At 39.2% G+C, this 72,089-nt stretch overlaps 1 protein-coding gene across 1 annotated transcript; it reads left to right on the top strand.

Moving 5' to 3' along the window:
• Positions 1–46,325: 46,325 nt before the first annotated feature.
• Positions 46,326–63,591, top strand: LOC308331789 (NACHT, LRR and PYD domains-containing protein 3-like). Its single transcript, XM_080787282.1, has 14 exons — positions 46,326–46,428; positions 47,591–47,701; positions 47,797–47,907; positions 48,001–48,111; positions 48,205–48,315; positions 49,905–50,015; positions 50,107–50,217; positions 50,556–50,683; positions 51,668–53,495; positions 55,420–55,596; positions 57,035–57,211; positions 58,222–58,350; positions 60,034–60,095; positions 61,693–63,591. Exons 2-14 carry the CDS (start codon positions 47,637–47,639, stop codon positions 62,247–62,249), a joined length of 3,678 nt encoding a protein of 1,225 aa, XP_080643408.1. The 5' UTR covers positions 46,326–46,428; positions 47,591–47,636; the 3' UTR covers positions 62,250–63,591.
• The last annotated feature ends 8,498 nt before the right edge of the window (positions 63,592–72,089 follow it).

Genomic DNA, 72,089 nt, shown 5'->3' with positions numbered 1-72,089 from the left:
ACGGCATACTATAGCGCGCCGTTTTTCATCATTTTTGAGGATTTGAAAAAAATGACGAAATGACAAAAACGATGGGTTATAGCCCATGTTTTTTGAAATTTTGAAAAAAAAAGTTAGCCTCGTTTCTCATCATTTTGGACCATGGGCTATAGCCCATATCGTACGGCATACTATAGCGCGCCGTTTTTCATCATTTTTGAGGATTTGAAAAAAATTACGAAATGACAAAAACGATGGGTTATAGCCCATGTTTTTTGAAATTTTGAAAAAAAAAGTTAGCCTCGTTTCTCATCATTTTGGACCATGGGCTATAGCCCATATCGTACGGCATACTATAGCGTGCCGTTTTTCATCATTTTTGAGGATTTGAAAAAAATGACGAAATGACAAAAACGATGGGTTATAGCCCATGTTTTTTGAAATTTTGGAAAAAAAAGTTAGCCTCGTTTCTCATCATTTTGGACCATGGGCTATAGCCCATATCGTACGGCATACTATAGCGCGCCGTTTTTCATCATTTTTGAGGATTTGAAAAAAATGACGAAATGACAAAAACGATGGGTTATAGCCCATGTTTTTTGAAATTTTGAAAAAAAAAGTTAGCCTCGTTTCTCATCATTTTAGACCATGGGCTATAGCCCATATCGTACGGCATACTATAGCGCGCTGTTTTTCATCATTTTTGAGGATTTGAAAAAAATGACGAAATGACAAAAACGATGGGTTATAGCCCATGTTTTTTGAAATTTTGAAAAAAAAAGTTAGCCTCGTTTCTCATCATTTTGGACCATGGGCTATAGCCCATATCGTACGGCATACTATAGCGCGCCGTTTTTCATCATTTTTGAGGATTTTAAAAAAATGACGAAATGACAAAAACGATGGGTTATAGCCCATGTTTTTTGAAATTTTGAAAAAAAAAGTTAACCTCGTTTCTCATCATTTTGGACCATGGGCTATAGCCCATATCGTACGGCATACTATAGCGCGCCGTTTTTCATCATTTTTGAGGATTTGAAAAAAATGACGAAATGACAAAAACGATGGGTTATAGCCCATGTTTTTTGAAATTTTGAAAAAAAAGGTTAGCCTCGTTTCTCATCATTTTGGACCATGGGCTATAGCCCATATCGTACGGCATACTATAGCGCGCCGTTTTTCATCATTTTTGAGGATTTGAAAAAAATGACGAAATGACAAAAACGATGGGTTATAGCCCATGTTTTTTGAAATTTTGAAAAAAAAAGTTAGCCTCGTTTCTCATCATTTTGGACCATGGGCTATAGCCCATATCGTACGGCATACTATAGCGTGCCGTTTTTCATCATTTTTGAGGATTTGAAAAAAATGACGAAATGACAAAAACGATGGGTTATAGCCCATGTTTTTTGAAAATTTGAAAAAAAAGGTTAGCCTCATTTCTCATCATTTTGGACCATGGGCTATAGCCCATATCGTACGGCATACTATAGCGCGCCGTTTTTCATCATTTTTGAGGATTTGAAAAAAAATGACGAAATGACAAAAACGATGGGTTATAGCCCATGTTTTTTTTAATTTTGAAAAAAAAAGTTAGCCTCGTTTCTCATCATTTTGGACCATGGGCTATAGCCCATATCGTACGGCATACTATAGCGTGCCGTTTTTCATCATTTTTGAGGATTTGAAAAAAATGACGAAATGACAAAAACGATGGGTTATAGCCCATCTTTTTTGAAATTTTGAAAAAAAAAGTTAGCCTCGTTTCTCATTATTTTGGACCATGGGCTATAGCCCATATCGTACGGCATACTATAGCGCGCCGTTTTTCATCATTTTTGAGGATTTGAAAAAAATGACGAAATGACAAAAACGATGGGTTATAGCCCATGTTTTTTGAAATTTTGAAAAAAAAAGTTAGCCTCGTTTCTCATCATTTTGGACCATGGGCTATAGCCCATATCGTACGGCATACTATAGCGCGCCGTTTTTCATCATTTTTGAGGATTTGAAAAAAATGACGAAATGACAAAAACGATGGGTTATAGCCCATGTTTTTTGAAATTTTGAAAAAAAAAGTTAGCCTCGTTTCTCATCATTTTGGACCATGGGCTATAGCCCATATCGTACGGCATACTATAGCGCGCCGTTTTTCATCATTTTTGAGGATTTGAAAAAAATGACGAAATGACAAAAACGATGGGTTATAGCCCATGTTTTTTGAAATTTTGAAAAAAAAGTTAGCCTCGTTTCTCATCATTTTAGACCATGGGCTATAGCCCATATCGTACGGCATACTATAGCGCGCTGTTTTTCATCATTTTTGAGGATTTGAAAAAAATGACGAAATGACAAAAACGATGGGTTATAGCCCATGTTTTTTGAAATTTTGAAAAAAAAAGTTAGCCTCGTTTCTCATCATTTTGGACCATGGGCTATAGCCCATATCGTACGGCATACTATAGCGCGCCGTTTTTCATCATTTTTGAGGATTTGAAAAAAATGACGAAATGACAAAAACGATGGGTTATAGCCCATGTTTTTTGAAATTTTGAAAAAAAAAGTTAACCTCGTTTCTCATCATTTTGGACCATGGGCTATAGCCCATATCGTACGGCATACTATAGCGCGCCGTTTTTCATCATTTTTGAGGATTTGAAAAAAATGACGAAATGACAAAAACGATGGGTTATAGCCCATGTTTTTTGAAATTTTGAAAAAGAAAGTTAGCCTCGTTTCTCATCATTTTGGACCATGGGCTATAGCCCATATCGTACGGCATACTATAGCGCGCCGTTTTTCATCATTTTTGAGGATTTGAAAAAAATGACGAAATGACAAAAACGATGGGTTATAGCCCATGTTTTTTGAAATTTTGAAAAAAAAAGTTAGCCTCGTTTCTCATCATTTTGGACCATGGGCTATAGCCCATATCGTACGGCATACTATAGCGCGCCGTTTTTCATCATTTTTGAGGATTTGAAAAAAATGACGAAATGACAAAAACGATGGGTTATAGCCCATGTTTTTTGAAATTTTGAAAAAAAAAGTTAGCCTCGTTTCTCATCATTTTGGACCATGGGCTATAGCCCATATCGTACGGCATACTATAGCGCGCCGTTTTTCATCATTTTTGAGGATTTGAAAAAAATGACGAAATGACAAAAACGATGGGTTATAGCCCATGTTTTTTGAAATTTTGAAAAAAAAAGTTAGCCTCGTTTCTCATCATTTTGGACCATGGGCTATAGCCCATATCGTACGGCATACTATTGCGCGCCGTTTTTCATCATTTTTGAGGATTTGAAAAAAATGACGAAATGACAAAAACGATGGGTTATAGCCCATGTTTTTTGAAATTTTGAAAAAAAAGTTAGCCTCGTTTCTCATCATTTTAGACCATGGGCTATAGCCCATATCGTACGGCATACTATAGCGCGCTGTTTTTCATCATTTTTGAGGATTTGAAAAAAATGACGAAATGACAAAAACGATGGGTTATAGCCCATGTTTTTTGAAATTTTGAAAAAAAAAGTTAGCCTCGTTTCTCATCATTTTGGACCATGGGCTATAGCCCATATCGTACGGCATACTATAGCGCGCCGTTTTTCATCATTTTTGAGGATTTGAAAAAAATGACGAAATGACAAAAACGATGGGTTATAGCCCATGTTTTTTTAAATTTTGAAAAAAAAAGTTAACCTCGTTTCTCATCATTTTGGACCATGGGCTATAGCCCATATCGTACGGCATACTATAGCGCGCCGTTTTTCATCATTTTTGAGGATTTGAAAAAAATGACGAAATGACAAAAACGATGGGTTATAGCCCATGTTTTTTGAAATTTTGAAAAAGAAAGTTAGCCTCGTTTCTCATCATTTTGGACCATGGGCTATAGCCCATATCGTACGGCATACTATAGCGCGCCGTTTTTCATCATTTTTGAGGATTTGAAAAAAATGACAAAAACGATGGGTTATAGCCCATGTTTTTTGAAATTTTGAAAAAAAAGTTAGCCTCGTTTCTCATCATTTTGGACCATGGGCTATAGCCCATATCGTACGGCATACTATAGCGCGCCGTTTTTCATCATTTTTGAGGATTTGAAAAAAATGACAAAATGACAAAAACGATGGGTTATAGCCCATGTTTTTTGAAATTTTGAAAAAGAAAGTTAGCCTCGTTTCTCATCATTTTGGACCATGGGCTATAGCCCATATCGTACGGCATACTATAGCGCGCCGTTTTTCATCATTTTTGAGGATTTGAAAAAAATGACGAAATGACAAAAACGATGGGTTATAGCCCATGTTTTTTGAAAATTTGAAAAAAAAAGTTAGCCTCGTTTCTCATCATTTTGGACCATGGGCTATAGCCCATATCGTACGGCATACTATAGCGCGCCGTTTTTCATCATTTTTGAGGATTTGAAAAAAATGACGAAATGACAAAAACGATGGGTTATAGCCCATGTTTTTTGAAATTTTGAAAAAAAAAGTTAGCCTCGTTTCTCATCATTTTGGACCATGGGCTATAGCCCATATCGTACGGCATACTATAGCGCGCCGTTTTTCATCATTTTTGAGGATTTGAAAAAAATGACGAAATGACAAAAACGATGGGTTATAGCCCATGTTTTTTGAAATTTTGAAAAAAAAAGTTAGCCTCGTTTCTCATCATTTTGGACCATGGGCTATAGCCCATATCGTACGGCATACTATTGCGCGCCGTTTTTCATCATTTTTGAGGATTTGAAAAAAATGACGAAATGACAAAAACGATGGGTTATAGCCCATGTTTTTTGAAATTTTGAAAAAAAAAGTTAGCCTCGTTTCTCATCATTTTAGACCATGGGCTATAGCCCATATCGTACGGCATACTATAGCGCGCTGTTTTTCATCATTTTTGAGGATTTGAAAAAAATGACGAAATGACAAAAACGATGGGTTATAGCCCATGTTTTTTGAAATTTTGAAAAAAAAAGTTAGCCTCGTTTCTCATCATTTTGGACCATGGGCTATAGCCCATATCGTACGGCATACTATAGCGCGCCGTTTTTCATCATTTTTGAGGATTTGAAAAAAATGACGAAATGACAAAAACGATGGGTTATAGCCCATGTTTTTTGAAATTTTGAAAAAAAAAGTTAACCTCGTTTCTCATCATTTTGGACCATGGGCTATAGCCCATATCGTACGGCATACTATAGCGCGCCGTTTTTCATCATTTTTGAGGATTTGAAAAAAATGACGAAATGACAAAAACGATGGGTTATAGCCCATGTTTTTTGAAATTTTGAAAAAAAAGTTAGCCTCGTTTCTCATCATTTTGGACCATGGGCTATAGCCCATATCGTACGGCATACTATTGCGCGCCGTTTTTCATCATTTTTGAGGATTTGAAAAAAATGACGAAATGACAAAAACGATGGGTTATAGCCCATGTTTTTTTAAATTTTGAAAAAAAAGTTAGCCTCGTTTCTCATCATTTTAGACCATGGGCTATAGCCCATATCGTACGGCATACTATAGCGCGCTGTTTTTTCATCATTTTTGAGGATTTGAAAAAAATGACGAAATGACAAAAACGATGGGTTATAGCCCATGTTTTTTGAAATTTTGAAAAAAAAAGTTAGCCTCGTTTCTCATCATTTTGGACCATGGGCTATAGCCCATATCGTACGGCATACTATAGCGCGCCGTTTTTCATCATTTTTGAGGATTTGAAAAAAATGACGAAATGACAAAAACGATGGGTTATAGCCCATGTTTTTTGAAATTTTGAAAAAAAAAGTTAACCTCGTTTCTCATCATTTTGGACCATGGGCTATAGCCCATATCGTACGGCATACTATAGCGCGCCGTTTTTCATCATTTTTGAGGATTTGAAAAAAATGACGAAATGACAAAAACGATGGGTTATAGCCCATGTTTTTTGAAATTTTGAAAAAGAAAGTTAGCCTCGTTTCTCATCATTTTGGACCATGGGCTATAGCCCATATCGTACGGCATACTATAGCGCGCCGTTTTTCATCATTTTTGAGGATTTGAAAAAAATGACGAAATGACAAAAACGATGGGTTATAGCCCATGTTTTTTGAAATTTTGAAAAAAAAAGTTAGCCTCGTTTCTCATCATTTTGGACCATGGGCTATAGCCCATATCGTACGGCATACTATAGCGCGCCGTTTTTCATCATTTTTGAGGATTTGAAAAAAATGACGAAATGACAAAAACGATGGGTTATAGCCCATGTTTTTTGAAATTTTGAAAAAAAAAGTTAGCCTCGTTTCTCATCATTTTGGACCATGGGCTATAGCCCATATCGTACGGCATACTATAGCGCGCCGTTTTTCATCATTTTTGAGGATTTGAAAAAAATGACGAAATGACAAAAACGATGGGTTATAGCCCATGTTTTTTGAAATTTTGAAAAAAAAAGTTAGCCTCGTTTCTCATCATTTTGGACCATGGGCTATAGCCCATATCGTACGGCATACTATTGCGCGCCGTTTTTCATCATTTTTGAGGATTTGAAAAAAATGACGAAATGACAAAAACGATGGGTTATAGCCCATGTTTTTTGAAATTTTGAAAAAAAAGTTAGCCTCGTTTCTCATCATTTTAGACCATGGGCTATAGCCCATATCGTACGGCATACTATAGCGCGCTGTTTTTCATCATTTTTGAGGATTTGAAAAAAATGACGAAATGACAAAAACGATGGGTTATAGCCCATGTTTTTTGAAATTTTGAAAAAAAAAGTTAGCCTCGTTTCTCATCATTTTGGACCATGGGCTATAGCCCATATCGTACGGCATACTATAGCGCGCCGTTTTTCATCATTTTTGAGGATTTGAAAAAAATGACGAAATGACAAAAACGATGGGTTATAGCCCATGTTTTTTTAAATTTTGAAAAAAAAAGTTAACCTCGTTTCTCATCATTTTGGACCATGGGCTATAGCCCATATCGTACGGCATACTATAGCGCGCCGTTTTTCATCATTTTTGAGGATTTGAAAAAAATGACGAAATGACAAAAACGATGGGTTATAGCCCATGTTTTTTGAAATTTTGAAAAAGAAAGTTAGCCTCGTTTCTCATCATTTTGGACCATGGGCTATAGCCCATATCGTACGGCATACTATAGCGCGCCGTTTTTCATCATTTTTGAGGATTTGAAAAAAATGACAAAAACGATGGGTTATAGCCCATGTTTTTTGAAATTTTGAAAAAAAAAGTTAGCCTCGTTTCTCATCATTTTGGACCATGGGCTATAGCCCATATCGTACGGCATACTATAGCGCGCCGTTTTTCATCATTTTTGAGGATTTGAAAAAAATGACAAAATGACAAAAACGATGGGTTATAGCCCATGTTTTTTGAAATTTTGAAAAAAAAGTTAGCCTCGTTTCTCATCATTTTGGACCATGGGCTATAGCCCATATCGTACGGCATACTATAGCGCGCCGTTTTTCATCATTTTTGAGGATTTGAAAAAAATGACGAAATGACAAAAACGATGGGTTATAGCCCATGTTTTTTGAAATTTTGAAAAAAAAAGTTAGCCTCGTTTCTCATCATTTTGGACCATGGGCTATAGCCCATATCGTACGGCATACTATAGCGCGCCGTTTTTCATCATTTTTGAGGATTTGAAAAAAATGACGAAATGACAAAAACGATGGGTTATAGCCCATGTTTTTTGAAATTTTGAAAAAAAAAGTTAGCCTCGTTTCTCATCATTTTGGACCATGGGCTATAGCCCATATCGTACGGCATACTATTGCGCGCCGTTTTTCATCATTTTTGAGGATTTGAAAAAAATGACGAAATGACAAAAACGATGGGTTATAGCCCATGTTTTTTGAAATTTTGAAAAAAAAAGTTAGCCTCGTTTCTCATCATTTTAGACCATGGGCTATAGCCCATATCGTACGGCATACTATAGCGCGCTGTTTTTCATCATTTTTGAGGATTTGAAAAAAATGACGAAATGACAAAAACGATGGGTTATAGCCCATGTTTTTTGAAATTTTGAAAAAAAAAGTTAGCCTCGTTTCTCATCATTTTGGACCATGGGCTATAGCCCATATCGTACGGCATACTATAGCGCGCCGTTTTTCATCATTTTTGAGGATTTGAAAAAAATGACGAAATGACAAAAACGATGGGTTATAGCCCATGTTTTTTGAAATTTTGAAAAAAAAAGTTAACCTCGTTTCTCATCATTTTGGACCATGGGCTATAGCCCATATCGTACGGCATACTATAGCGCGCCGTTTTTCATCATTTTTGAGGATTTGAAAAAAATGACGAAATGACAAAAACGATGGGTTATAGCCCATGTTTTTTGAAATTTTGAAAAAAAAAGTTAGCCTCGTTTCTCATCATTTTGGACCATGGGCTATAGCCCATATCGTACGGCATACTATAGCGCGCCGTTTTTCATCATTTTTGAGGATTTGAAAAAAATGACGAAATGACAAAAACGATGGGTTATAGCCCATGTTTTTTGAAATTTTGAAAAAAAAAGTTAGCCTCGTTTCTCATCATTTTGGACCATGGGCTATAGCCCATATCGTACGGCATACTATTGCGCGCCGTTTTTCATCATTTTTGAGGATTTGAAAAAAATGACGAAATGACAAAAACGATGGGTTATAGCCCATGTTTTTTGAAATTTTGAAAAAAAAGTTAGCCTCGTTTCTCATCATTTTAGACCATGGGCTATAGCCCATATCGTACGGCATACTATAGCGCGCTGTTTTTCATCATTTTTGAGGATTTGAAAAAAATGACGAAATGACAAAAACGATGGGTTATAGCCCATGTTTTTTGAAATTTTGAAAAAAAAAGTTAGCCTCGTTTCTCATCATTTTGGACCATGGGCTATAGCCCATATCGTACGGCATACTATAGCGCGCCGTTTTTCATCATTTTTGAGGATTTGAAAAAAATGACGAAATGACAAAAACGATGGGTTATAGCCCATGTTTTTTGAAATTTTGAAAAAAAAGTTAACCTCGTTTCTCATCATTTTGGACCATGGGCTATAGCCCATATCGTACGGCATACTATAGCGCGCCGTTTTTCATCATTTTTGAGGATTTGAAAAAAATGACAAAATGACAAAAACGATGGGTTATAGCCCATGTTTTTTTTAATTTTGAAAAAGAAAGTTAGCCTCGTTTCTCATCATTTTGGACCATGGGCTATAGCCCATATCGTACGGCATACTATAGCGCGCCGTTTTTCATCATTTTTGAGGATTTGAAAAAAATGACAAAAACGATGGGTTATAGCCCATGTTTTTTGAAATTTTGAAAAAAAAAGTTAGCCTCGTTTCTCATCATTTTGGACCATGGGCTATAGCCCATATCGTACGGCATACTATAGCGCGCCGTTTTTCATCATTTTTGAGGATTTGAAAAAAATGACAAAATGACAAAAACGATGGGTTATAGCCCATGTTTTTTGAAATTTTGAAAAAAAAAGTTAGCCTCGTTTCTCATCATTTTGGACCATGGGCTATAGCCCATATCGTACGGCATACTATAGCGCGCCGTTTTTCATCATTTTTGAGGATTTGAAAAAAATGACGAAATGACAAAAACGATGGGTTATAGCCCATGTTTTTTGAAATTTTGAAAAAAAAAGTTAGCCTCGTTTCTCATCATTTTGGACCATGGGCTATAGCCCATATCGTACGGCATACTATAGCGCGCCGTTTTTCATCATTTTTGAGGATTTGAAAAAAATGACGAAATGACAAAAACGATGGGTTATAGCCCATGTTTTTTGAAATTTTGAAAAAAAAAGTTAGCCTCGTTTCTCATCATTTTGGACCATGGGCTATAGCCCATATCGTACGGCATACTATAGCGCGCCGTTTTTCATCATTTTTGAGGATTTGAAAAAAATGACGAAATGACAAAAACGATGGGTTATAGCCCATGTTTTTTGAAATTTTGAAAAAAAAAGTTAGCCTCGTTTCTCATCATTTTGGACCATGGGCTATAGCCCATATCGTACGGCATACTATTGCGCGCCGTTTTTCATCATTTTTGAGGATTTGAAAAAAATGACGAAATGAAAAAAACGATGGGTTATAGCCCATGTTTTTTGAAATTTTGAAAAAAAAAGTTAGCCTCGTTTCTCATCATTTTACACCATGGGCTATAGCCCATATCGTACGGCATACTATAGCGCGCTGTTTTTCATCATTTTTGAGGATTTGAAAAAAATGACGAAATGACAAAAACGATGGGTTATAGCCCATGTTTTTTGAAATTTTGAAAAAAAAAGTTAGCCTCGTTTCTCATCATTTTGGACCATGGGCTATAGCCCATATCGTACGGCATACTATAGCGCGCCGTTTTTCATCATTTTTGAGGATTTGAAAAAAATGACGAAATGACAAAAACGATGGGTTATAGCCCATGTTTTTTGAAATTTTGAAAAAAAAAGTTAACCTCGTTTCTCATCATTTTGGACCATGGGCTATAGCCCTTATCGTACGGCATACTATAGCGCGCCGTTTTTCATCATTTTTGAGGATTTGAAAAAAATGACGAAATGACAAAAACGATGGGTTATAGCCCATGTTTTTTGAAATTTTGAAAAAAAAAGTTAGCCTCGTTTCTCATCATTTTGGACCATGGGCTATAGCCCATATCGTACGGCATACTATAGCGCGCCGTTTTTCATCATTTTTGAGGATTTGAAAAAAATTACGAAATGACAAAAACGATGGGTTATAGCCCATGTTTTTTGAAATTTTGAAAAAAAAAGTTAGCCTCGTTTCTCATCATTTTGGACCATGGGCTATAGCCCATATCGTACGGCATACTATAGCGTGCCGTTTTTCATCATTTTTGAGGATTTGAAAAAAATGACGAAATGACAAAAACGATGGGTTATAGCCCATGTTTTTTGAAAATTTGAAAAAAAAGGTTAGCCTCATTTCTCATCATTTTGGACCATGGGCTATAGCCCATATCGTACGGCATACTATAGCGCGCCGTTTTTCATCATTTTTGAGGATTTGAAAAAAATGACGAAATGACAAAAACGATGGGTTATAGCCCATGTTTTTTTTAATTTTGAAAAAAAAAGTTAGCCTCGTTTCTCATCATTTTGGACCATGGGCTATAGCCCATATCGTACGGCATACTATAGCGTGCCGTTTTTCATCATTTTTGAGGATTTGAAAAAAATGACGAAATGACAAAAACGATGGGTTATAGCCCATGTTTTTTGAAATTTTGAAAAAAAAAGTTAGCCTCGTTTCTCATCATTTTGGACCATGGGCTATAGCCCATATCGTACGGCATACTATAGCGCGCCGTTTTTCATCATTTTTGAGGATTTGAAAAAAATGACGAAATGACAAAAACGATGGGTTATAGCCCATGTTTTTTGAAATTTTGAAAAAAAAAGTTAGCCTCGTTTCTCATCATTTTGGACCATGGGCTATAGCCCATATCATACGGCATACTATAGCGCGCCGTTTTTCATCATTTTTGAGGATTTGAAAAAATGACGAAATGACAAAAACGATGGGTTATAGCCCATGTTTTTTGAAATTTTGAAAAAAAAAGTTAGCCTCGTTTCTCATCATTTTGGACCATGGGCTATAGCCCATATCGTACGGCATACTATAGCGCGCCGTTTTTCATCATTTTTGAGGATTTGAAAAAAATGACGAAATGACAAAAACGATGGGTTATAGCCCATGTTTTTTGAAATTTTGAAAAAAAAAGTTAGCCTCGTTTCTCATCATTTTGGACCATGGGCTATAGCCCATATCGTACGGCATACTATTGCGCGCCGTTTTTCATCATTTTTGAGGATTTGAAAAAAATGACGAAATGACAAAAACGATGGGTTATAGCCCATGTTTTTTGAAATTTTGAAAAAAAAAGTTAGCCTCGTTTCTCATCATTTTAGACCATGGGCTATAGCCCATATCGTACGGCATACTATAGCGCGCTGTTTTTCATCATTTTTGAGGATTTGAAAAAAATGACGAAATGACAAAAACGATGGGTTATAGCCCATGTTTTTTGAAATTTTGAAAAAAAAAGTTAGCCTCGTTTCTCATCATTTTGGACCATGGGCTATAGCCCATATCGTACGGCATACTATAGCGCGCCGTTTTTCATCATTTTTGAGGATTTGAAAAAAATTACGAAATGACAAAAACGATGGGTTATAGCCCATGTTTTTTGAAATTTTGAAAAAAAAAGTTAACCTCGTTTCTCATCATTTTGGACCATGGGCTATAGCCCATATCGTACGGCATACTATAGCGCGCCGTTTTTCATCATTTTTGAGGATTTGAAAAAAATGACGAAATGACAAAAACGATGGGTTATAGCCCATGTTTTTTGAAATTTTGAAAAAAAAAGTTAGCCTCGTTTCTCATCATTTTGGACCATGGGCTATAGCCCATATCGTACGGCATACTATAGCGCGCCGTTTTTCATCATTTTTTAGGATTTGAAAAAAATTACGAAATGACAAAAACGATGGGTTATAGCCCATGTTTTTTGAAATTTTGAAAAAAAAAGTTAGCCTCGTTTCTCATCATTTTGGACCATGGGCTATAGCCCATATCGTACGGCATACTATAGCGTGCCGTTTTTCATCATTTTTGAGGATTTGAAAAAAATGACGAAATGACAAAAACGATGGGTTATAGCCCATGTTTTTTGAAAATTTAAAAAAAAAGGTTAGCCTCATTTCTCATCATTTTGGACCATGGGCTATAGCCCATATCGTACGGCATACTATAGCGCGCCGTTTTTCATCATTTTTGAGGATTTGAAAAAAATTACGAAATGACAAAAACGATGGGTTATAGCCCATGTTTTTTTTAATTTTGAAAAAAAAAGTTAGCCTCGTTTCTCATCATTTTGGACCATGGGCTATAGCCCATATCGTACGGCATACTATAGCGTGCCGTTTTTCATCATTTTTGAGGATTTGAAAAAAATGACGAAATGACAAAAACGATGGGTTATAGCCCATGTTTTTTGAAATTTTGAAAAAAAAAGTTAGCCTCGTTTCTCATCATTTTGGACCATGGGCTATAGCCCATATCGTACGGCATACTATAGCGCGCCGTTTTTCATCATTTTTGAGGATTTGAAAAAAATGACGAAATGACAAAAACGATGGGTTATAGCCCATGTTTTTTGAAATTTTGAAAAAAAAATTAGCCTCGTTTCTCATCATTTTGGACCATGGGCTATAGCCCATATCGTACGGCATACTATAGCGCGCCGTTTTTCATAATTTTTGAGGATTTGAAAAAAATGACGAAATGACAAAAACGATGGGTTATAGCCCATGTTTTTTGAAATTTTGAAAAAAAAAGTTAGCCTCGTTTCTCATCATTTTGGACCATGGGCTATAGCCCATATCGTACGGCATACTATAGCGTGCCGTTTTTCATCATTTTTGAGGATTTGAAAAAAATGACGAAATGACAAAAACGATGGGTTATAGCCCATGTTTTTTGAAAATTTGAAAAAAGAAGTTAGCCTCGTTTCTCATCATTTTGGACCATGGGCTATAGCCCATATCGTACGGCATACTATAGCGCGCCGTTTTTCATAATTTTTGAGGATTTGAAAAAAATGACGAAATGACAAAAACGATGGGTTATAGCCCATGTTTTTTGAAATTTTGAAAAAAAAAGTTAGCCTCGTTTCTCATCATTTTGGACCATGGGCTATAGCCCATATCGTACGGCATACTATAGCGCGCCATTTTTCATCATTTTTGAGGATTTGAAAAAAATGACGAAATGACAAAAACGATGGGTTATAGCCCATGTTTTTTGAAAATTTGAAAAAAAAAGTTAGCCTCGTTTCTCATCATTTTGGACCATGGGCTATAGCCCATATCGTACGGCATACTATAGCGCGCCGTTTTTCATAATTTTTGAGGATTTGAAAAAAATTACGAAATGACAAAAACGATGGGTTATAGCCCATGTTTTTTGAAATTTTGAAAAAAAAAGTTAGCCTCGTTTCTCATCATTTTGGACCATGGGCTATAGCCCATATCGTACGGCATACTATAGCGCGCCGTTTTTCATCATTTTTGAGGATTTGAAAAAAATGACGAAATGACAAAAACGATGGGTTATAGCCCATGTTTTTTGAAATTTTGAAAAAAAAAGTTAGCCTCGTTTCTCATCATTTTGGACCATGGGCTATAGCCCATATCGTACGGCATACTATAGCGTGCCGTTTTTCATCATTTTTGAGGATTTGAAAAAAATGACGAAATGACAAAAACGATGGGTTATAGCCCATGTTTTTTTTAAATTTGAAAAAAAAGGTTAGCCTCATTTCTCATCATTTTGGACCATGGGCTATAGCCCATATCGTACGGCATACTATAGCGCGCCGTTTTTCATCATTTTTGAGGATTTGAAAAAAATGACGAAATGACAAAAACGATGGGTTATAGCCCATGTTTTTTGAAATTTTGAAAAAAAAAGTTAGCCTCGTTTCTCATCATTTTGGACCATGGGCTATAGCCCATTAACCTGACGCTGCCAGATCCAAAAAGCTTGCTACACAAATTTGTTTCACAGCTTATTTGGATCTGGGATCGCGGAAGCAAATTCGTTGACGGGGCTGTTCCTTTTTTTCAAGATACATGGTAGATGATTGGATGGGAGCGTCTGTCTATCACCGTGTGGGCGTGCAAACACAACCAATCATATCGACGTGTCTATATACCGTCACATCCGCATCCCGCCTTTAGCTCACGCTGATTGGTTCGTTACGAAGCAGATCTGACTCAGGGCTCAACTCCGTCAGAGATCCCAGATGAGTGTTGTGTTGGGGAATATGTTTCCGCAATACCGCCCTCATCTGGCAGCGTCAGGTTAATAGCCCATATCGTACGGCATACTATAGCGTGCCGTTTTTCATCATTTTTGAGGATTTGAAAAAAATGACGAAATGACAAAAACGATGGGTTATAGCCCATGTTTTTTGAAAATTTGAAAAAAAAGGTTAGCCTCATTTCTCATCATTTTGGACCATGGGCTATAGCCCATATCGTACGGCATACCATAGCGCGCCGTTTTTCATCATTTTTGAGGATTTGAAAAAAATGACGAAATGACAAAAACGATGGGTTATAGCCCATGTTTTTTGAAATTTTGAAAAAAAAAGTTAGCCTCGTTTCTCATCATTTTGGACCATGGGCTATAGCCCATATCGTACGGCATACTATAGCGCGCCGTTTTTCATCATTTTTGAGGATTTGAAAAAAATGACGAAATGACAAAAACGATGGGTTATAGCCCATGTTTTTTGAAAAATTGAAAAAAAAAGTTAGCCTCGTTTCTCATCATTTTGGACCATGGGCTAAAGCCCATATCGTACAGCATACTATAGCGCGCCGTTTTTCATAATCTTTGAGGATTTGAAAAAAATTACGAAATGACAAAAACGATGGGTTATAGCCCATGTTTTTTTTAATTTTGAAAAAAAAAGTTAGCCTCGTTTCTCACCATTTTGGACCATGGGCTATAGCCCATATCGTACGGCATACTATAGCGTGCCGTTTTTCATCATTTTTGAGGATTTGAAAAAAATGACGAAATGACAAAAACGATGGGTTATAGCCCATGTTTTTTGAAATTTTGAAAAAAAAAGTTAGCCTTGTTTCTCATCATTTTGGACCATGGGCTATAGCCCATATCGTACGGCATACTATAGCGCGCCATTTTTCATCATTTTTGAGGATTTGAAAAAAATGACGAAATGACAAAAACGATGGGTTATAGCCCATGTTTTTTGAAATTTTGAAAAAAAAAGTTAGCCTCGTTTCTCATCATTTTGGACCATGGGCTATAGCCCATATCGTACGGCATACTATAGCGCGCCGTTTTTCATCATTTTTGAGGATTTGAAAAAAATGACGAAATGACAAAAACGATGGGTTATAGCCCATGTTTTTTGAAAATTTGAAAAAAAAAGTTAGCCTCTTTTCTCATCATTTTGGACCATGGGCTATAGCCCATATCGTACGGCATACTATAGCGCGCCGTTTTTCATAATTTTTGAGGATTTGAAAAAAATGACGAAATGACAAAAACGATGGGTTATAGCCCATGTTTTTTGAAATTTTGAAAAAAAAAGTTAGCCTCTTTTCTCATCATTTTGGACCATGGGCTATAGCCCATATCGTACGGCATACTATAGCGCGCCGTTTTTCATCATTTTTGAGGATTTGAAAAAAATGACGAAATGACAAAAACGATGGGTTATAGCCCATGTTTTTTGAAATTTTGAAAAAAAAAGTTAGCCTCGTTTCTCATCATTTTGGACCATGGGCTATAGCCCATATCGTACGGCATACTATAGCGCGCCGTTTTTCATCATTTTTGAGGATTTGAAAAAAATGACGAAATGACAAAAACGATGGGTTATAGCCCATGTTTTTTGAAAATTTGAAAAAAAAAGTTAGCCTCGTTTCTCATCATTTTGGACCATGGGCTATAGCCCATATCGTACGGCATACTATAGCGCGCCGTTTTTCATCATTTTTGAGGATTTGAAAAAAATGACGAAATGACAAAAACGATGGGTTATAGCCCATGTTTTTTGAAATTTTGAAAAAAAAAGTTAGCCTCGTTTCTCATCATTTTGGACCATGGGCTATAGCCCATATCGTACGGCATACTATAGCTCGCCGTTTTTCATCATTTTGGAGGATTTGAAAAAAAAATTAAAATTAAAAAACGATGGGTTATAGCCCATGTTTTTTGAAATTTTGAAAAAAAAAGTTAGCCTCGTTTCTCATCATTTTGGACCATGGGCTATAGCCCATATCGTACGGCATACTATAGCGCGCCGTTTTTCATCATTTTTGAGGATTTGAAAAAAATGACGAAATGACAAAAACGATGGGTTATAGCCCATGTTTTTTGAAAATTTGAAAAAAAAAGTTAGCCTCGTTTCTCATCATTTTGGACCATGGGCTATAGCCCATATCGTACGGCATACTATAGCGCGCCGTTTTTCATAATTTTTGAGGATTTGAAAAAAATGACGAAATGACAAAAACGATGGGTTATAGCCCATGTTTTTTGAAATTTTGAAAAAAAAAGTTAGCCTCGTTTCTCATCATTTTGGACCATGGGCTATAGCCCATATCGTACGGCATACTATAGCTCGCCGTTTTTCATCATTTTGGAGGATTTGAAAAAAAAATTAAAATTAAAAAACGATGGGTTATAGCCCATGTTTTTTGAAATTTTGAAAAAAAAAGTTAGCCTCGTTTCTCATCATTTTGGACCATGGGCTATAGCCCATATCGTACGGCATACTATAGCGCGCCGTTTTTCATAATTTTTGAGGATTTGAAAAAAATGACGAAATGACAAAAACGATGGGTTATAGCCCATGTTTTTTGAAATTTTGAAAAAAAAAGTTAGCCTCGTTTCTCATCATTTTGGACCATGGGCTATAGCCCATATCGTACGGCATACTATAGCTCGCCGTTTTTCATCATTTTGGAGGATTTGAAAAAAAAAAAAAAATTAAAAAACGATGGGTTATAGCCCATGTTTTTTGAAATTTTGAAAAAAAAAGTTAGCCTCGTTTCTCATCATTTTGGACCATGGGCTATAGCCCATATCGTACGGCATACTATAGCGCGCCGTTTTTCATCATTTTTGAGGATTTGAAAAAAATGACGAAATGACAAAAACGATGGGTTATAGCCCATGTTTTTTGAAAATTTGAAAAAAAAAGTTAGCCTCGTTTCTCATCATTTTGGACCATGGGCTATAGCCCATATCGTACGGCATACTATAGCGCGCCGTTTTTCATAATTTTTGAGGATTTGAAAAAAAATACGAAATGACAAAAACGATGGGTTATAGCCCATGTTTTTTGAAATTTTGAAAAAAAAAGTTAGCCTCGTTTCTCATCATTTTGGACCATGGGCTATAGCCCATATCGTACGGCATACTATAGCGCGCCGTTTTTCATCATTTTTGAGGATTTGAAAAAAATGACGAAATGACAAAAACGATGGGTTATAGCCCATGTTTTTTGAAATTTTGAAAAAAAAAGTCAGCCTCGTTTCTCATCATTTTGGACCATGGGCTATAGCCCATATCGTACGGCATACTATAGCGTGCCGTTTTTCATAATTTTTGAGGATTTGAAAAAAATGACGAAATGACAAAAACGATGGGTTATAGCCCATGTTTTTTTTAAATTTGAAAAAAAAGGTTAGCCTCATTTCTCATCATTTTGGACCATGGGCTATAGCCCATATCGTACGGCATACTATAGCGTGCCGTTTTTCATCATTTTTGAGGATTTGAAAAAAATGACGAAATGACAAAAACGATGGGTTATAGCCCATGTTTTTTGAAAATTTGAAAAAAAAGGTTAGCCTCATTTCTCATCATTTTGGACCATGGGCTATAGCCCATATCGTACGGCATACTATAGCGCACCGTTTTTCATCATTTTTGAGGATTTGAAAAAAATGACGAAATGACAAAAACGATGGGTTATAGCCCATGTTTTTTGAAAATTTGAAAAAAAAGGTTAGCCTCATTTCTCATCATTTTGGACCATGGGCTATAGCCCATATCGTACGGCATACTATAGCGCGCCGTTTTTCATCATTTTTGAGGATTTGAAAAAAATGACGAAATGACAAAAACGATGGGTTATAGCCCATGTTTTTTGAAATTTTGAAAAAAAAAGTTAGCCTCGTTTCTCATCATTTTGGACCATGGGCTATAGCCCATATCGTACGGCATACCATAGCGCGCCGTTTTTCATCATTTTTGAGGATTTGAAAAAAATGACGAAATGACAAAAACGATGGGTTATAGCCCATGTTTTTTGAAATTTTGAAAAAAAAAGTTAACCTCGTTTCTCATCATTTTGGACCATGGGCTATAGCCCATATCGTACGGCATACTATAGCGCGCCGTTTTTTATCATTTTTGAGGATTTGAAAAAAAAATTAAAATTAAAAAACGATGGGTTATAGCCCATGTTTTTTGAAATTTTGAAAAAAAAAGTTAGCCTCGTTTCTCATCATTTTGGACCATGGGCTATAGCCCATATCGTACGGCATACTATAGCGCGCCGTTTTTCATCATTTTTGAGGATTTGAAAAAAATGACGAAATGACAAAAACGATGGGTTATAGCCCATGTTTTTTGAAAATTTGAAAAAAAAAGTTAGCCTCGTTTCGCATCATTTTGGACCATGGGCTATAGCCCATATCGTACGGCATACTATAGCGCGCCGTTTTTCATAATTTTTGAGGATTTGAAAAAAATGACGAAATGACAAAAACGATGGGTTATAGCCCATGTTTTTTGAAATTTTGAAAAAAAAAGTTAGCCTCGTTTCTCATCATTTTGGACCATGGGCTATAGCCCATATCGTACGGCATACTATAGCTCGCCGTTTTTCATCATTTTGGAGGATTTGAAAAAAAAATTAAAATTAAAAAACGATGGGTTATAGCCCATGTTTTTTGAAATTTTGAAAAAAAAAGTTAGCCTCGTTTCTCATCATTTTGGACCATGGGCTATAGCCCATATCGTACGGCATACTATAGCGCGCCGTTTTTCATCATTTTTGAGGATTTGAAAAAAATGACGAAATGACAAAAACGATGGGTTATAGCCCATGTTTTTTGAAAATTTGAAAAAAAAAGTTAGCCTCGTTTCTCATCATTTTGGACCATGGGCTATAGCCCATATCGTACGGCATACTATAGCGCGCCGTTTTTCATAATTTTTGAGGATTTGAAAAAAATTACGAAATGACAAAAACGATGGGTTATAGCCCATGTTTTTTGAAATTTTGAAAAAAAAAGTTAGCCTCGTTTCTCATCATTTTGGACCATGGGCTATAGCCCATATCGTACGGCATACTATAGCGCGCCGTTTTTCATCATTTTTGAGGATTTGAAAAAAATGACGAAATGACAAAAACGATGGGTTATAGCCCATGTTTTTTGAAATTTTGAAAAAAAAAGTCAGCCTCGTTTCTCATCATTTTGGACCATGGGCTATAGCCCATATCGTACGGCATACTATAGCGTGCCGTTTTTCATAATTTTTGAGGATTTGAAAAAAATGACGAAATGACAAAAACGATGGGTTATAGCCCATGTTTTTTTTAAATTTGAAAAAAAAGGTTAGCCTCATTTCTCATCATTTTGGACCATGGGCTATAGCCCATATCGTACGGCATACTATAGCGTGCCGTTTTTCATCATTTTTGAGGATTTGAAAAAAATGACGAAATGACAAAAACGATGGGTTATAGCCCATGTTTTTTGAAAATTTGAAAAAAAAGGTTAGCCTCATTTCTCATCATTTTGGACCATGGGCTATAGCCCATATCGTACGGCATACTATAGCGCACCGTTTTTCATCATTTTTGAGGATTTGAAAAAAATGACGAAATGACAAAAACGATGGGTTATAGCCCATGTTTTTTGAAAATTTGAAAAAAAAAGTTAGCCTCGTTTCTCATCATTTTGGACCATGGGCTATAGCCCATATCGTACGGCATACTATAGCGCGCCGTTTTTCATAATTTTTGAGGATTTGAAAAAAATTACGAAATGACAAAAACGATGGGTTATAGCCCATGTTTTTTGAAATTTTGAAAAAAAAAGTTAGCCTCGTTTCTCATCATTTTGGACCATGGGCTATAGCCCATATCGTACGGCATACTATAGCGCGCCGTTTTTCATCATTTTTGAGGATTTGAAAAAAATGACGAAATGACAAAAACGATGGGTTATAGCCCATGTTTTTTGAAATTTTGAAAAAAAAAGTCAGCCTCGTTTCTCATCATTTTGGACCATGGGCTATAGCCCATATCGTACGGCATACTATAGCGTGCCGTTTTTCATAATTTTTGAGGATTTGAAAAAAATGACGAAATGACAAAAACGATGGGTTATAGCCCATGTTTTTTTTAAATTTGAAAAAAAAGGTTAGCCTCATTTCTCATCATTTTGGACCATGGGCTATAGCCCATATCGTACGGCATACTATAGCGTGCCGTTTTTCATCATTTTTGAGGATTTGAAAAAAATGACGAAATGACAAAAACGATGGGTTATAGCCCATGTTTTTTGAAAATTTGAAAAAAAAGGTTAGCCTCATTTCTCATCATTTTGGACCATGGGCTATAGCCCATATCGTACGGCATACTATAGCGCACCGTTTTTCATCATTTTTGAGGATTTGAAAAAAATGACGAAATGACAAAAACGATGGGTTATAGCCCATGTTTTTTGAAAATTTGAAAAAAAAGGTTAGCCTCATTTCTCATCATTTTGGACCATGGGCTATAGCCCATATCGTACGGCATACTATAGCGCGCCGTTTTTCATCATTTTTGAGGATTTGAAAAAAATGACGAAATGACAAAAACGATGGGTTATAGCCCATGTTTTTTGAAATTTTGAAAAAAAAAAGTTAGCCTCGTTTCTCATCATTTTGGACCATGGGCTATAGCCCATATCGTACGGCATACCATAGCGCGCCGTTTTTCATCATTTTTGAGGATTTGAAAAAAATGACGAAATGACAAAAACGATGGGTTATAGCCCATGTTTTTTGAAATTTTGAAAAAAAAAGTTAACCTCGTTTCTCATCATTTTGGACCATGGGCTATAGCCCATATCGTACGGCATACTATAGCGCGCCGTTTTTCATCATTTTTGAGGATTTGAAAAAAATGACGAAATGACAAAAACGATGGGTTATAGCCCATGTTTTTTGAAATTTTGAAAAAAAAAGTTAGCCTCGTTTCTCATCATTTTGGACCATGGGCTATAGCCCATATCGTACGGCATACTATAGCGTGCCGTTTTTCATCATTTTTGAGGATTTGAAAAAAATGACGAAATGACAAAAACGATGGGTTATAGCCCATGTTTTTTGAAAATTTGAAAAAAAAGGTTAGCCTCATTTCTCATCATTTTGGACCATGGGCTATAGCCCATATCGTACGGCATACTATAGCGCGCCGTTTTTCATCATTTTTGAGGATTTGAAAAAAATGACGAAATGACAAAAACGATGGGTTATAGCCCATGTTTTTTGAAATTTTGAAAAAAAAAGTTAGCCTCGTTTCTCATCATTTTGGACCATGGGCTATAGCCCATATCGTACGGCATACTATAGCGCGCCGTTTTTCATAATTTTTGAGGATTTGAAAAAAATTACGAAATGACAAAAACGATGGGTTATAGCCCATGTTTTTTGAAATTTTGAAAAAAAAAGTTAGCCTCGTTTCTCATCATTTTGGACCATGGGCTATAGCCCATATCGTACGGCATACTATAGCGCGCCGTTTTTCATCATTTTTGAGGATTTGAAAAAAATGACGAAATGACAAAAACGATGGGTTATAGCCCATGTTTTTTGAAATTTTGAAAAAAAAAGTCAGCCTCGTTTCTCATCATTTTGGACCATGGGCTATAGCCCATATCGTACGGCATACTATAGCGTGCCGTTTTTCATAATTTTTGAGGATTTGAAAAAAATGACGAAATGACAAAAACGATGGGTTATAGCCCATGTTTTTTTTAAATTTGAAAAAAAAGGTTAGCCTCATTTCTCATCATTTTGGACCATGGGCTATAGCCCATATCGTACGGCATACTATAGCGTGCCGTTTTTCATCATTTTTGAGGATTTGAAAAAAATGACGAAATGACAAAAACGATGGGTTATAGCCCATGTTTTTTGAAAATTTGAAAAAAAAGGTTAGCCTCATTTCTCATCATTTTGGACCATGGGCTATAGCCCATATCGTACGGCATACTAGAGCGCACCGTTTTTCATCATTTTTGAGGATTTGAAAAAAATGACGAAATGACAAAAACGATGGGTTATATCCCATGTTTTTTGAAAATTTGAAAAAAAAGGTTAGCCTCATTTCTCATCATTTTGGACCATGGGCTATAGCCCATATCGTACGGCATACTATAGCGCGCCGTTTTTCATCATTTTTGAGGATTTGAAAAAAATGACGAAATGACAAAAACGATGGGTTATAGCCCATGTTTTTTGAAATTTTGAAAAAAAAAGTTAGCCTCGTTTCTCATCATTTTGGACCATGGGCTATAGCCCATATCGTACGGCATACCATAGCGCGCCGTTTTTCATCATTTTTGAGGATTTGAAAAAAATGACGAAATGACAAAAACGATGGGTTATAGCCCATGTTTTTTGAAATTTTGAAAAAAAAAGTTAACCTCGTTTCTCATCATTTTGGACCATGGGCTATAGCCCATATCGTACGGCATACTATAGCGCGCCGTTTTTCATCATTTTTGAGGATTTGAAAAAAATGACGAAATGACAAAAACGATGGGTTATAGCCCATGTTTTTTGAAATTTTGAAAAAAAAAGTTAGCCTCGTTTCTCATCATTTTGGACCATGGGCTATAGCCCATATCGTACGGCATACTATAGCGCGCCGTTTTTCATCATTTTTGAGGATTTGAAAAAAATGACGAAATGACAAAAACGATGGGTTATAGCCCATGTTTTTTGAAAATTTGAAAAAAAAAGTTAGCCTCGTTTCTCATCATTTTGGACCATGGGCTATAGCCCATATCGTACAGCATACTATAGCGCGCCGTTTTTCATAATCTTTGAGGATTTGAAAAAAATTACGAAATGACAAAAACGATGGGTTATAGCCCATGTTTTTTGAAATTTTGAAAAAAAAGGTTAGCCTCGTTTCTCATCATTTTGGACCATGGGCTATAGCCCATATCGTACGGCATACTATAGCGCGCCGTTTTTCATCATTTTTGAGGATTTGAAAAAAATGACGAAATGACAAAAACGATGGGTTATAGCCCATGTTTTTTTAAATTTTGAAAAAAAAAGTTAACCTCGTTTCTCATCATTTTGGACCATGGGCTATAGCCCATATCGTACGGCATACTATAGCGCGCCGTTTTTCATCATTTTTGAGGATTTGAAAAAAATGACGAAATGACAAAAACGATGGGTTATAGCCCATGTTTTTTGAAATTTTGAAAAAAAAAGTTAGCCTCGTTTCTCATCATTTTGGACCATGGGCTATAGCCCATATCGTACGGCATACTATAGCGCGCCGTTTTTCATCATTTTTGAGGATTTGAAAAAAATGACGAAATGACAAAAACGATGGGTTATAGCCCATATTTTTTGAAATTTTGAAAAAAAAAGTCAGCCTCGTTTCTCATCATTTTGGACCATGGGCTATAGCCCATATCGTACGGCATACTATAGCGTGCCGTTTTTCATAATTTTTGAGGATTTGAAAAAAATGACGAAATGACAAAAACGATGGGTTATAGCCCATGTTTTTTTTAAATTTGAAAAAAAAGGTTAGCCTCATTTCTCATCATTTTGGACCATGGGCTATAGCCCATATCGTACGGCATACTATAGCGTGCCGTTTTTCATCATTTTTGAGGATTTGAAAAAAATGACGAAATGACAAAAACGATGGGTTATAGCCCATGTTTTTTGAAAATTTGAAAAAAAAGGTTAGCCTCATTTCTCATCATTTTGGACCATGGGCTATAGCCCATATCGTACGGCATACTAGAGCGCACCGTTTTTCATCATTTTTGAGGATTTGAAAAAAATGACGAAATGACAAAAACGATGGGTTATATCCCATGTTTTTTGAAAATTTGAAAAAAAAAGTTAGCCTCGTTTCTCATCATTTTGGACCATGGGCTATAGCCCATATCGTACGGCATACCATAGCGCGCCGTTTTTCATCATTTTTGAGGATTTGAAAAAAATGACGAAATGACAAAAACGATGGGTTATAGCCCATGTTTTTTGAAATTTTGAAAAAAAAAGTTAGCCTCGTTTCTCATCATTTTGGACCATGGGCTATAGCCCATATCGTACGGCATACTATAGCGCGCCGTTTTTCATCATTTTTGAGGATTTGAAAAAAATGACGAAATGACAAAAACGATGGGTTATAGCCCATGTTTTTTTAAATTTTGAAAAAAAAAGTTAACCTCGTTTCTCATCATTTTGGACCATGGGCTATAGCCCATATCGTACGGCATACTATAGCGCGCCGTTTTTCATCATTTTTGAGGATTTGAAAAAAATGACGAAATGACAAAAACGATGGGTTATAGCCCATGTTTTTTGAAATTTTGAAAAAAAAAGTTAGCCTCGTTTCTCATCATTTTGGACCATGGGCTATAGCCCATATCGTACGGCATACTATAGCGCGCCGTTTTTCATCATTTTTGAGGATTTGAAAAAAATGACGAAATGACAAAAACGATGGGTTATAGCCCATGTTTTTTGAAATTTTGAAAAAAAAAAGTCAGCCTCGTTTCTCATCATTTTGGACCATGGGCTATAGCCCATATCGTACGGCATACTATAGCGTGCCGTTTTTCATAATTTTTGAGGATTTGAAAAAAATGACGAAATGACAAAAACGATGGGTTATAGCCCATGTTTTTTTTAAATTTGAAAAAAAAGGTTAGCCTCATTTCTCATCATTTTGGACCATGGGCTATAGCCCATATCGTACGGCATACTATAGCGTGCCGTTTTTCATCATTTTTGAGGATTTGAAAAAAATGACGAAATGACAAAAACGATGGGTTATAGCCCATGTTTTTTGAAAATTTGAAAAAAAAGGTTAGCCTCATTTCTCATCATTTTGGACCATGGGCTATAGCCCATATCGTACGGCATACTAGAGCGCACCGTTTTTCATCATTTTTGAGGATTTGAAAAAAATGACGAAATGACAAAAACGATGGGTTATATCCCATGTTTTTTGAAAATTTGAAAAAAAAGGTTAGCCTCATTTCTCATCATTTTGGACCATGGGCTATAGCCCATATCGTACGGCATACTATAGCGCGCCGTTTTTCATCATTTTTGAGGATTTGAAAAAAATGACGAAATGACAAAAACGATGGGTTATATCCCATGTTTTTTGAAATTTTGAAAAAAAAAGTTAGCCTCGTTTCTCATCATTTTGGACCATGGGCTATAGCCCATATCGTACGGCATACCATAGCGCGCCGTTTTTCATCATTTTTGAGGATTTGAAAAAAATGACGAAATGACAAAAACGATGGGTTATAGCCCATGTTTTTTGAAATTTTGAAAAAAAAAGTTAACCTCGTTTCTCATCATTTTGGACCATGGGCTATAGCCCATATCGTACGGCATACTATAGCGCGCCGTTTTTCATCATTTTTGAGGATTTGAAAAAAATGACGAAATGACAAAAACGATGGGTTATAGCCCATGTTTTTTGAAATTTTGAAAAAAAAAGTTAGCCTCGTTTCTCATCATTTTGGACCATGGGCTATAGCCCATATCGTACGGCATACTATAGCGCGCCGTTTTTCATCATTTTTGAGGATTTGAAAAAAATGACGAAATGACAAAAACGATGGGTTATAGCCCATGTTTTTTGAAAATTTGAAAAAAAAAGTTAGCCTCGTTTCTCATCATTTTGGACCATGGGCTAAAGCCCATATCGTACGGCATACTATAGCGCGCCGTTTTTCATCATTTTTGAGGATTTGAAAAAAATGTCGAAATGACAAAAACGATGGGTTATAGCCCATGTTTTTTGAAATTTTGAAAAAAAAAGTTAGCCTCGTTTCTCATCATTTTGGACCATGGGCTATAGCCTATATCGTACGGCATACTATAGCGCGCCATTTGTCATCATTTTTGATGATTTGACAAAAATGAAAAAATTAAAAAAACTATGGGTTATAGCCCATGTTTTTAGAAATTTTGAAAAAAAAATTATCCTCGTTTCTCATCATTTTGGACCATGGGCTATAGCCTATATCGTACGGCATACTATAGCGCGCCGTTTTTCATCATTTTTGATGATTTGACAATATTGAAAAAATAAAAAAAACGATGGGTTATATTGAAGCGTGCACCTACACACGCACAGGCGCACATGCGTATGCACACCTGGACCTGTAAATGAACAACACAAAAACTAAAATTGCAGAAAATGCGGAAATGGAAATTGCGGAAATTGCGGAAATGTTAATTGACATTTTTGTCAAATCATCAAAAATGATGAAAAACGGCGCGCTATAGTTATTTTTCAAAAAAATGAAAAAACATGGGCTATAACCGATCCTTTTTTTTCTAACACTCCGCATTTTGCTAATGTTTCCCATCCTTTCCGGTAAATAAAACACATTGAGAAGGGCACTGCAGGGAGTTGAACCCCGTTCCGGTAAACCAGAAGTCCGACACCAGTGCCTTAGTTTTTGTGTTGTTCATTTACAGGTCCAGGTGTGCATACGCAAATCCTCAAAATTTTTTCATCTTTTTCAAATCCTCCAAAATGATGAAAAACGGCGTGCTATAGTATGCCGTACGATATGGGCTATAGCCCATGGTCCAAAATGATGAGAAACGAGGCTAACTTTTTTTTTCAAAATTTCAAAAAACATGGGCTATAACCCATCGTTTTTTTATTTTTTCAAATCCTCCAAAATGATGAAAAACGGCGTGCTATAGTATGCCGTACGATATGGGCTATAGCCCATGGTCCAAAATGATGAGAAACGAGGCTAACTTTTTTTTTTTTAATTTAAAAAAACATGGGCTATAACCCATCGTTTTTTCATTTTTTTAAAAATCCTCCAAAATGATGAAAAACGGCGTGCTATAGTATGCCGTATGATATGGGCTATAGCCCATGGTCCAAAATGATGAGAAACGAGGCTAACTTTTTTTTTCAAAATTTCAAAAAACATGGGCTATAACCCATCGTTTTTTAATTTTTTTTTTTTTTTCAAATCCTCCAAAATGATGAAAAACGGTGTGCTATAGTATGTCGTACGATATGGGCTATAGCCCATGGTCCAAAATGATGAGAAACGAGGCTAACTCTTTTTTTCAAAATTTAAAAAAACATGGGCTATAACCCATCGTTTTTTTATTTTTTTCAAATCCTCCAAAATGATGAAAAACGGCGTGCTATAGTATGCCGTACGATATGGGCTATAGCCCAAGGTCCAAAATGATGAGAAACGAGGCTAACTTTTTTTTCCAAAATTTCAAAAAACATGGGCTATAACCCATCGTTTTTTTATTTTTTTCAAATCCTCCAAAATGATGAAAAATGGCGTGCTATAGTATGCCGTACGATATGGGCTATAGCCCATGGTCCAAAATGAGAAACGAGGCTAACTTTTTTTTTCTAAATTTCAAAAAACATGGGCTATAACCCATCGTTTTTTTATGTTTTCATTTTTTTCAAATCCTCCAAAATGATGAAAAACGGCGTGCTATGGTATGCCGTACAATATGGGCTATAGCCCATGGTCCAAAATGATGAGAAACGAGGCTAACTTTTTTTTTCAAAATTTCAAAAAACATGGGCTATAACCCATCGTTTTTTTATTTTTTCATTTTTTTCAAATCCTCCAAAATGATGAAAAACGGCGTGCTATAGTATGTCGTACGATATGGGCTATAGCCCATGGTCCAAAATGATGAGAAACGAGGCTAACTCTTTTTTTCAAAATTTCAAAAAACATGGGCTATAACCCATAGTTTTTTATTTTTTTTTATTTTTTTCAAATCCTCCAAAATGATGAAAAACGGCGTGCTATAGTATGCCGTACGATATGGGCTATAGCCCATGGTCCAAAATGATGAGAAATGAGGCTAACTTTTTTTTCCAAAATTTCAAAAAACATGGGCTATAACCCATCGTTTTTTAATTTTTTTATTTTTTTCAAATCCTCCAAAATGATGAAAAACGGCGTGCTATAGTATGTCGTACGATATGGGCTATAGCCCATGGTCCAAAATGATGAGAAACGAGGCTAACTCTTTTTTTCAAAATTTCAAAAAACATGGGCTATAACCCATAGTTTAAAAAAAAAAAAAAAAATTCAAATCTTCCAAATTGATGAAAAACGGCGTGCTATAGTATGCCGTACGATATGGGCTATAGCCCAAGGTCCAAAATGATGAGAAACGAGGCTAACTTTTTTTTCCAAAATTTCAAAAAACATGGGCTATAACCCATAGTTTTTTTATTTTTTTCAAATCCTCCAAAATGATGAAAAACGGCGTGCTATAGTATGCCGTACGATATGGGCTATAGCCCATGGTCCAAAATGATGAGAAACGAGGCTAACTTTTTTTTTCTAAATTTCAAAAAACATGGGCTATAACCCATCGTTTTTTCATGTTTTCATTTTTTTCAAATCCTCCAAAATGATGAAAAACGGCGTGCTATGGTATGCCGTACGATATGGGCTATAGCCCATGGTCCAAAATGATGAGAAACGAGGCTAACTTTTTTTTTCAAAATTTCAAAAAACATGGGCTATAACCCATCGTTTTTTTATTTTTTCATTTTTTTCAAATCCTCCAAAATGATGAAAAACGGCGTGCTATAGTATGTCGTACGATATGGGCTATAGCCCATGGTCCAAAATGATGAGAAACGAGGCTAACTCTTTTTTTCAAAATTTCAAAAAACATGGGCTATAACCCATAGTTTTTAATTATTATTTTTTTTTTCAAATCCTCCAAAATGATGAAAAACGGCGTGCTATAGTATGCCGTACGATATGGGCTATAGCCCATGGTCCAAAATGATGAGAAACGAGGCTAACTTTTTTTTTCAAAATTTCAAAAAACATGGGCTATAACCCATCGTTTTTTAATTTTTTCATTTTTTTCAAATCCTCCAAAATGATGAAAAACGGTGTGCTATAGTATGTCGTACGATATGGGCTATAGCCCATGGTCCAAAATGATGAGAAACGAGGCTAACTCTTTTTTTCAAAATACATGGGCTATAACCCATCGTTTTTTTAATTAATTATTTTTTCAAATCCTCCAAAATGATGAAAAACGGCGTGCTATAGTATGCCGTACGATATGGGCGCCTATAGCCCATGGTCCAAAATGATGAGAAACGAGGCTAACTTTTTTTTTCAAAATTTCAAAAAACATGGGCCCATCGTTTTTTTATTTTTTCAAATCCTCAAAAATGATGAAAAACGGCGCGCTATAGTATGCCGTACGATATGGACAAAGCGTTCCGCGGGTCTAACATGAACTTAAAATGAAGCCTGTCAGTCCTTGCAATGGAAGTCGCCATCTTTCAAGATCCGTTTTGGCCCAGTTCAGGCCAGCTGGCCCATTGGCTGGCCCAGACAACGAGTCGGGACTTCCCCCCTTCTTCTTCGTTGGTTTTTATTTTGACTCGAGTGGGAGGGGGATCCCGTTCATAGACTGTAACGGTAGCCACGCCCCTCAGAACATGCGCGACTTTATGGTAATTTTTTTAATAAATGGGACCATAATTTTCCAAAAAGAATATTATGACATTAGAAATGACACTTTAAACTAGTGACTGGAAGCAAAAAGTATTCATGACCATGTTTATTAAGGTAATACAGTCTAGGTGAAGTTGGGCCAAAATACATGGACTTCTATGGGGCTATGGGTTTTTCTGAGCCCAGTGAGAGCGCCACAACAGGCCATTATATGAACTTTCATTTCCTTAGTGGCTTCACAAAATATCCGTCTGACTGCCCCCCTGCTATAGCCCATGGTCCAAAATGATGAGAAACGAGGATAAATGCTAATGTTTCTCATCCTCCGGACACTGGACAGGACACTCCTTTAAAAAAAACATCCGGAGAACACAAAAGCCAAGGTCAACACCCACAGCCGTGAAATAAATGTTTACACACCTCATTCAAGTTGCAGGCAGGCTAGCCGTCTACCTTGATCTCCGTCCTAAGAAAGAAAGACAGAAAAAGAAACACACGCATTTAGAAACGACTTAAACCCTCTATCTTTAATAAAAACAATTCTGGACAGGAATCCTGCATTGCAGGGGTGCCCACATTTACAGTGTGATCTACCAGTAGATCACAAAGGCTGTGCCGGTATAGACCACATGGCATGCCCCTGTATATAATCTATCACTTGAATTAAGGTGACTTGATTGATTGACAGCTCAAATATTGCACACAAACATCAGTAGCTGTTATTGTGACAGTAATAATTGCTATAGTGTGTATTCAGTGACAGTGTTACAGTACTGTACTGTACTGTACTGTACAGTAATAATTGCTATAGTGTGTATTCAGTGACAGTGTGTTCAGTAACAGTTTGTTATATTCCTGTCTCTCCAGCTCTTTAACCCATTCTGACCTGAGATCAGATTCAAACGAGGTTTCCACTGGACACACACTGGTCTGATTAACCCATTCTGACCTGAGATCAGATTCATACGAGGTTTCCACTGGACACACACTGGTCTGATTAACCCATTCTGACCTGAGATCAGATTCATACGAGGTTTCCACTGGACACACACTGGTCTGATTAACCCATTCTGACCTGAGATCAGATTCATACGAGGTTTCCACTGGACACACACTGGTCTGATTAACTCATTGCACACTGATTAACCCAAGCCAGTGCAGTGATGCCAAAACTGGAGTAATATGTTCTCTCATCTTAGTTCTAGTTAAAACTCTGGCTGCTGCATTTTGGACAAGTTGTAATCTGTCAGTTGTTTTCTTAGGCAGTCCTGAAAAAAGTGCATTGCAGTAATCAAGCCGAGAAAAAACAAAGGCGTGGATTAGCGTTTTTGCATCGTAGAAGGACAAATAGGCTCTGATTCGTGCAATATTTCTAAGGTGAAAAAAGGCAATCTTGGTAACATGATTAATGTGTGAATTAAAATTTAATTCAGAATCAATAATAACCCCCAGGTTCTTTACTGTACTGTTACTTTCTACAGTCAGGTTACCAAGTCTGCTTATTATTGATTATTTCTGCTCACTAGAACCGATTATGAGAACTTCTGTCTTATCCTCATTTAGCTTGAGAAAGTTCTCACTCATCCAGTTCTCACTCATCCAACATTTGATGCTAGACAGACAGGTCAACATTATAGTGCTGTCTAACTCTACATAACAATGCAATTATAGTGCTGTCTACATAACATGCTATAAACTTACTGCATGTTGTACCATATTATACTTTTGAGTAACGTTTGCACATTGCACGTCGAACATATTTGAAGGAGATACAATGGGCGAGCCATTTTCTTTTAGGACTTTGAATAGACAACTCGACAACTCGCCTCCACTGCTCGCAAAGTGCTTTCCGGACAATGATGTGTGGCCTTGACCGATCACTCTTTCTATTTTCTAAAGCCTTTGATTTTGTACGACAAATAGTTCTCGAAGAATCCAACAAGCTCACAACGCGTCGCACTATGACGCGCGGTGACCTTGTAGATTAACCCATTCTGACCTGAGATCAGATTCTAAAAATGCTACAGCTAAAGCATAACATGATGCTAACACCATAATGGGTTCCCGTTCAGAATGGGTTAACTCTTTTCAGAGCCCAACACCCACCAAACAAACTGGATCTCTTCTCCACCCGTCCATCCCTATCATATTTTTGTCTAGTTTTCATCTGTTGATGAAATTGCCAGTATACTTCGCCATAGTGTGGAAAAACGTGTTCTTCATTTCACTGCGTCTTTAAGGCCTTTTAACTCTGTTGAAGTATTCGACTTCCAATCAAACTGTTCATAAAGTATTCAACCAATCAAACTGTTGAAGTGTTCGACTTCGGCTATATTTCCGTCAGAGTTACCCATGTAGAAATGTCAGTGTCTGCCCCTTCTAACTAACGTTCACTGCACATCTAATAATGTGGTATCAACCCTGTTCAAAGTTCATCCATACAGAGTGTAAGTTACTGCGTGTGCAGTTGGTGAATGGAGTGGTACAAGTCAGTGTGTTGTTCAGCAGACATACAGAGTGTAAGTTACTGCGTGTGCAGTTGGTGAATGGAGTGGTACAAGTCAGTGTGTTGTTCAGCAGACAGTTCATCCATACAGAGTGTAAGTTACTGCGTGTGCAGTTGGTGAATGGAGTGGTACACGTCAGTGTGTTGTTCAGCAGACATACAGAGTGTAAGTTACTGCGTGTGCAGTTGGTGAATGGAGTGGTACACGTCAGTGTGTTGTTCAGCAGACATACAGAGTGTAAGTTACTGCGTGTGCAGTTGGTGAATGGAGTGGTACACGTCAGTGTGTTGTTCAGCATCCATACAGAGTGTAAGTTACTGCGTGTGCAGTTGGTGAATGGAGTGGTACAAGTCAGTGTGTTGTTCAGCAGACATACAGTATGTGTACAGTTTGCCACATATAAGTTTAAACTATCTCCTGTTATTGTAGGCCTATTGTATATTTAGCAAGATTCTATATGTCTGTGGTAACACAAGGTTACGGTACAACATGCTTGTTGTTTGTTTCCCAAGTGAGAAACAGACCGGAAGCTCACCAGTGTTGTTTTCGTCGACTAAAACTAAGACAAAAAAATGTTCGTCGACTACCTTTTTCCACTGACAAAAACGAATGGAAACTAAATGAAAACTAAGCTATAAAACTAAGACTAAATATACTGACAATTTCATCAACGAATAAAAACTAGACTAAAATGTTAGGCAGGGACAAGTGGACAAGAGATCCAGTATAAGTCATTTTACTCTTGGTTGCATGCTGAAAATAGCCGATCTACAAGCTCACAACGCGTCGCAACGCGACACGTTGTGAGCTTGTAGGTCGGCTATTTTCAGCACGTGTAAAAACACTCATTACGACGGCATCAAGGCCCACAAAACACTTAAAATCTTATGACATTTAGTCGACTAAAACTAGAGTAACACTGAGACATTTCCAGGTGACTAAAATGTGACTAAAACTAAATGAAGTGTCAGTCCAAAGACTATGACTAAAATAAACTAAAATAGAAATTTGCTGCCAAAAACAACACTGCTGCCTACTAGTCCTAGTCTGGTGTACTTGTGCCCCCTCTTGGCCAGGCCCTGTAACTACAATTTTGTACATGCCTAGTAGTACAACCACAACATAACAATTTCTATTACGTCTTTTTTGATATTTTATTCGGTTTACTTGTTGCTGCAATGCTGTGAGAGGAAAGTAAAATATGTTTACCCTTCTGGAAGTAAAATGGAATGTAACAATACAAAGTTAAAAAAAACAACTAATTGACTATGTCATTCACACAGACAACTTCTATGATTCCAGAAGTCTGTACCTCAGAGCAGAGTCTCCAACACCCAGCCTTCTGTCTGTGAAGAGTGACACGTCTAGAGGAAAACCTCCTCTTAACTTCAGTAATGAACCTGGACCTCCTGATACACAGTATGTCAATCCACCTGTACAATATATACACTATAACACTGTACACACTATAACACTGTACAATATACACTATAACACTATACACTATAACACTGTACACAAGTGGTGTTGTCTATTCCACACTCCACTCCTCTAAATACTCTTATAACTAGACAGATATTTTCAGTTAACTTCCATGACAGTGAACTGTATCATTTGTACTGATAATCTCTTATTTAATCTGCATTTACAGACTTGCTGGCTGTAAACTCAGTAAGACAGGTGTTGAAGCTGTGTCTTCAGCTCTCAGCTCTAATCCTTCCCATTTGAGAGAACTGGACCTCAGTGAAAACAACCTGCGGGTCTCAGGACTAGTGGAGCCGCTCTGTGCTTCACTGAAGAGCCCACACTGTGGACTGGAAGTTCTAAAGTAAGATACATTTACCACTTTTATTATGATCACTTCTGTTTTATTTAGGGCCGGGACTAATTGCGATTAATTTAGATGAATTAACTACAGAACAATTAATCACGATTAACTACAGATAAATTAATCGCACCTTTTTTTTTCACCGCGGAACGTTTCTCACTGGGCGCTTTTCTATAGTACTGAAAACTGGAAATAATAAAATATCACCCCATTTTGTGTTGCCTAGAACTGGAGGTCTGACAAAAAACAGTAACAATATGAAGTAAGTACAGCTTTGTGATGTCACTGAGATGTACTTGTTACTGTTACTAAAAAAAATTCAGGCCTCCAGTTCTAGGCAACACAGAATGGGGTGACTTTTTATTATTATGTCCACAACAGGTATACGTATTAATGACAGTAAAATGTTGAAAATTAGTGGTATCCTGTAGTCACTATTTATTGATTCACTGGGATACCAAAAAACATTAAAAAAAAAAGGTTTCTCGCTGTTCTCAGGTTGAATATTGATATGCGATTAAAATGCGATTAATCTAGATGAATTGACTACAAAGCCTCTGATTAATTTGTTTTTTTTTTAATCGAGTCCCAGCTCTAGTTTTATTATGTACTGTATTATGTGAATATAATATGAATGCTGTAGTGAGAATGTATTAATATTGATATCATGGTAACCCAAGCCTATGTGCCCGAGTAGACATTTTTCAAAGTGTAATATCCCTTTAAGGCGAATGTATCGGTTACTTCATCATATAACGGAGTTCCTCACAATGCGCTGAGGAGCTTGTAGATCGGCTATTTTTGACTTGCGACCCGCTGTAGCTACGCCACAGTTATCACGCTTGTAAATAATATTATAATAATTAATATTAATTAGGGAAGAAAGAGGCAAACATTGTCTGTCCCTACATAAAATATATAAAATAAAGTATTTATACTGTCTGTCCCTACATAAAATATATAAAATAAAGGCGAAAGCCACAAACAACCAATAAAAAAATGAGTCTTAAGGGAAACACTGCACTGTCCAACATGGACACAGCCCAAGTCTACTCACTGTCCAACATGGACACAGCCCAAGTCTACTCACTGTCCAACATGGACACAGCCCAAGTCTACTCACTGTCCAACATGGACACAGCCCAAGTCTACTCACTGTCCAACATGGACACAGCCCAAGTCTACTCACTGTCCAACATGGACACAGCCCAAGTCTACTCACTGTCCAACATGGACACAGCCCAAGTCTACTCACTGTCCAACATGGACACAGCCCAAGTCTACTCACTGTCCAACATGGACACAGCCCAAGTCTACTCACTGTCCAACATGGACACAGCCCAAGTCTACTCACTGTCCAACATGGACACAGCCCAAGTCTACTCACTGTCCAACATGGACACAGCCCAAGTCTACTCACTGTCCAACATGGACACAGCCCAAGTCTACTCACTTGCAGTTCTCCAGAACTGAATCATTCACCACGTTGAGGCTCAGGTCCAACTCTCTTAGGGAGGGATTAGATAGAGTTTACAGCTGAGGCCAGAGCTTCACAGCATCTCTCTGACAGGCCGCAGTGAGCCAGTCTGAAACACCAGATTAAAACATACATAAGTAAATTAATGAATTAATTAATTAATAAATAACACATTTACAATGTGCATTATTCCTGGATTTAGAACCTGCTTACAGCCATCTGTTAAAACTCTTTCAGCGCCACCTGGTGGTCACCAGTTTAGGCTCTGAGTGCCAATTCTCCCATTATAAAGAGAGAAAGAATGTGTAATTCTATTATGCATGTAATGTGCATGATGGCATCACCTGTACACCAGATTACAGAGAGTAATTTTCGAAATATGGATGAAAATAAAATGTATATTTTTTAAGAATATATAAACAAAAGGGGATACGTCTTGAGGCCCGTGGCATCCATTACCTAATAGGCAATTAGACGTCTTGACGTTTATGGCTACTAAACAGTTCACATTTAGTGCTTCAAAATAGGAGCTCTGGGGTGCCGGAGTTGTCTGATCGCTTTTACTCTGAAAGCCACGAACCGGAAACACTTTCCTAAAAAAGTTGACTTGACAAATTGACCTAACCCCAACCCCCAATCGTTTTAATTTATACGATATATGATCCAAAAAGCGTTCATATTTTGATTAGGAGATACGAGTCATTCTTTCCGCCGCGCTAACATGGGAGTCAATGACAAGCTAATAGTGGCACAGAGCGTTAGCATACGGCAAGAGAAAAGCGAAATGCCAAAAGAAATCTGAATATTCTTATCTCGCCCCGTGTCACTAGGACGTCCACAGACGTCAAAGGCTACGATCGTTTCTAATCCTTATGACGGTCTCACACACGTCGTATGAACTGAAACGGTTAAGGAAATGTAATGCATGTGCTATGTGTGCTATGTGTGCTATTATGCAAAGACATATCCATTTTTCAGCCATTCAGTGGCAAAAAATAAATAAATAAATGATTTGGGGACCCCCCTAGGGGCTGCGACCCACGGGTTGAGAACCCCTGGTTCCAGGGCGGCTGTGGCTCAGGAGGTAGAGTAGGTCGTCCAATGATCCCTAGGTCGGCGGTTCGAATCCCGGCTCCTCCTGTCCACATGTCGAAGTGTCCTTGGGCAAGACACTGAACCCTACATTGCCTCCAATGAGTCGGTCTGGTGTGAGCTTGCCACCATTGGTGTGTGAATGTGGGAAGTGAGGACGCTGGCGTCGACTGTTCGCCGCTTCACCTCCCAATGAATGAATGAATGAACCATTGTAAAGCGCTTTGAGCACTTGGAAAAGCGCTATAAAAATGCAATTCATTATTATTATTATTATTATTATTATTATAATACAGTAAAGTTGAAGGTATAAAAAGATAGTGGAGTGCTATAGGGGTTAAAGGACCACTTCACCACTTTTCAACCTATCTTCATATAATGTCCTCACTAATAATCATGAAAAAAATGGCGCAATTTCTTTCTACTGTGTCTCATAGGAGGGCTGTGGGCAGTTCAGAATCCGTCCTCCAGTGACATCATCGATGTGGAATACAAGCTAATAAAAACTGCAGGCTTTCTAGTCCTGAAAAGTTGCACTGCGAAAATGGAAGCCATCGTTCTCACGATGATGAAAATCTGAAATTAATATTTTTGTAAAAGAGTCTTGTTTAAAAAATAATCTGCCTAATGACGATGTCACTGGAGGACGGTTTCTGAACTGCCCACAGCCCTCCTATGAGACACAGACTGAGTAGAAAAGAATCGTGCCATTTTATCATGATTATTAGTGAGGACCTATTATATGAAGATAGGTTGAAAAGTGGTGCAGTGGTCCTTTAAGGTGGAGTCTGAGGAGGTGATGAGATCCAAACTGGGCAGCAGTGACTATGTCTGGATGAGCTGCAGGGCCAAGATAATGACAGGAGAAACACTGTAGTGTCAGCTAGTGGAGACGTTGTGTTAGACAGTCAGACATTGATGCATTGTTGTTCTACTTCCTACAGAGTGAAACACTGTAGTGTCAGCTAGTGGAGACGTTGTGTTAGACAGTCAGACATTGATGCATTGTTGTTCTACTTCCTACAGAGTGAAACACTGTAGTGTCAGCTAGTGGAGACGTTGTGTTAGACAGTCAGACATTGATGCATTGTTGTTCTACTTCCTACAGAGTGAAACACTGTAGTGTCAGCTAGTGGAGACGTTGTGTTAGACAGTTAGACATTGATGCATTGTTGTTCTACTTCCTACAGAGTGAAACACTGTAGTGTCAGCTAGTGGAGACGTTGTGTTAGACAGTCAGACATTGATGCATTGTTGTTCTACTTCCTACAGAGTGAAACATGGAGGGGAAGATAGGTTTAATTCTACACTAATTTCAAAACGTGAGTATCTGTCTGTCTGTGTCAACATCACACATTAACATTTTAGACACTGTTGTATACTCGGTTGATGTTGTCCTGAAAACTCTTGTGCTCTCTACTCTCTGCTCTTGGCCTGGTCCTTAAAGGACAACTTTAGTTTTTTTCAACAAAGGTTCATGTTGTAGGTTGTTATTAGAGAAACTAAAAGATGAGTGTTCTTTTTTTTTTTTTCATTTGCTGCTTTCTTTCGTTTTAGGGATTTTAGCTGTTTTTGACAGGGGGGCGGGGGCATTCGAGCATGGGGCTAAATATGTATTTCTTTACAACATTGTATAGCGATTTATTTTCTAATTATTTACTATAGTCCTAATAAACCCCTGGAAATTTCATCTGGCCACAAAACATCAGGAGATCTACTGAATGTGTCAAACTGACATCGGTGAGATCCTTTTTTTGGACAAAAATGCCTGACTGTACTTTTCATTTATGTTGCCTAATAAAAGTATTCAATCAATCAAACCGTAGTCCAGCACCAGACAGGAACTGGCTGTGCGCTAGCCCACCTACCTTTTTATACTAGTTTGCAAAGACAACATAAAATATCCCAAAGAGAGAATAATAACGTCCAAACAGTGCCTTACTTGTCTCCGGTCAGTCCTTGGGGTCCAGCTCCGTCCAGCCCTCAGCCTCTCTGTCCTTCCTAGTACTGGACCTGAATGGAAACAAGACCGCAATGACTTCTTGATCCCTTTGAACTGTAGCGTTTACATGTCTGACTGTACCCTGGCCTGTACCGTTTACATGTCTGACTGTACCCTGGTCCATGAGACTTGGGTCAGATCTGAGGACATTTTATTTGGCGTTAGGAACCCGTTGTGACAGCATGCCCTTGCTGACGTCCACGATACCCCATCTGAAGATATTTAAGGCCCTATTTTGAAACAAAAACATTTTTGAATAGTTCAACTAGCCGATTTACAAGCTCACGTGTGGATGTAGATCAGCCCCCTCAAGGAACCACGAGGGTCCCTGGATCACACCTTTGAGAGCCACTGCTTTAAATTAATACATAACTAATATAGAGCATATTTGATCAAATTTAGGAGCCAAACTTTTTCGACAAATGAATTTAATTCAAACAGAACCGCGCACGCACGACACATGTCCTCTTTTTGGTAATTCAGAATATGGTATGCCTACCAATATGTCAAATATGTAAATATTACATATAATGGTATTGAATGGAAAGCGGACCATTTGTAACATGTAACAAATGGCCCACTTTTGCAAGTTTTCTTTGCCGTTGCTTATACAGACCAGAATGAACGTGAATTCCGTCTAAACACGATGCAAACTAATGAAGAACATAAGCATGACATGACATCCAATCATCCATGTGGATTTTTATTCACCAACACCAAAGGAAAAAAATTGCATACTCCAGGTGTAAAATTATACGCTTTTTGAGAAAAGGCATGCAGAAGCGCCGAATGTATGACCTGACTCAACGCACCCTCCAATACTCCCTACTGTACCCGTGTAGATTTAAAATAATGTTCCAAGGCAAACCCGTATTCTTCTCCTGACCCGAAGACGCCGACATTCCTTCCCGGTGTCCCGGTGAGATCTCCATATCACCCCGGCGGTGATAAACTTCATTTTCTCTCTCCATCTCGTCATGTAAGGCCCATCTATACTTTCTCTACATGAACTTGCCTAGTTGCATACAGATCGCTAATCAGTACTGTGGTCCCGAGACGTAAAAATGACTTTTTTTTGTTGTATTAGTTTGTTATAAAACAGCGTGTTGCTGTCGAACGCCGGAGGCCGCCATCTTTGTTTATGCCGTAAATCGTCTTGCGGTGAAGTTAGTTCCTGTGCTGCGAACTGTCGTGAAATACTGCGACACCTGAGTACTGCGTTCTGAAAGGATCTATAGGCAAGTTGCAAAAAGTCTGCCGAAGGGGATAAATACTCGGGACCGTCCTTAGACCCCACATTTATTTAAATGGTTTTGGTTTCTATTCTCTCCTTATTATTTATTTATCGACGATTGTCATTATTATTATTACTATTCATTTTATGTTATTTTTGTTAAGAAAACCACCAGTAAACGTTGAAACTATTTGCTCCAGAGCTATCCATTTTGCAGACTGAGTTCTGCTAGATGCTGAGCTCCGTGTGTGTGTGTGTGTGTGTGTGCGTGTGAGTGCGTGCGCGCGTTTGTGTGTGCGTGCGCGCGTGTGTCTCGTGCGCTGCTCTTCCCACCATCAGCCCAGCTCAATGTCTTCTATTCTTATGCATACTCATGGTCATAATGTCATTTTTATTTCTATAATAAAACTATGAAAGGTTTACATAATATTTATACATGTTAATTAATATCAGGAGCCCGTTCCTAAAAACTAACCTTTTAAGGGCCTGGGTAAGGGTTGCACCTTTGAGGTGCTGTGGTACCAAGAGGTGCATGCACAAAGAAACCTGTTCAATGAGGTATAATGGTTATACATTTCAGACGAAAGCACATAATAAAGACACTATACAAAAACTGCTACTTTATTGTGGACAAAACCATAAAGCACTATATATTAAACACTTGTTTTACAACAGGGTCCACTGAGTTCAATTCATCATAATGGGATATGCAGCCAAAACTGTAATGTAATGTATAGGTAGGCTAGTTATTATTTGTACCAGTCCATGAGACTGTGATATGGCTTATTAATTCCAGTAGTAGCCTATTGGCATCTTGGTCTATATACTTCTGATATTTGATTTAACTGCAACAGTAATCTGTTCATGTTCTCTTCACATTGTGTGAATATAAAAGCCTCATTTTGTAACTTAATTTCATTATTAATCATTCCATGTCATGACAATAATTTTGTCCAATGAGGTTTGGCCTTTCCTAGATGGAAATGTAGGTCGTGGCTGCCTGACCAAAACAATCCAATATGACCAACATTATTTGGGCGTGCGGCCCTCGGACATTTGGTATTTAGCTGAGTGGCCCCTGAGCCAAGTTGAGTAGTCCTCACAGTCAGGGGTGGAAAGTAACTAAGTACTTTTACTTTACAATTCGAAACTGGCCCCTGTAAAATCTGAATCCCCCCCACCCCCCCCCTTTTCCCCTCACTGTATATATATATATATATATATATATCTTTTCCCTTTTTGCTTCCTATATGATGAATTCCTGTTCTGTTCTTTATAACGACATAGAAGTGTCTATTTGTACGTCTCTAAATGTTGTGATGAATTGAACAATGTGGACCCTGTTGTAAACAAGTGTAATGCTTAATTGGGTCGTGCACTCACAGTTAACAGTCTCTGTATTGAGTTTGTGCTTGAAATGTTACTGTAATTCTGCAAACTGTTAATAAAGATTTCAATCAATCAAAAAACTTAAGCCGATATACTTAGCCGATCTACAAGCTCACAATGCCTCACGTTGCGACGCATTGTGAGCTTGTAGATCGGATATTTTCAATAGATTTTCTTGCAATATGACTACTTTTACTTTTAGTACTTTAAGTACATTTTGACGCCGATACGCTTGTACTTTTACTCAAGTACATTTTGATGCCGATACGTTTGTACTTTTACTCAAGAATACATTTTCAATTCCGTCATTTTACTTGTAACGAAGTAGTTGTAAATTGCAGTATTGGTACTTTTACTTAAAGGACCACTTCATCACTTTTCAACCTATCTTTATATAATAGGTCCTCACTGATAATCATGATAAAATGGCACAATTTCTTTCTACTCAGTCTGTGTCTCATATAGGAGGGCTGTGGGCAGTTCAGAAACCGTCCTCCAGTGACATCATCGATGGGGAATACAAGCTAATAGAAACTGCAGGCTTTCTCGTCCTGAAAAGTTGCAATGCGGAAATGGAAGCCATCGTTTAAATGTTTAAAAAATAATCTGCCTAATGATGATGTCACTGGAGGACGGTTTCTAAACTGCCCACAGCCCTCCTATATATGAGACACAGACTGAGTATAGGAAAAAAATCGTGCCATTAATAATAAAGCTTTATTTGTATATAGCACCTTTTAAGAACCAGTCACAAAGTGCTTTAACAGAGAGACATATATAAAGACATAGCAAGGAGGCACACAATAGAATAAAATACATTGTCCTAGTAGGCATGCAGGAACATGTCAATAGGTAGGCAGGAACATGTCAATATGTCTCCACGGTGAGGCTAAAGGCTACAGTAAACCTAAATAATGCAACCTACAACTATAGTAAACTACCAATATTTTCAAGCAACTTTACTGAAAAACAAGCCAAAGATAAGAAAAAAAACACCCCTCCCCCTCCTCTCATTCCGACATTCTCTACCTCTGGCGAAACCTCACCCTACCCCCCCCCCCCCCCTCTCTCTCTCTCTCTCTTTCAAGTTTCAACACTCTCCCCCTCTGTGGACACAGACAACTGACCACTCTAGAGTCGTCTGGACTCCATTTAGATTGGGGACACTTGGACACAGACAAATGACCACTATATCTGGACTCCATTTAGCGTCGTCTGGATGAAAGCCTATACCTAATATCGGGTAAGTGTTTTTTATCACTTTCCGGAACTGTGCCGTTTTTACAGTGTTTATACAATGGCAGAAAGAATCCATCGATTTGTTTCGTTTTTTCACATGCCGTAGAATAATATGGTTAGGCCTACACATTTCAGACGAAATCACCATAAATACAGTAAACTGCTACTTTATTGTGGACAAAACCATAAAGCACTAACACTATATAATATAGGTAAACACTTGTTTTGCAAACAGGGTCCACCGTGTTCAATTCATCATAATGGGCTCTATGCAGCCTATACCTTTGACTATATAGAACCGTCTAGAAGTGTCTATTTGTACGTCTCTAAGTCTAAATGTTTTAATGAATTGAACATGGTGGACCCTCTTAATTGTAAACAAGTGCAATGCTTAATTGGGTCGTCCACTCACAGTTAACAGTCTTTGTATTGAGTTTGTGCTTGAAATGTAGGCTATACTGTAATTCTAAATAAAATAAAACACTTTCGCGTTCGTCAGAAGCCATTCATTCAACTGTCAACGTACGGTCGTGATTTTGTAGGAATACATTTCAGTTCTTTAAACCACACTATTTAATTTGATAATGTGATGGCAGTTTTTCATAGTTTGTATTATTTGTGTTGCGACGTTGACATGACGAAATTAGTTAGAAACGTCTTAAATCTCTTAAAAACGAGACTTCTTCATGGAGTTGTTATCGGTGTTGCCATGTCCGCTTGTTATAAGCGGCTTTGGTCTTGTTTTTCAGTAAAGTTGCTTGAAAATATTGACAGTATATTGCAGGTTGTGTTTTTTGGGCTTGTTTCTAAAGTGTAGTTGCTTATTTAGGCTTGTTCCCTGATGTTGTTTAAACCTGTGATTCTGCTCAAACATTGTCATAAAGCCAAGGACCCCCGTGTATTTGTGCACACAGACCCCCATCTGAAAAAAAGTTTTGTGCCAGTTTTTTATTTTTTATTTGTATAAAACAAAAACGATTTAGGAAAAAGTCTGATCTACAAGCTCACAGCGACACATTGTGAGCTTGTAGATCTGCTATTCTCAAGTAGCTGCCGATGTATAGTATATAAATATTAAGTATTGTAGACAGTACAGCTCATTTGTGGAGTGGCTTATTTTCATAGACCTGATTGCTTATTGCTCTCACACAATCTGGCAACACCGGTTGTTACGCTGCTGTGTGTAACAGCGGGAGGCGACTAGGCGACAAGGACTGTCTAAAGAGGACAAGAAGCGAAGACCGTAAGGGCGCCGCCATGTTGATCACATGGTGCTCCATGGAGCACCATGTGATCAACATGGCGGCGCCCTTGCGGTTTTCGCTTCTTGTCCTCTTTAGACAGTCCTTGCTAGGCGAGAGGAAGCTGTTTGAACCAAATTGTTTGAGAGAAATAATAGTTTTTGTTTTATACAAATAAAAAACTGGCACAGAACACAATGCACAAATACAGTTGATCAGAATCACAGGTTTAAACAACATTAGGGAACAAGACTATATAATGCAACCTACAACTAGTAAACTACAAATATTTTCAAGCAACTTTACTGAAAAACAAGCCAAAGACAAGAAAAAAACACCCCTCCCCCTCCTCTCATTCCGACATTCTCTACCTCTGGCGAAACCTCACCCCCCCCCCCCCCTCTCTCTCTCTCTCTCTCTCTCCCCCTCTCTCTTTCAACACTCTCTCCCTCCCCCTCTCTCTCTCCCAGCTCCCTCTCTCTCCCCCCTCTCTATTTTGGAATTTTGGCCAAAATGGCCGGGAATAGGCTAAGAATAGAGCAAAAACACACCCGTGTGAACAGAGTGGTGCAACTCCCCTCTCCCAGCTTTTTGTAAACAGAGGCTTGAAAAATTAAGTGCCGCCTTTTGGAAAAAAGGTGATTTGTGCCTGGAGACGGCACTGCTTATATGTTATGGTAGACCTATAATATGAAGCTATATGTTATTGTAGGCCTATAATATGAAGCTATATGTTATGGTAGGACTATAATATGAAGCTATATGTTATTGTAGGACTATAATATGAAGCTATATGTTATTGTAGGACTATAATATGAAGCTATATGTTATTGTAGGACTATAATATGAAGCTATATGTTATTGTAGGCCTATAATATGAAGTTATATGTTATGGTAGACCTGTAATATGAAGCTATATGTTATGGTAGGCCTATAATATTAATCTTTTTTTAAACAAATAGCATTTTTTGCACTTAATACGACCTGTTAACTGTTAACCCATTTAGGCCTAAGGCCGATACTAAAAACACCTCTAAATCCTGACCTAAGGTTTCTGAAAAACTTCAAATATTTATATAGCAGCATCAAAATGAATACTGTACATACTGTACAGAACCCAAATATGGGTTCCCGCCCAGAATGGGTTTTAAGGAACATCTTCTTGTGACAACAATATAAGTTGGAAAGCGGCTGTGTGTGTGTGTGCGCCGTGCGGGCGTGTCCGCACATTGTGTAAATACAGCAAACATTGACTGTTGTCTGGTGTATTGTGACTGTGTGATCTTGACAGGTTTAATACAGAGCAGAGATGAGTCTCCGTGAGGAGAGAGAGGAGGAGGGAGCTGACAAACATCTCCTCCACAGAGCAGAGATGAGTCTCCGTGAGGAGAGAGAGGAGGAGGGAGCTGACAAACATCTCCTCCACAGAGCAGAGATGAGACGCCGTGAGGAGAGAGAGGAGGAGGGAGCTGACAAACATCTCGTCCACAGACCAGTGTCTCCAACAACCAGCTACATGTCTATGAAGAGTGACTCGTCTATACCTCTACCTCCTGACTTCAGTAATGAACCTGGACCTCCTGATGCTAAGTATGTGAATGCACCCCTAAATATACACTATAATACGTGTACAGTATTTGTGTAAATTATTTGTGTACAGTATGCAACATATATATGTTTAAAATATCACCTGTTATTGTACTGTATATTTAGTAAGATTGTATAGTTTCTATTATTTTATTGATATTTTATTTTATTTACTTGTCATGCAATGGCAAGAGACGAAACAAAAACCTCTTTATAAACCCTTTAACTAACTTTTTCATTCACACAAACATTTATGTTATTCCAGAAGTCTGTACCTCAATATATACACTATAACACTACTGTACAATATACACACTACGGTCCTCATTCACACAAACATTTATGTTATTCCAGACGTCTGTGCCACAGAGCAGAGTCTTCAACTCCCAGCCTTCTGTCTGTGAAGAGTGACTGGTCTATAGGACGACCTCCTAACTTCAATGAACCTGGACCTCCAGATACACAGTATGTCAATCCTCCTGTACAATATATACACTATAACGCTGTACAATATATACACTATAACACTGTACAATATATACACTATAACAGTGTTTCCCAACCTTTTTTGTCCCAGGGAACACTTTTCATAGCCCTAAAATCTCGGGGAACACCTAGGGGGGGGGGGGGGGGGGGTGTGTATATATATATGTATATATATATATATATATACATACATATATATATATATTAAATATATATATATTAAATATATAGTAAAACGTAAAAGTAAATATACTTTTAAAAACACACATGACAGCACTCATCAAATAACTTCAAAGAGAAAGAAAAGGACAGAGACAGAGCCTCAGTTTCAAAAAAATTGCTCATATGAAATGTGAAATGCCACCTAATCCTTTTCCTTTCTTTATTTTATTCAACTTGTGAATGCTGCATGCTTTTATTGTGAAGGGTCTCAGTTCTCACAGCCTGCTTATTTCCACGTGCTGAAAATAGCTGATCGACAAGCTCACAACGCGTTGCGTCCGCAACGCGCTGTGAGCTTGTAGATCAGCCATTTTCAGCATGCAAGCATAACACGTGTACGACGAAGAATAAATCAGGCATCGCTGCGCTTCTGTGAAGGGAGGGAGATATATTTTGTTGGCCGAACGAGGCGATCATGTTTGGACATCTATGGAAAGCTATTTTGGACAGCTATTTTTCGTGGCACATTATGTTTAATCACAACAACGTCACGTTTACTTTACCTCCTCAGTGTTTGGGTCGGGACTGTATGTGTCTGCCGTCTACGTGCATATGCACTCTGCGCGCTCCAGTCTTTCTGGAGGGAGTGAAATGTAGCGTCTTCTGCATGCATCTAAGCATTAACATTTCAATGGCCGAGGGTCGTTAGAGTCTATTGTTCCGTGTTGTAGTTATCGCATGTCTAATGGTTAGACGTGTTACAACAACGACGCAACAATAGGAAGCCTGCAGCTCAATAGCTTTTGCTTTCGGGGGAGGGATAGTGTTAATTTAGTTAAAATCAGGCGGAACACTTGGAGACATCAAGAGGAGCACCATAGCTCCGCGTAGCACAGGTTGGGAAACACTGCACTATAACACTGTACAATATATACACTGACTACGGTCCTCATTCACACAAACATTTATGTTATTCCAGACGTCTGTGCGACAGAGCAGAGTCTCCAACTCCCAGCCTTCTGTCTATGAAGAGTGACTGGTCTATAGGACGACCTCCTAACTTCAATGAACCTGGACCTCCAGATACACAGTATGTCAATCCTCCTGTACAATATATATACACTATAACGCTGTACAATATACACACTACGGTCCTCATTCACACAAACATTTATGTTATTCCAGACGTCTGTGCGACAGAGCAGAGTCTCCAACTCCCAGCCTTCTGTCTGTGAAGAGTGACTGGTCTATAGGACGACCTCCTAACTTCAATGAACCTGGACCTCCAGATACACAGTATGTCAATCCTCCTGTACAATATATACACTATAACGCTGTACAATATACACACTACGGTCCTCATTCACACAAACATTTATGTTATTCCAGACGTCTGTGCGACAGAGCAGAGTCTCCAACTCCCAGCCTTCTGTCTATGAAGAGTGACTGGTCTATAGGACGACCTCCTAACTTCAGTGAACCTGGACCTCCAGATACACAGTATGTCAATCCTCCTGTACAATATATACACTATAACGCTGTACAATATACACACTACGGTCCTCATTCACACAAACATTTATGTTATTCCAGACGTCTGTACCAAAGAGCAGAGTCTCCAACTCCCAGCCTTCTGTCTATGAAGAGTGACTGGTCTATAGGACGACCTCCTAACTTCAATGAACCTGGACCTCCAGATACACAGTATGTCAATCCTCCAATAGCCTACAATTCAAGGTTCAATGTTGTACTTTATTGTTCCATCTTGTGTACACTACAGGTACATAAGAATAAAACTTTATCGTTCCATCCTGTGTACACTACAGGTACATAAGAATAAAACTTTATCGTTCCATCCTGTGTACACTACAGGTACATAAGAATAAAACTTTATCGTTCCATCCTGTGTACACTACAGGTACATAAGAATAAAACTTTATCGTTCCATCTTGTGTACACTACAGGTACGTGAGAGTAAAACTTATTTTGGTTCCAGACAATGCAGCAGCATTATATACACAACATTTTATAACACAGTTATATAAATTCCATAACAAGACATAACATCTAATAATGTCGTACGAGTAAGACGCGCAAACGCGGGAAGCGAACGCAGATCGTAAATTGCAATAACAATTCTCCATGACTCAGCCATAACCATATAAGGAGTCCCCAAAGCAGCTATACGTCCAAATATGGAGTGTGTTGCATCAATGACAAACAAATCACTCAGCTCCATATATGGGCACAAAGGGGACACACACACACGGACACACGGACACACAGACAGACATGATCTGCTAGGTCTCATAGTAAGTGCTCATTGCGTTCGCAATCAACCCTGTTCAAAGTGCATCTACAGATTGTAAGTTACTGTGTGAGCAGTTTGTGAATGAAGTGGTACAAATCACAGTGTGGTGTTCAGTAGACAGACTGGCTGCTAGTGTGCATGTACAGTATATGTACAGTATGAGACTATGAGTACAGTATGACACAAGCTATGTTTAAACGATCACCTGATACTTGAATACTGAAGGTTACAGTACAAAATGATGCTTGTTGTTTATTTCCCCAAGTGAGGAACACAGACTGGAAGCTCTATCGCCACATAATAAAGTCACTTCCTCCAAGCTGGTGGTTTCCTGTTAGACCAGAGCCATAGAGTAAGACAGAGTTACGACATTGAGGGGCAGAAAGCTGAGTTCAGTTCATTCTGCCAACTCCCGGTCCAGGACTTGTCACTGTTCGCTATGCTCTTCACCAATAGAAGGACTTTGTCACTGTTCACTATGCTCTTCACCAATAGAAGGACTTTGTCACTGTTCGCTATGCTCTTCACCAATAGAAGGACTTTGTCACTGTTCACTATGCTCTTCACCAATAGAAGGACTTTGTCACTGTTCACTATGCTCTTCACCAATAGAAGGACTTTGTCACTGTTCACTATGCTCTTCACCAATAGAAGGACTTTGTCACTGTTCACTATGCTCTTCACCAATAGAAGGACTTTGTCACTGTTCACTATGCTCTTCACCAATAGAAGGACTTTGTCACTGTTCACTATGCTCAATCAAGTATTGGGACTATAACCGTTTTAGAACAATTTTTTTACATGCCTAGTAAAACAATTTATATTAGGTTTTTGGCCATTTTATTCAGCTTACTTGTTGCTGCAATGCTGTGAGATGAAAGTAATAAGATGTTACCCTTTTGGAAGTAAAATGGAATGTAACAATACAAAATAAAAAACGAATTGACAATGTCATTCACACAAACAATTTCTATGATTCCAGACGTCTGTACCACAGAGCAGAGTCTCCAACTCCCAGCCTTCTGTCTGTGAAGAGTGACTGGTCTAAAGGACGACCTCCTAACTTCAATGAACCTGGACCTCCAGATACACAGTATGTCAATCCTCCTGTACAATATATACACTATAACACTGTACATTATACACTACGGTCCTCATTCACACAAACATTTATGTTATTCCAGACGTCTGTACCACAGAGCAGAGTCTCCAACTCCCAGCCTTCTGTCTGTGAAGAGTGACTGGTCTATAGGACGACCTCCTAACTTCAATGAACCTGGACCTCCAGATACACAGTATGTCAATCCTCCTGTACAATATATACACTATAACACTGTACAATATATACACTATAACACTATACAATATACACACTATAACACTATACAATATACACTATAACACTATACAATATACACTATAACACTATACAATATACACTATAACACACTACAATTAACTAGCTTAGGGATAGAAAAACCGTTTAGCTGACATTATCTGGTTAATTATTAGCCACATATCCAACCCAAAATATAAATGTAATAATTAATCAATCAATCAATGATGGATTTTGGGATCTACATAGGAACCAGGTGGCTCCAATGTGGATGTAAATATGTTATCATGTCCACAGAGAGAGGCGTGGTGAGACTGAGCAGAACCCTGGACTGAAGACACCCAGTCAAACCACACCTGGACTGAAGACACCCAGTCAAACCACACCTGGACTGAAGACAACCAGTCAAACCACACCTGGACAAAGTAAGAATCTGCACTCATTGAAAATTCATAGTCAGACTAAATGTGACCACATTTGACTGGGGCCCATTGGAGTTTTTGTAATTTCCATGTCATGAAAGCAGGGAATCATAGCTTCAAGTTGACATATTGGTTGTTCAGTTTGACCCACCAGTTTTGGAGATATGGCTTATAGACTAATGTCTTGCAGAGAAACAGCGAGTTGAGAAAACAGGCTTGAAAGGTTCACTCCTGTGGTCTCTACCATTACACCTAGCTACACGTTTAAGCATTTATTTCATATTTACATGTCTTCTGTGGTCTCTAACATTACACCTATAGCTACATGTTTAAGCATTTATTTCATAAGTGCATGTCTTCTGTGGACTAACATTACACCTAGCTACATGTTTAAGCATTTATTTCATATTTACATGTCTTCTGTGGTCTCTAACATTACACCTAGCTACATGTTTAAGCATTAATTTCATATTTACATGTCTTCTGTGGACACTAACATTACACCTAGCTACATGTTTAAGCATTTATTTCATATTTACATGTATTCTGTGGACTCTAACATTACACCTATATAGCTACATGTTTAAGCATTTATTTCATATTTACATGTCGATTTCAGCTCTGACACTTATTTCAAACATGCTCTAGTGAAGAGTCTGCCTGTGCTAATAACTAATTTTGGATTAAACAAAAATATTAGTTTTTCTCCTCTGGTGAAAAGCTGGAGGCTACTCGATGGCAGGCTCTCAGTCAAATCTGGTCACAAATGGTCAAATGATCTGTCTGTATCAATTATATCTAAGTGCAAATAATGAAGCTAAACATCTGTCAACTCAACAACTGGACCAAAACAGCTGATCTTGTGTTGTTATCTTTGGCAAAATGTTTCTTATCAAAAAGCATATTATCTGGGGGTAATTAATTAGTAATGTGTACTGTAAACATGTAACGTTAATGTTTTAAACATAAATGTTCTTCTCATTTCAGATGTCCGTCTGCAGGTTGATTTGAACGAGTATAAGGTCAGTTTGAAGGTCAGTTTGGACAGTCTTGATGGAGTGAAAAACCACATGACGGAAGAGTCTGGAGACTCCGTCACCAGCACCTACTCAGAGCTCTACATCTCAGCGGGACAGAGTGAAGGGGTTAATAGCCAACATGAGGTGATACAGCTTGAGAGAACTTCCAACATGAAGACCTTCCATGACGATGCAATCGACTGCTGTAAAGTCTTTAAGATCATCCTCCCTGGCAGAGAGGAACCCAGCCAAACAGTTCTGACCAATGGCATCGCTGGCATCGGAAAAACATTCTCTGCGCGCAAGTTTGCTCTGGACTGGGCAAGAGGTTTGGAGAATCAAGATATAGATCTCCTGGTTCCCTTTTCATTCCGGGAGCTGAACTTGGTCAGAGATAAGCAGTACAGTCTTCTGAACCTGATCCATGATTTCCACCCAACGTTAAAGAAGGTCACAGCAGAGCAGCTCGCTGCCTGGAAAGTTTGCTTCATCCTCGATGGCCTCGATGAAAGCAGGTCTCCGTTGCACTTCGACACAAATGAAATCATCTCTGATGTCACAGTGACATCATCGGTGGATGCTCTGTTGACGAACCTCATCACGAGGAATCTGCTCCCCTCGGCCCTCCTCTGGATAACCACCAGACCCGCAGCAGCCAATCGGATCCCTCCTGCATGTGTTGACATGGTGACAGAAGTGCGAGGGTTCACAGACCCCCAGAAGGAGAAGTACTTCAGGAAGAGATTCAGTGAAGAGAAGCTGGCCGACAGAGTCCTCTCACACTTGAAGACATGGAGGAGCCTCCACATCATGTGTTACATCCCACTCTTCTGTTGGATCATTGCTACCGTTCTGCTGGACATGTTGAGGACACACACCACGATAGGACAGCTGCCCAAGACCCTGACTGAGATGTGCTGCCACTTCCTGTTGATTCAGACAAACACGAAGAAGCAGAAGTATGACGAGACTCATGATGTGAACAAGAAAGACAAAGAAAAGGGGACTCAACAGCAGCTCACTAAGACTGACAGGGATGTTCTTCTGAATCTGGGCAAGCTGGCTTTAAAACACCTGAAGAAAAGTAGCATCATGTTCTACCAAGAAGACCTGGAAGAGTGTGGTCTTGATGTGAAAGACGCCGCGCTGTACTCAGGAGTGTGCACACAGATCTTCAAAACAGAGAGTATGCTGTTCCAGAAAACGGTCTACAGCTTTGTTCATCTGGTCCTCCAGGAGTTTCTGGCTGCAGTCTACCTGTTCCACTGTTTCACACAGAAGAACATGGAGGTCCTGAACACATTCCTGGGAGATGAATACAACAGTAACAGCTCCCTCTCAGACTTCCTGAAAGCTGCCGTGGAAAAATCCCTGGAGAGTAAAAATGGCCACCTGGACCTCTTAGTCCGCTTCCTTCATGGCCTCTCACTGCAGTCCAACCAGAGTCTGTTAGGAGACCTGCTGGGTCAGACAGAGAACAGTCCCAAGGAGATCCAGAAAGCCAAACAGAACCTGAAGAAGATGTTACGTGATAAAGATGTCTCTCCTGACGGATGTATCAACATCTTCCACTGTCTGATGGAGATGAACGACCACTCATTACATCAGGAGATCCAGAAGTTCCTGAAGTCAGAGAACAGAACAGAGAAACTGTCTGAGACCCAGTGTTCAGCTCTGGCCGTCATGCTGCAGATGTCAGAGGAGGTTCTGGAGGAGTTGGACCTGGACAAATACAACACAGCAAAGAAGGGGCGAAGGAGACTGGTCCCAGCTGTGAGGAACTGCAGAAAGGCTCGGTTAGTAGTTAACACATTGACTTGACGGCCAATCACGTCATGTTACGTCGCATCGAATCCATCGCTTGACTGCCAAGCACGCAGTATTGTGTCCTATGATATTTTCAGTGGATTAGTATAGATGGCGCTCTTCATCAACATACTGTATGAATGATGCTAGGTTGCTAGGCAACAGATAAAACCAGAAATGAACCAGAAGTGAAAGTCTGCCTCCCGTCCGCCTCCATTTAAACAGAAATGTCAATGTCAACCCTGTCTGCATGCACAGTACTGCTTCAATGTCAACCCTGTCTGCATGCACAGGACTGCTTCAATGTCAACCCTGTCTGCATGCACAGGACTGCTTCAATGTCAACCCTGTCTGCATGCACAGTCAGTACTGCTTCAATGTCAACCCTGTCTGCATGCACAGGACTGCTTCAATGTCAACCCTGTCTGCATGCACAGGACTGCTTCAATGTCAACCCTGTCTGCATGCACAGGACTGCTTCAATGTCAACCCCTGTCTGCATGCACAGGACTGCTTCAATGTCAACCCTGTCTGCATGCACAGGACTGCTTCAATGTCAACCCTGTCTGCATGCACAGGACTGCTTCAATGTCAACCCTGTCTGCATGCACAGGACTGCTTCAATGTCAACCCTGTCTGCATGCACAGGACTGCTTCAATGTCAACCCTGTCTGCATGCACAGGACTGCTTCCTTAAGATTGCATTGGGAAAACATGCTGACTTCAGTGTTGTCCCTAAACGCGTTCAATGAACGACCGTTCACAAACACGTTCATATTTTGGGTGAACGTGAACGTACTGTATTTCTGTTTGATCAACGTCATTGTGAACGCGTTCATTTCTGTCGTGTGTGAACATCACTTTCTCACGATCAACTTCGTTCAAGAGTGAGTGTTTCCATAGAGCCTTCCAGGCCAAATCCCCGCTAAGACACACCCTAAACAGGCCTTAATATCTAACGTTAAAACCACCAATAAGTCCTTATCCGACACAATTTAACTAATCTTTCTCAGCCGTACAATTTCACTGGAGCGTGCAGCTCGCATCTCTGCGTGAGGATCCTGTCATGCACGCAGACACAGAACATCCCGACTCCCGACCCAAACACTGGAAACTTATTCTTGTTTGATTAAACATAATGTGCCACGAAAAATATCTTCCAATAGCTTGTTATTTTTGCGTCGAGGAGGTATTTGTCCATATACATGATCACCTCGGTCGGCCAACTAAAGACATCTCCCTCCACAGAAGCGCAGTGATGCCTGATTTATTCTTCGTCGTACAACGTGTTCCATGCTGAAAATGGCTGATCTATACAAGCTCACAACGCGTTGCGTCCGTGACGCGTTGTGAGCGTCTAGATCAGCTATTTTCAGCATGCGGAGATATGCAGGCTGTGAGAAGTGAACTGAGAACTGAGAGCCTTCACAATAAAAGCATGCAGCTTTCACAAGTTGGCCCATAATTAAGACAAGGACATTTCACATTGCAAAAAAGATATTTTTTCCAAAATGTAACAAAAATTAATAGTAATAAGCCAAATTATTTTGGGGTGTCCCCAAATGATTTATTATAACTGAATGGCTGGGAAATGGAAATGAAGTGTTTACATAGTACACATAGTACATGCATAAACCTTCCTTAATGATTATATCTGGTTTCAGTATTCATTCATGATATATTTTCTCTATTATTAAGGTTATTTTTGCAGACAGTTTGTATTGGGGGTGGGGGCGCGAGACATGGCCAAAGCATCCCTGGGGGTCCCCGGCCCAAAAGGTTGAGAACCCCTGGTCTATTCCACAAAACTGTTTATGTCTGGATAACTAGATATGAGATGTTTTAGTTAACTTCCATGACAGTGAACTAGGTATCATTTGTATTGATAATCTCTTATTTAATCTGCATTTACAGACTTGTTGGCTGTGAACTCGGTAAGACATGTGTTGAAGCTGTGTCTTCAGCTCTCAGCTCTAATCCTTCCCATTTGAGAGAACTGGACCTCAGTGAAAACAGCCTGCAGGACTCAGGACTAGTGGAGCTGCTCTGTGCTTCACTGAAGAGCCCACACTGTAGACTGGAAGTTCTAAAGTAAGATACATGTACCACTTTTATTATGATCACTTCTGTTGTATTATGTACTGTATTATGTGAATATAATATGAATGCTGTGGTGAGAATGTATTAACCCATTTTGGGCGGGAACCCTTTTTGGTGTTAGCATTATGTTATGCTTTAGCTATTGAAAAATAGCAGATCTACAAGTTCATAGCGCGCCACCGAGTGTCGCGCTACGAGCTTGTAGGTCTGCTATTTTTGAAGGTCAAATCTCAGGTCAAAATAAGCTTGATGGTGAGACATGGTAGGCGAATAGGGAAAAAAAGTTAACTAATAGCTATCACAATGAAACTTTAAGACTAAGATCTTTTGTATTACAAGTTTTCTGAAATGATATGTTTAAATATGCAAATTAGGCATTATATGTGCTAATTTGCATACATTCTGGGACGATAAATCTGAAGATCGGATAAAGCCAGGTTCAAAAGTATGGTTTCATTTTGTTGACATATTAGAGACAAAGAAAATTAGGGGTTTTCGATATCTCTAATTATCACTCACACAAATCAGAAAATAGTGTCAACAGGCATAAAAAACCCAAACTTTTGCCATGTTTTAGGAATAAAATGTGATGTAAATCAGGCTGTGAATGATAAATCAACAAACCCTTCGGTAAATTCCTGCAGAATATAGTTATGAATAAGACTGGAAAGTTTGGTGTATGTGAGTGCAACTGAAGTGGAGATTCTTTGTCCCAGGTATGAGGAAAACTCATTTTGAGAAAACGGCCTTTAAAGATTTGTATTGTAAAATTCCAAAACGTTTTATTTGAAGGCACTATTTTGAGACAAAATATCTCATCCAAACCTTGGCAACAACGTATTATGCCGTATATCATTAGAAAGGTCTGGACCTCGAGTTGACTGTGGTTGGATCCAAATATGCTCACTTCCTTTGTACCAACAACCAATCATGAAAATAGAGAGGGTGGATTTTCACCCAGCAAAACGAGCTGTCATTGGCTAAAATAAACTACTAAAAAAAACATCTAAATCTGTATTTTGACTGTTTATTTTGCTATAGTTTGAAAGAAAACATGTTTAGGAAGCAAAATAGCACAAAATTTAAAAATGGAAAAATCATGATTTCACTTGCCATGTCTCGCCTTAAATGCTTGTTCCAACCCGTCACTTATGTTCTTCGTTTGCCGCTAAAACAAATAACATCTGAGAGGTTATGCTCTTCTTTTTCATAATATTGGGGGAAATCAAACTAACATTCAGTCTTCATAGTCTTTGATATCTAAATTGTTATCTTCCTGTTATTCTGTGCTGTCATGGTGTTGTCTATTCCACACTCTGCTGCTCTAAATACTAGATAACTAGATTTGTTCCAGTTAACTTCCATGACAGTGAACTATAGGTATCATTCATTTTGTATTGATAATCTCTTATTTAATCTGCATTTACAGACTTGTTGGCTGTAAACTCAGTAAGACAGGTGTTGAAGCTGTGTCTTCAGCTCTCAGCTCTAATCCTTCCCATTTGAGAGAACTGGACCTCAGTAAAAACAACCTGCAGGACTCAGGACTAGTGGAGCTGCTCTGTGCTTCACTGAAGAGCCCACACTGTGGACTGGAAGTTCTAAAGTAAGATACATTTACCACTTTTATTATGATCACTTCTGTTTTATTATTAATAAGTATTAATAAGCTTGATGGTGAAACATGGTAGGTGAATAGGGGAAAAAGTTAACTAATAGCTATCACAATGTAATTTCTCCAGTTGATTAATTCTATTAAGACTAAGATTTTTTGTATTACAAGTTTTCTGAAATGATGTGTTTAAATATGCAAATGATGTGCTAATTTGCATACATTCCGGGACGATAAATCTGAAGATCGGATAAAGCCAGGTTCAAAAGTATGGTTTCATTTTGTTGACACATTAGAGACAAAGACAATTATAACTTCTGTTTTATTATGTACTGTATTATGTTAATATAATATGAATGCTGTGGTGAGAATGTATTAATAAGCTTGATATCATGGTAACCCAAGCCTATGTGCCTGAGTAGACGTTAATTATTAATTACCCCAAACATGTTTCAAAGTGTAAAATCTCTTTAACCCATTGACGCCTGGTGCAACGTATACGTTGTTCTACCCTTGATGCCGGCCGTGCTCTCTGTGTCTCATCAGCTATTGCTATACATGTAGCAACATAACTATTTAAAAAAAAAATCATCAGAATTTGAAGGTTTTCAGAAACCTTAGGTCAGGCCCTAGAAGGCGTTCCCAGATTCGGCCTCAGGCATCAATGGGTTAAGGCGAAGGTATCGGCTACTTCATCATATAACAGCGTTTCTCACAACGCGTTGAGGAGTTTGTAGATCTGCTATTTTTGTCTTGCGACCCGTTGTAGCTACACCACAGTTATCAAGCTTCTTAATAATATTATATTAACACTTTAAGGGCTATAGATTAATATAATCAGACCACCTAGGCTGACGGGATTGATCAATTACCTTTGGAGGCAACGGCCTCGTCACCAGGTCCACGACAAATCCGCTCTTTTATAATTATTAAAAAACGGCGAATGAAACATTTATTAATTAATTAATTCATTTATTTATGTATGTTTTAATCTGGTGTTTCAGACTGGCTCACTGCGTCCTGTCAGAGAGATGCTGTGAAGCTCTGGCCTCAGCTGTAAACTCTAATCCCTCCATAAGAGAGTTGGACCTGAGCCTCAACGTGGTGAATGATTCAGTTCTGGAGAACTGCAAGTGAGTAGACTTGGGCTGTGTCCATGTTGGACAGTGAGTAGACTTGGGCTGTGTCCATGTTGGACAGTGAGTAGACTTGGGCTGTGTCCATGTTGGACAGTGAGTAGACTTGGGCTGTGTCCATGTTGGACAGTGAGTAGACTTGGGCTGTGTCCATGTTGGACAGTGAGTAGACTTGGGCTGTGTCCATGTTGGACAGTGAGTAGACTTGGGCTGTGTCCATGTTGGACAGTGAGTAGACTTGGGCTGTGTCCATGTTGGACAGTGAGTAGACTTGGGCTGTATCCATGTTGGACAGTGAGTAGACTTGGGCTGTGTCCATGTTGGACAGTGCAGTGTTTCCCTTAACAGTGTATCTCTGACACAAAGGGCCCTATTTTGCGTCAGGGGCATTTTCTCCGTAATTTGGGGTTTTAGCATTGTGTAAGAGGCGTTCCCCCATTAAATTAGCTCTCTTATGCCACAGTCTAAATCCTTAAAACACCTCCGCTACCCGTTACATTATGCATAGGTGTGGTTTGGGCGTTACGCAACTTAAACCAATCAGTGTGCCAGGTACCATAATCCATTATACCTGGAGTGAACCTTATGGAAGAGCAACGCATGCTGCCTTGGAATACATTTAAATTAGATACAGAGGGTTGTTGTGTGTGTTCACATTACGGGTGGTTTGAAGACACGATTTCCGTTGTCCTAAACCTGTGTGCATGAGATAGCAAATATAGGGAAGGCGCATCAACACGCGTACAGACACACCTCCAGCCGCAAACATGTATAGTGGGTTGTGTGGCCGCAAGATAACGTTTACGCATAGTGGAAGCTCCTAAATGAGTAATTCACGTAAAGTGTTTAATGCTTGCGGGTAAGGCATGGGATACGATACAGCCCAAAGTCACAAATCATGAGAAGAACAACAACACAATGCAGTGCCTCAAAGAAACTCTAGGATAGCAGACGTAAACAATGAACATCTGTCTAAACAACAATATATGTGCATCACGAAGGTATAAAAGGACAGTGGAGTGCTATAGGGGTTAAGGTGGAGTCTGAGGAGGTGATGAGATCCAAACTGGGCAGCAGTGACTATGTCTGGATGAGCTGCAGGGCCAAGATAATGACAGGAGAAACACTGTAGTGTCAGCTAGTGGAGACGTTGTGTTAGACAGTTAGACATTGATGCATTGTTGTTCTACTTCCTACAGAGTGAAACACTGTAGTGTCAGCTAGTGGAGACGTTGTGTTAGACAGTCAGACATTGATGCATTGTTGTTCTACTTCCTACAGAGTGAAACACTGTAGTGTCAGCTAGTGGAGACGTTGTGTTAGACAGTTAGACATTGATGCATTGTTGTTCTACTTCCTACAGAGTGAAACACTGTAGTGTCAGCTAGTGGAGACGTTGTGTTAGACAGTTAGACATTGATGCATTGTTGTTCTACTTCCTACAGAGTGAAACACTGTAGTGTCAGCTAGTGGAGACGTTGTGTTAGACAGTTAGACATTGATGCATTGTTGTTCTACTTCCTACAGAGTGAAACACTGTAGTGTCAGCTAGTGGAGACGTTGTGTTAGACAGTTAGACATTGATGCATTGTTGTTCTACTTCCTACAGAGTGAAACACTGTAGTGTCAGCTAGTGGAGATGTGTTAGACATTGATGCATTGTTGTTCTACTTCCTACAGAGTCAAACATGGAGGAGAAGATTGGCTTACTAATCCTCAACTGAGTCAACTCATTACAAAACGTGAGTATCTGTGTCTACATTAACATTTTATATTTTATATACTGTATACTTTGTTGATGTTGTCCTGAAAACTCTGTATTGTAGTGTACTGTGCTCTGTACTGTATTGTAGTGCACTGTGCTCTGTACTGTATTGTAGTGTACTGTGCTCTGTACTGTATTGTAGTGTACTGTGCTCTGTACTGTATTGTAGTGTACTGTGCTCTGTACTGTATTGTAGTGTACTGTGCTCTGTACTGTATTGTAGTGTACTGTGCTCTATGCTGTACTTTGATTATTTGGGGGGGAAAATGGTTAGTTACCGTGTGTTACCATGCGGTGGTCCCCGGGGGGTCCCCAGAACATCCAGACCCCCAGGAACGCGCCCAGGGGGCGGGGCCCAGTTCTGGCACGCCTTCCAACGTCCGAAACGGTCGAGAAATGAGAGAGTTACCTTGTTGCAGCTTTCTGTGCTCGGACAGAAAGACAGACAGGTACACATAGAGACAGACAGGTACACAGAGAGACAGACAGGTACACAGTAACACAGAGAGACAGACAGGTACACAGAGAGACAGACACATATAGACAGACAGGTACACAGAGAGACAGACACATATAGACAGACAGGTACACAGTAACACAGAGAGACAGACAGGTGCACAGAGAGACAGACACATAGAGACAGACAGGTACACAGAGAGACAGACACATAGAGACAGACAGGTACACAGAGAGACAGACACATATAGACAGACAGGTACACAGAGAGACAGACACATATAGACAGACAGGTACACAGTAACACAGAGAGACAGACAGGTGCACAGAGAGACAGACACATAGAGACAGACAGGTACACAGAGAGACAGACACATAGAGACAGACGGGTACACAGAGAGACAGACAGGTGATTGGGGGGGGGGGGGGGGGTCCCCAGATGGCCAAAAAATGTCAAATACTGTAAGAAAGTGGAAAGTATTGTGAAAATAGCAGATCTACAAGTTCACAATGCCTCAAACTAAATGGAATGCCTACAATTCCAAGTGCTTGTCAATGTTGATTATTTTGGGGGGGTCCTCAGTTCAAACTGGACGTTTATGGTTATTTTGGGGGGTCCTCAGTTCAAATATGATTATTTTGGGGGTCCTCAGTTCAAATATGATAATTTTGGGGGGTCCTCAGTTCAAATATGATTATTTTGGGGGTCCTCAGTTCAAATATGATTATTTTGGGGGGTCCTCAGTTAAAATATGATTATTTTGGGGGTCTCCAGTTCAAATATGATTATTTTTGGGGTCCCCAGTTCAAATAAAATCACACTGTAGAATGTCTCTGCCCAGGGGTGCAGAGACATTCTGCCCCCTGGTGGTTGGACTCTGACAGTGACGATCTTCTTTATTACATTTTAATTGTATCGAGTCTTAATTTAGTCGACTAAGACTAAATAATGTACAAATGACTAATATAGGACTAAATCTGTTGCCAAAATTAATACTGCAGTGAGTTTGTAGATCAGTGTGTGTGTGTGTGTGTGTGTGTGTGTGTGTGTGTGTGTGCATGCTAGTGTCAGTCAGTGAATGATGTATTTAATGTTTACTGTGTTGTTTTCTCATCAGATTTCCAGCGTCTCACACTGGACTCAAACACAGCACACTGTGACCTCTCTCTGTCTGAGGACAACAGGAAGGTCACACGGAGGAGACAGAGGTCAAGGGGTCAGCGTCCTCCTGATCACCCAGACAGGTTTGATGACCTGGAACAGGTTCTGAGTTCACAGAGTGTGACTGGACGCTGTTCCTGGGAGGTAGAGTGCAGTGGAAGGGTTCGTATAGCAGTGGCTGACGGAACAATCAGCAGGAAAGGAAATGGTGATGACTGTAGGTTTGGAAGGAATGATAAGTCCTGGATTCTGCAATGTAATGGTGATAATGGTTCCAGTTACTGTGTCATCCACAACGGACAGGAGACTGTCCTCCCTGTCAGACCCTCTAAAGGCTCCAACAGAGTATCCGTGTATGTGGACCGTCCCGCTGGGACTCTGTCCTTCTACACAGTGTGCTCTGACTCACTGAGACACCTGTACACCTTCCAGACCAGGTCCACTGGACCTCTCTATGCTGGGTTTGAGTTATGCTCCTCCTCCTCCTCAGTGCGTCTGTGTGAGCAGAGATAGAGTCTCTATGGGAGGGTGACATCATCAGGTCGCCATGGTTACTCAACATGTTTGAGTGAGTGCAGGTTGTCATGGTTACCACCGTTGCCACGGGGTACCGGCCACCGGCCTAGTGTTACATCATGGACTCCATATTTGGGCATGAGTGACTCGCCGTGACATCACGGTGACATCATCGTGATGATGTAATAAGCAGCACAGTGACATCACCATTACAGCTCCTGGACGTTGTCATGTCAACACCCCCCCCCCCCCAAGCATTTGACCTTTGACCCCGGACCCCCGTTAGATCAGATTTGTGTCGTTAAAAATGTTACAAACTGTACAATAATGCATTGTGAGCTTGTAGATCTGCTATTTTCAAATATCAAAGTAATATATGGTTAATATTTGATCATTTAGCTTCTAGGACCCCCTGGAACCCCCTCAAGGACCCCCGGGGGACCCTGGACCACACCTTGAGAACCAGTTAGTGTTGATTTAGTCGACTAAAACTACTTTCTTTTCACTGAGGAAGACTAACATGATGACTAAAACTAAGACTAAATATACTGACAATTGTCAACAAATAAAACCTAGACTAAAATGTTAGGGTGGAGAAGAATGAAAAGACAAGTCATTCTATGCTTGGTTGCATGCTGAAAATAGCAGATCTACAAGTGCAGTGCAGATCGGCTATATTCAGCAAATCAACCATTACGCCACCAAGGCCCAACGAAATACATTTTAGTCGACTAAAATCATTATCATTAGTTGACTATAACTAGACTAACACTAAAACATTTCAGATCACTAGAATATGACTAAAACTAAATGAAGCTTCATTCAAAAGACTAAAATGACTGAAATAAAATCTAAATTTGCTGTAAAATAATAAATAAATAAAAATAACCAGTTAAAACACGTTAACCCTTTATACACACACTGGCTATTTGAAAACAGCAGATCTACAAGTTCACAATGCGTCGCCATGCATATTTAACCCATTCTGAACAGGAACCCTTTTGGTGTTTTAACTATAAGCATTATGTTATACTTTAGCTATTGAAAAATAGCAGATCTACAAGCTCGTAGCGCACCACCGAGTGGCGCGCTACGAGCTTGTAGGTCTGCTATTTTTGAAAAATCGTTTTTGAATTTGAATTTCGACGTCAGATCTAAATGGGTTAAAATACGTTATTTGTTTTTGTAAATGTATATTTCAGAAAAGTCTTTGACCTTTGACCTGGTAGACGGGGAGAGTCTTTGACCTTTGACCTGGTAGTCTTTGACCTTCTGAAGCATCCTCTGAGTAAGTGCTGGGTCTCAGTGTGGAGGCTGCAGCAGAGTGGAGGCTGCAGCAGAGCTCAGTGTGTAGGCTGCAGCAGAGTGGAGGCTGCCAAGCTCAGTGTGGAGGCTGCAGCAGAGCTCAGTGTGGAGGCGCAGCAGAGTGGAGGCTGCATCACAGTGGAGGCTGCAGCAGAGCTCAGTGTGGAGGCTGCAGCACAGTGGAGGCTGCAGCAGAGCTCAGTGTGGAGGCTGCAGCAGAGCTCAGAGTGGAGGCTGCAGCAGGGTGGAGGCTGCAGCAGAGCTCAGTGTGGAGGCTGCAGCAGAGTGGAGGCAGCAGCAGAGCTCAGTGTGGAGGCTGCAGCAGAGCTCAGAGTGGAGGCTGCAGCAGAGTGGAGGCTGCAGCAGAGCTCAGTGTGGAGGCTGCAGCAGAGCTCAGAGTGGAGGCTGCAGCAGAGCTCAGAGTGGAGGCTGCAGCAGAGCTCAGAGTGGAGGCTGCAGCAGAGCTCAGAGTGGAGGCTGCAGCAGAGTGGAGGCTGCAGCAGAGTGGAGGCTGCAGCAGAGCTCAGAGTGGAGGCTGCAGCAGAGTGGAGGCTGCAGCAGAGCTCAGAGTGGAGGCTGCAGCAGAGTGGAGGCTGCAGCAGAGCTCAGAGTGGAGGCTGCAGCAGAGCAGATTGTTTCTGGACTTCACCTTCGCTGCCGTTCCCTCTTAGGTGTTCCAGAAGGACAGGGTTCTGTCGAGGGTCCCACCGAGGTGGGTTGGATTAGAGGCAGCTTTATCTTGAGTCCACTCAGATGATGTTCAGTTCTCTGGCAGCTTTAGCGTTGTGGAGATGGAATACGCTGGAAACTGGTTTAGTTGGGCTTGGTTTTAGGCGCCAGGTGTTGCAGAACTGGTCCAGTTTTGTAAAGGTCTTCGGTGAGCACCTGTTCCGGTGGGTCAAGGTCTGGTGGTTTGGAATGCCAGACAGACGTCGTCTGCATAGAGGAATGTTGCAGGATTCGGTGGATGGCGGGTCGTTTTGTGTAGAGGTTGAACAGGGTCGGAGCTCTAGAACTGAGCCCTGCGGGACTCCATTTCTCTGTGTTCTCCGTGCGCTCGTGTTCTGTCCGAGGTGAACTCTGGACCTCCGGGTTGGTCAGCAGAGCTTGAACTACTGCCGTTGTCCAGCAGGGAGCGTCCTGTGTTTCACTAGGAGGTCTTTGTGAGTTTCACTGTGAGGTCTTTGTACCAGACGGTATCACAGACAGCTGTGAGGTGGAGGAACACATGGTCTAGCTACCATGCAGACATCTACACCCCCCCCCCCCCCCCCCCCCCCACACACACACACACACACACACACACACTGCTCCACTTCCATCTAGAACAACCCCCCACCAGCTGACTTCACCGTCCAACCAGCCTGGAGAAAGGAAAGGGAGTCCAAGGAGGTCCCAAACAAACACCTGGTGTCAGACCCCAACCAACAGGACCCTGGCCCCACCCTCAACAGATTCATAGATCCAAACCAACAGGACCCTGTTCACTTTCTCTGCTCTCCTATAGTCAACGTATATCATTTTATCACAACAATGTACAATCTGGAATCCATTCCTTACAATACATTTCATGTGTTTGTAAAGGTTTCTAGTAACAAACAAACGTGTAAAAAAAATGCTTCGTCATTTGGGTTAATATTGACTGTAGAAAAGTAATGGTTTTCCTCTGATGACTGTAACTGATGTATGAACGGCAGTAATGCCCGATGTCCTCAGCCACTTACATTAGTGTTCAATTTTGTATAATAATGTTTGTATATTTGTATATTTCTATATATTGGCCAAATGTATACCATAAGTCAGAGCGCGGTGATCACAAGAACGTTTTCTCAAACAAATTCTTGCAATGATTTCAATGTGTTTGTAAAGGTGTCTAGTAACAAACAAACAAAAGGTTGACTAGTCTCCATGTCTGCTCTCCTACTGCTGTGAACATGTTGACTAGACTTCATGTCTGCTCTCCTACTGCTGTGAACATGTTGACTAGACTTCATGTCTGCTCTCCTACTGCTGTGAACATGTTGACTAGACTTCATGTCTGCTCTCCTACTGCTGTGAACATGTTGACTAGACTTCATGTCTGCTCTCCTACTGCTGTGAACATGTTGACTAGACTTCATGTCTGCTCTCCTACTGCTGTGAACATGTTGACTAGACTTCATGTCTGCTCTCCTACTGCTGTGAACATGTTGACTAGACTTCATGTCTGCTCTCCTACTGCTGTGAACATGTTGTTGACTAGACTTAAGTTCATGTCAATCACTCTGGATTCACACATCTACTAAATGTGTTGTTAATTAACTGAAATCAATCATTGTTTATATATCGATTCATTATTAGATCATTATTTCTCGTTCCATTATTGTGTTTTCATTGAATATACATGTGATATCGTTCTCATTCTCCACATGTTTTTGTATGATCATGTGTAGAAGTCATAATGTTATTGTATGATCATGTGTAGAAGTCATAAATTGTTTAATAAAGTGAATGTTGACAGTCTGTCGTTGTTCCTGTGTATTAATATTCATAGTGTTATCACAACATGGACACATCTCATTGGTCAGGTATAATAACTGTGTTTACATTAAAACTACAAGGCTAGCACAAAGTAAAAGTTGCAGCATACAGATATTATGTATTATTATGTATTATCATACAATGATGCATTGAGGGTACTTTAAGAAACTTAATATAATATCTATTTATTGTGTATTGTCATCTTGTATAAACATTATACAATAAGAAACTTAATATAATATCTATTTATCTATTTACTGAGTCTGGAATAAACTAAACATTATACAATAAGAAACTTAATATAATATCTATTTATTGTGTATTGTCATCTTGTATCTGATATGGACCCTGAGTCTGGAATAAACATTATACAAGATCTCTGCTTTCGGGAGAAAACCTCTTAACTCCAAAACCTTCATTTTTCAGGAAATGGAAAAAACAAATTTTACGTTTTTTTTCCAGAAATTGAAGAAAACCTTATATTTTTTAAACAAAGCAATAGAGCGTCGCAGTCCCTCCCCCTTTCAGAACAACGAGTGGCCCAGGAAATGATTTTCCATTAATTTTCTCCATAGGCTTATCCTAAAGTATTTATTTAAAGACGGTTACGCTATAATATATAAGAAGAAAAACAAGAAAAGTAACCTGTTGTAACCTGCCGTTTCTTTCTACTTTCTAATGATTTGTTTGGCCCAAAACATTGTGTTCATTGTCATGATTTGTCATGACAAGAGTTGGCGGCGTAAAAGTCTTTAAATAAATACTTTCTGAAAAGTCTATGAGGGAAAATGAACGGCGATTTATTTTCCGGGTCTCTCGAGGGGGCGGGACTGCGACGCTCTATACTGCCTTATGATTGGAATTCTTTATTTGGAACCCCGTGAGATACAAGATCTCGTTTTCGAGAAGAGGGTCTATCAAAGTTGGTATAATACACAGAAACAGCATATTGTGATGTCATCATGAGAGCTACAGGGCAGGCTAGTGATGTCATCATGAGAGGTGTATTTAATGAACTCAGGTGTGTTTAATGAACTCAGGTGTGTTTAATGAACTCAGGTGTGTTTAATGAACTCAGGTGTATTTAATGAACTCAGGTGTGTTTAATGAACTCAGGTGTGTTTAATGAACTCAGGTGTGTTTAATGAACTCAGGTGTGTTTAATAAACTCAGGTGTGTTTAATGAACTCAGGTGTGTTTAATGAACTCAGGTGTGTTTAGGCCAACATGAGGCAGTTTACAAAGACCAAACGTCCCAAAGGGAGAATAATGTCCAAACAGTGCCTTACTTGTCTCCGGTCAGTCCTTGGGGTCCAGCTCCGTCCAGCCCTCAGCTCTCTGTCCGTCCTTGGACTGTTTGTTTGCTCTGCTGCTGCACGGCCCTCTGGGAGTTGGAGTTCTCTCCCAGCTCTGCTGCTGCACGGCCCTCTGGGAGTTGGAGTTCTCTCCCGGCTCTGCTGCTGCACGGCCCTCTGGGAGTTGGAGTTCTCTCCCACAGAATGCTATCCCTTAAAATAAATGTTTCACTGTATTCTAGGCTGTTTTTACAGGTTTTTACTAGGCTACAGGTTGCCTAGTGGAGTGCGATCATGCAGCAACGCACGAATGAATAGTTTGTTGCAGAAATGTAAAAACAGCCTAGAATACAGTGAAACATTTATTTTAAGGGATAGCATTCTGTGCGCAGCGTGCGCTCCGTGTGCATTTCTGCTCTGCAGCAGCCCCCGTGCGTCTCATCGCTCTCAGTCTATGGCACCAACGCATGATATGTATTTGCTGGACAGAAATGTAAAAACATGCAGCATAATAAAGTCAAACACTTAGTCATAGGAATAGCATTTTTTTATTGGACATACATGTTAAACAGCAGCAGAATAAAATCAAACACTTATCCAAAAGGCATTGAGCGTGGTGCGTGAGCGTTTGCCCACGGTTGTGGCCTTGTGCGCGAGGCTCATAGTTGGGCACGGTCGAAACAATGGGATTATGGGTTTAATATGGGCGGTCGAAACAATGGGATTTCGGGATTATGGGTTTAATATGGGCGGTCGAAACAATGGGATTTCGGGATTATGGGTTTAATATGGGCGGTCGAAACAATGGGATTTCGGTTATGGGTTTAATAGGGTCGGGAAAACGGGATGTCGGACCTATGGGAGTTCTTAATTATTTGCTTTTTTCTGAATTATGGGAGGTCGGGATATTGGGAGGTCGGAATAATGGCATGGCACCAAACTGAACAACCATGTCAATTTGAAGCTATCTGATAAAAAAAAATCCAATGGCAGTCCCTCAGTCAAATTTAGTCACATATAAGTCACCAACTTTGATGAGGCAGAATTGCTTTGTTTTCCCTTGAACAATTGACATTTTGGATTTAGGTGGTTTTCTCCCCGACAGCAGAGATATTCAACATCACAGGAAGCAAACACAGTACAAGGCCTCAATCACACCATACTGTACAATACTGTACATGCATACAACATTTGTCGCGCTACGAGGTTGAAGATCCGTCTATTTTTCAACAGCAGATCTATACCAAATGGGTTCCCGCCCCCAAAATGCATCCATGCAGCGTGTGACATCATCGTACCTGGCTGGAAGTTATGCGGGAACGCCCACTGAGTGGCAAAAAACTACTTTCTGGCCTTATTGACAGCCCATTCATGCAAACAGAAAAGTCCTCTCTGATTGACAGCCCATTCATGCAAACAGAAAAGTCCTCTCTGATTGACAGCCCATTCATGCAAACAGAAAAGTCCTCTCTGATTGACAGCCCATTCATGCAAACAGAAAAGTCCTCTCTGATTGACAGCCCATTCATGCAAACAGAAAAGTCCTCTCTGATTGACAGCCCATTCATGCAAACAGAAAAGTCCTCTCTGATTGACAGCCCATTCATGCAAACAGAAAAGTCCTGTCTGATTGACAGCCCATTCATGCAAACAGAAAAGTCCTCTCTGATTGACAGCCCATTCATGCAAACAGAAAAGTCCTGTCTGATTGACAGCCCATTCATGCAAACAGAAAAGTCCTGTCTGATTGACAGCCCATTCATGTAAACAGAAAAGTCCTGTCTGATTGACAGCCCATTCATCCACACAGAAAAGTCCTGTCTGATTGACAGCCCATTTATCCAAACAGAAAAGTCCTCTCTGATTGACAGCCCATTCATGTAAACAGAAAAGTCCTCTCTGATTGACAGCCCATTCATGTAAACAGAAAAGTCCTCTCTGATTGACAGCCCATTCATGCAAACAGAAAAGTCCTGTCTGATTGACAGCCCATTCATGCAAACAGAAAAGTCCTGTCTGATTGACAGCCCATTCATGCAAACAGAAAAGTCCTCTCTGATTGACAGCCCATTCATGCAAACAGAAAAGTCCTGTCTGATTGACAGCCCATTCATGCAAACAGAAAAGTCCTGTCTGATTGACAGCCCATTCATGCAAACAGAAAAGTCCTCTCTGATTGACAGCCCATTCATGCAAACAGAAAAGTCCTGTCTGATTGACAGCCCATTCATGTAAACAGAAAAGTCCTGTCTGATTGACAGCCCATTCATGCAAACAGAAAAGTCCTCTCTGATTGACAGCCCATTCATGCAAACAGAAAAGTCCTGTCTGATTGACAGCCCATTCATGCAAACAGAAAAGTCCTCTCTGATTGACAGCCCATTCATCCAAACAGAAAAGTCCTCTCTGATTGACAGCCCATTCATGCAAACAGAAAAGTCCTGTCTGATTGACAGCCCATTCATCCAAACAGAAAAGTCCTGTCTGATTGACAGCCCATTCATGCAAACAGAAAAGTCCTCTCTGATTGACAGCCCATTCATGCAAACAGAAAAGTCCTCTCTGATTGACAGCCCATTCATCCAAACAGAAAGGTCCTCTCTGATTGACAGCCCATTCATGCAAACAGAAAAGTCCTCTCTGATTGACAGCCCATTCATGCAAACAGAAAAGTCCTCTCTGATTGACAGCCCATTCATCCAAACAGAAAAGTCCTCTCTGATTGACAGCCCATTCATGCAAACAGAAAAGTCCTGTCTGATTGACAGCCCATTCATGCAAACAGAAAAGTCCTGTCTGATTGACAGCCCATTCATGCAAACAGAAAAGTCCTCTCTGATTGACAGCCCATTCATGCAAACAGAAAAGTCCTGTCTGATTGACAGCCCATTCATCCAAACAGAAAAGTCCTCTCTGATTGACAGCCCATTCATGTAAACAGAAAAGTCCTGTCTGATTGACAGCCCATTCATGTAAACAGAAAAGTCCTCTCTGATTGACAGCCCATTAATTTAAACAGAAAAGTCCTGTCTGATTGACAGCCCATTCATCCAAACAGAAAAGTCCTGTCTGATTGCATTAAACAATGTTAAACTCACCAACATCGCAGCTGTACGAAAAGCTTGAATTATCCTCTTTCTATCTGCAAAGTTTTCAAAGCTTCCAAACTCCAACACTCCATGCTGCTCAATGTCAGGCGTGTCCTGATGGGAAAATCATGCATGTGCATATGTGACAGGTGCCAGCAAAAAGTGCCTCAACTCGATTTTTACAGATTACAGATTATTACAGATTATTAAAGTACAGAATGTAAGCTTTCATATGATGTATCATTCAATGAAATTGGACAATAATTGAAGGAGATATAACCATTTTAAAATGATTGGGGCCTTTCACCCAAAGCTGAGAAAAGTCCCTTTCAATATTCACAACATTTTTAACACCTTAGAGCTGGATAGAAGTGGGTGTGACAATGGGAGGGACAATAGGTACTTAACTCCACCCACAATGACCACTTTAGAACGTTTTAGCTGTCAACAGTGCAATATAGAAACACTGACATGTTTAAGCCAAAGCCAGTAGAACAAACAATGCAATTTGTAAGGTGCCCCAATAAACCCTTTTTGTCATTATACTAATTGTCATTATGCTAGGAACAGCTGTTGTTGATGGATGATTGTAGTGCGTCACTAAAGTGGTGTATTTCGATTGGGCCTTTTGACTCAAAAGCTGACTCTGGAAAGAAAAAGAAATACAGGGAAGACATATTTCAATATTGTAACCACACCTGGGGGTCTATTAGAGTAATGTTAACTCTATATAATACACCTGGGGGTCTATTAGAGTAATGTTAACTCCATAGACGCATACAAAACACCTGGGGGTCTATTAGAGAAATGTTAACTCCATAGACACACCTGGGGGTCTATTAGAGTAATGTTAACTCCATATAATACACCTGGGGGTCTATTAGAGTAATGTTAACTCCATTGACGCATACAAAACACCTGGGGGTCTATTAGAGTAACGTTAACTCCATAGACACACCTGGGGGTCTATTAGAGTAATGTTAACTCCATATAATACACCTGGGGGTCTATTAGAGTAATGTTAACTCCATAGACGCATACAAAACACCTGGGGTTCTATGAGAGTAATGTTAACTCCATAGACACATACAAAACACCTGGGGGTCTATTAGAGTAATGTTAACTCCATAGACACATACAAAACACCTGGGGGTCTATTAGAGTAACGTTAACTCCATAGACACATGCACAGAACACCTGGGGGTCTATTAGAGTAATGTTAACTCCATAGACACATACACAACACCTGGGGGTCTATTAGAGTAATGTTAACTCCATAGACACACCTGGGGGTCTATTAGAGTAATGTTAACTCCATAGACACATACAAAACACCTGGGGGTCTATTAGAGTAATGTTAACTCCATAGACACATACAAAACACCTGGGGGTCTATTAGACTGAGTAATGTTAACTCCATCAATAAACACATACAAAACAGGAAACAAAAATCACAGTACTCCATCATTAAGTTTCATTTTTATTCCTTTTCACCTTTGTCTTATTAACATTTCACACAGATACTATTTACACTCTGATAATATTATTAACATTTCACACAGCTACTATTTACACTCTGATAATATTTCTTTTCAAACGTTCACTCACAGCAGCTTCTGTACATTTGA

Source organism: Protomyctophum bolini (genome assembly GCF_963924005.1).
Source record: "Protomyctophum bolini genome assembly, chromosome: 17".
In the NCBI taxonomy this organism is placed as follows: Eukaryota; Metazoa; Chordata; class Actinopteri; order Myctophiformes; family Myctophidae; genus Protomyctophum; species Protomyctophum bolini.
This window is presented reverse-complemented; position numbering and strand designations above follow the sequence as displayed.

What these genes read in the sequence shown, in the direction of transcription:
- LOC308331789 (XM_080787282.1), top strand. Translation starts at nt 47,637, where the DNA reads ATGAAGAGTGACTGGTCTATAGGACGACCTCCTAACTTCAATGAACCT. An exon ending in TCAAACCACACCTGGACAAA is followed by an intron (nt 50,684 to 51,667) that starts GTAAGAATCTGC and finishes TTCTCATTTCAG; the next exon opens with ATGTCCGTCTGCAGGTTGAT. An exon ending in AGGAACTGCAGAAAGGCTCG is followed by an intron (nt 53,496 to 55,419) that starts GTTAGTAGTTAA and finishes CTGCATTTACAG; the next exon opens with ACTTGTTGGCTGTGAACTCG.